General features: G+C 32.4%; 2 protein-coding genes, 1 long non-coding RNA gene and 4 pseudogenes across 8 annotated transcripts; 3 read left to right on the plus strand and 4 right to left on the minus strand.

The window, feature by feature from the left end:
- Window positions 1-1,122: 1,122 nt before the first annotated feature.
- Window positions 1,123-3,870, minus strand: LOC18587081 (cytosolic sulfotransferase 15 pseudogene; annotated as a pseudogene).
- A 3,480-nt stretch (window positions 3,871-7,350) lies between these two features.
- On the minus strand, window positions 7,351-8,533 carry LOC18587082 (cytosolic sulfotransferase 14 pseudogene; annotated as a pseudogene).
- Window positions 8,534-17,189: 8,656 nt separating this feature from the next.
- On the plus strand, window positions 17,190-17,833 carry LOC148760468 (uncharacterized). The gene is made up of 2 exons (XR_016023194.1): window positions 17,190-17,516; window positions 17,618-17,833. It is a non-coding gene; the product is annotated as an uncharacterized LOC148760468 (long non-coding RNA).
- Window positions 17,834-21,681: 3,848 nt separating this feature from the next.
- On the minus strand, window positions 21,682-26,292 carry LOC18587083 (uncharacterized). 6 transcript variants are annotated; one of them, XM_088802803.1, is made up of 7 exons: window positions 25,957-26,292; window positions 25,248-25,340; window positions 24,970-25,037; window positions 24,015-24,119; window positions 23,636-23,735; window positions 22,638-22,860; window positions 21,682-22,363 (listed from the first exon to the last, which is right to left on the minus strand). In XM_088802803.1, the coding sequence occupies exons 2-6, from the start codon at window positions 25,329-25,331 to the stop codon at window positions 22,684-22,686; spliced, it is 534 nt and encodes a 177-aa protein (XP_088658929.1). In that variant the 5' UTR covers window positions 25,332-25,340; window positions 25,957-26,292; the 3' UTR covers window positions 21,682-22,363; window positions 22,638-22,683. The 6 variants fall into 6 exon arrangements, with proteins under 6 accessions (XP_088658929.1, XP_088658928.1, XP_088658931.1 ...); XM_088802802.1 differs by having other exon boundaries at window positions 25,248-25,345; XM_088802805.1 differs by having other exon boundaries at window positions 21,682-22,539; window positions 25,248-25,345.
- Window positions 26,293-29,140: 2,848 nt separating this feature from the next.
- On the plus strand, window positions 29,141-32,058 carry LOC108663642 (cytosolic sulfotransferase 15-like; annotated as a pseudogene).
- Window positions 32,059-33,800: 1,742 nt separating this feature from the next.
- LOC18587084 (cytosolic sulfotransferase 15 pseudogene) lies at window positions 33,801-35,105 on the minus strand (annotated as a pseudogene).
- Window positions 35,106-53,669: 18,564 nt separating this feature from the next.
- LOC18587086 (cytosolic sulfotransferase 15-like) lies at window positions 53,670-55,043 on the plus strand. Its single transcript, XM_007010759.3, has one exon. It carries the CDS (start codon window positions 53,734-53,736, stop codon window positions 54,781-54,783), a length of 1,050 nt encoding a protein of 349 aa, XP_007010821.3. The 5' UTR covers window positions 53,670-53,733; the 3' UTR covers window positions 54,784-55,043.
- Window positions 55,044-72,089: the final 17,046 nt, after the last annotated feature.

Below are 72,089 nucleotides of genomic sequence, written 5' to 3' on the forward strand. Positions count from 1 at the left end.
TAATGTAAAAATTCAGCCCTACTCATCATAAGATAATAACTCATCATAAAATAATTTTTTATAAGTTTGCCCTTTAACAAACATATTAATATTCAAAATTAATATTTTCAAAAAAAAATCCAAAATTAATCATTCTTTCCCACTCTCAACAATCTCAACAAACGGATATAAAATTAAAACATTAAGCAAATTTATGTTTTTCCGAAAATGAAAAAATCCTTTTAAACATTAAAATAAGGTTATTAAAGAACTGAAGAGTCAATTTTTCTCTATGATTATTTTATTTATGAAGAATCTACATGTGCAAAAAGTGAATAATAAGTACAAACAAATAGATACCCAAGAGTTATATTTGTAACTCTAATAAATAATGATGAAAAAGAAAAAAGAGAAAAAAAATTTGTAAAAGGAAGGAAACCACAAAATTCTGAATTGAAAGCAATATAAAGGATACGGTCATAGTCTAAAATATCAATACCCAAAGGGAAAAAATGGAAGCAGCTCGTCTTGATTTACTCCAAACATATGAACAAAGGGAGAAATTGAACAATTACAGTTAGTTTTGATATGAAATCACATTATAAAATGAAAATCGTATTGAGTAAAAACTATAATAACAAAAAAATAAAAATAAAAAAAAATGATGTGAGCTGGTGAGAGAAGTGGATATATATGGGAATTTTTGCATGGTATCATTTTTATTATCCATGCAATTTATAGGAAAAAAACTATTTACTTATTAAAAGTCATTTGAAACAACTATTTAGTAAGATGAAGGGTGGGAGCAAACTTTTTCTGTTTGAATGGCACATGGGTTAAAATTGGGTTTTTCTCTTCCATTGTAAACACTTGCTCCATGTGGAGAGATGGTAAAGAAGGGCTGACAAACTTTGTTGTCTCAGTTGTCTATTTCTCCTCATAAAAGATAAGTTAAATAAAAATGTTTCATTTCGAAGTTCCAAGCTATGTGACAAGGCCCATAATCCATTAATTACTAAGATTATCCAAATTTCTCTTAAGTTCTTAATCTTTTTTTCTCAGCCAAAGAAAATTTTACCATAATCATTGATAAAACATTGTACATATTGTCTGTTAAAAGAAAGTAATAGATGCGGAAGTACATCAACAAGCGCCTACACGAACACCCAACTGACATAGGCATCCATACTAACAATGACAACAATAAACAAATAGGAAAACAGTCCTTGCACCCATACAATGAACATACTGATTCAAGCACAACCGACACCAAGCAAAGAACATGTATGTCACATCCACATAAAATTTTGCCGATGAGTCCCCCTACTGCATTAGCCTCCCTAAATGTATGTTAAATTTGATCTCTACAATCAGTGTCATTAAAATCTAGCAAGATATAGTGAACGACAAACCGGATCCACTCAGTTTTTCTTCTATAATTTTACTGAATCGATCAATTGCTGATGGACTGAGTTAATTAACATGGTCACCTACCTCGCCTTTCCTAAAAAGGAACTTATATTCAATTTGGAAACCTTGGAATTTTCCAATCTTGTTCCCTTTCAAATCCTTTAAATTGCTCAAGCTGCAAAACTTTGCTATCTCTTCAATGACACCCGCTGTCTCCTCCTCATCAGAAAAAGGAAGGGCTCTGAACTCTGCAATCCTCTTTATTTGCAGTATTGGGTCTTCCTTCATGTCTTCGTACCTGAGAAACAGTACTCTGTGTGCTTTCTCCAAGCTCTCCTTCCAATACCCTAAGGCATGATCCCGAAAGGGCCCAAACAATTCCTCACCTCGACAAAACATCTCAAAACATTCCTCCAACGGCCAATCCGCAAGCCCGGGAATGCTTATATTAAAGTGCCAAAAAGAAACGATGACATCTAAAGGATTGCGAGTTATATAGACAATTCTGCTTTTTCCTTGTTTGATTGATTCTGCTAAAGCTGCATAAGGAAGGTGTGTGGCAAACAACCTTCGGCATGGAATACTAGTAAGATCCGGAATCCCATCTCCGGCATACAAAGTCAACTCCAAAAATGGAACAAGGTTATGAGGGTTTGCCCAGTTCAAAGGGCTGTTGGAGAGTGAGAAACGAGTGTGGTTGACGATGGCCAAAACAGGTGCTTTCAGCTAAGTTGTAACATCCCATATCTTCGTATAGTAGTCAAGGTAACCATCTCAATAGGACGAGGGGTCACTGATGTAAATTTAAGTGTCGAAAAGCGATTTCGAGCGAAGAAAATATCTTAGAATAAAATATTATTTTATAAATAAAATAATATTAAAATATTAATACTTTATTAATCACGAAAATTAGTCCGAAAGAAGGGAATATAACTAATTTAAGTGGGGGAGAAAAAGTAAGGAAGAATTTTGGAGAAAAATGATAGTAATTATACAACATGATTTTATTAAATCAAACTAGCGTGGTAAGTAAATATTTAAATATTATTGTAATACAGCGTTGAAGTACAACTTCGATATTTTTATTGGATACGCGTGAAGGAAGAAAGATAGAAAGAAATTGAAATTTAATAAATGTTGAAAGGACCAAATTATAAAGATGAAAGTTCTGGTGAATAAAAAATAAAAATTAAAACTAATTGTCTGAACTTTGATTGACGCAATGGTGATAAAATGTTGAAAGAATAAAATGGGGTGAATGTGGTTTGGATGGGATCATGAAATAATAAATAAAATATAAAGTAAAAATAGTGTAAAGGGTAAAAGAATAAAAGAATAAATAAGAGCCTGTTTGGCTTAGTTTTTTTTTAACTTAAAAGCTACTAGTAAGCTCTTATGAAAAATAATAGCTTTTAAAATTAACCTAAAGTTGTTTGATAAACTGTTTAACAAAATAAATTATATAAGCTCTAATGTCGGTTAAAATTACCATAAAGGGTATTCACGCAATCTTTAATCACTTAATAAGTTATAATGTAATGCTTCAAGTTTGTATATAATTTCATATGTTAAAATCGAAGAAATCAATAAAAAAAAGAAATAATTTTCAAACTTGTATAGTAGCAATAATATTAGATTTATGTTGATCAACAAGCAATCGGATTATGATGCTTCAATTTCCCAAAAAATAAAGAGAAAAGAGGAAACGATGTATTTAATATTAAAATATTTTTTTGTAAAAAAGAAAGAAAATCTTTAAATAGTATTTGAATGCAATTTTGAATTTTAGATTTTTTTTTCTCTTAATCTTTTTAAGAACAAAAAAATTCTAGATTTTGATATTTTGTTGTTACGTCTTTTTTTTTTTATTAGTTTTTGTAGAGAGAGGTAAAAAAGAGGAAAATAGTGATTTATGTTGAAGAATGATAATTTGTAAAGGGAAGGAGAGGAGAAAAAGATTAATTAAGAGAGGGGTATTTCCTGAAAATTAATGTATTTTTAAAAGAAGAGAAGAAAAAGCTCCTCTCTGGAGGTTTTTTTTAAGCTTTTTTTTTTAAAAATTTGTTCTTAAAAAAACAGTTACTTTTTTTTAAGATCTTTTTAAAAAATTATATTTGACTTGACTTTTATTTTTAAGAAATAGATAAGCTGAAAAAAAAATAGGCCAAACATGCACTAAATGAGAAAGATAAAGAAGAAAAAATAAACAGCAAAATGAGGATAAATGGTCATGTGATCAAGACTTGAAGGAAAGTGCAAGAAAAGTCAACAAATAAAAAAAATGGATGGATAAAGGGTTAAGCCGATGAAAGTGGACAGAGAGAAGAAAAAGAAATGATGGTAGGGGCCGGCTGAATGTAAAGCCATCAAGGAAAAAAAAAATTAGTTGACAAGTACATTGATTTGTCCAACTTGTCCCCCAAATATGACATTAATATCAAATAAACTTGTTGTCTTTCTCCTCCCGAGAAGAACAGACATTTTAAGAGCAAAAAAAGGGATAAGGTTGGCTGAAGAAGCACCAAGAAAAGGAGAGAAAGAGTGCTAGTGAGAGAGCAGAAAATGGCAGTTGGAGAGTATCGTTTATGAGGCAAAGAAAAGGGAGAAAGAGTGCTGGTGATAGAGTAGAAAAATGGCAGTAGGAGGGTGAGAAAGAGAGGTTGTGTTGCTGTTGGTTTGTGTAGGAAAAGTGGAGGCTGTTTGCTATCAGATTGTGAAGGACAAAGGGAGCTTTGTGCTGTCGATTTGTGCAGGAAAAATGGAGGTTGTTTGCTGCCGAATTGTGAAGGACAAAGGAGGCTTTGTGCTGCCGATTTTTGAAGGAAGTAGGAGAGGTTGTGAAGCTGATTTTAAGAGAGAGAAGGCCAATCGAGCGGTGCAAGTGAGGAGGAGGGAAAGTTCGATCAGCTAGAAAATGAAAGAGAAAGAAGGAAAAGAAAGGAAAAAGAGAGAAGAAAAAAAAAGAAAGAAAATAAAATGATGAATGAATGAAATAAAAAAAAAAAGAGTGGGCATAGCCCAATAAGGAGAAGTAGAAAGAGCCCATAAGAAGGGTCCAATATCAACAAGGAAAGAAAGGTCCAAAAAAAAAAGTAGAGAATTAGGCCAACTTAGCTCAATTTGGAAGTGCTAATGTAAAGATAGTGCATTATAGTGACGTGTCAGAGGAAATGACGAGCGATTGGCAAGTAGAAATAGCGATGTAGTATCTCGCTATTTCGAGGTGAGTAGGGGATGCCTATTTGAAAAATTTTCATAACTATATCTATATATTTATTTGTGTATAATTTATTTTATATGTAAAAATTGTGAAAAAGTATGAGTTGGTAGAAATCTAGAAAATTTGTGGTTGTTATGATTTTTAAATATGTTTTGAATATATATATGGATTATACGTAAAGTGTTTTAAACCGAGAAACAAGCTTTTCAAGATGATTTACATCAAAGAAAAGTGTACCTTATATTTGTGCGGTGTGCATTCATAATTATAATGTTTACTTGTTATGCGAATTGTCGTTTTGAAATTCTTGTACAAATTTTATTTTAAGGAAATGATAATAAATTTTATCATACCCTATATTGAATGCTTTGGAGGAATTTTGAAATGAGATTTCAAGGATATAACACAATTTTTGGAATAGTTTTATTTAACCAAGAGATTCGAGAGTAAGTCGGATGTTACATTGGATATGTATGACCCTCGTGCACGAGTGAGCTCTGGCTAGAGAATTTTCGGGTCGTCTATAGGCTATTAGACATGGCTGGGGCTATGGTTTGTGATATACATGGCTATCCATGAGCTACATCATCTCCGGTACATGGCCTTTCGTCATTTCGATTTTTGTTGGCATCTACACCTAGAGCATCAAATCGATCTACAATTTATTCAAAGTGTTGTTCTAAACGTTGGAATCTGAGATCCATTCGTTGCTCCAAAACTCTCAGGGCCACCCCTTAATCTTGCACTGCAGATTGTGAGGCCTCAATTCCATGATTTTCACCATGAGTACCATCACCTATCATAGTTGGGTCACCTGCCATTAGATTGGATGAGTTTTTCCATTTTTATACCAACTAATGCAGCAAGTTAACATGAAAATAAATACTAGCACTCAACAAAGCCTTTAAAATTAATAATCAAGTTTCAAATACAAAAACTTATACTCAAAATTTGACAAAAAATATAATATCATTCAATAATTCAATTAATTAAGTTCTCTAAAAACTAAGTTTAAGGGTGTTATTTATAATAGTCTAATTTTATTTAACTTAAACTTTGAGTGTAAGTAAAGTAAATTAAAATAAGAAAGTATGCTACCCTAGACTTTCTTAAAATACAAAAAAAGTAAATTCTTAAATTTATATTTACCTACCATCTAAATAAAATAAAAACCATAAATACTAAATAATAAATAAAAAATTAAATATTAAAATTACTTATTAAACTATTAGACTATCTACGTCACCGATGAAAAAGACAAGAAGGCTGGCGGGTATGGTATGGAAGGTTGGAGTGTGGAGGAAGTATGGAGCAAGGGAAAAGGAATCTTTAGTGGCCTGCTGTTTCTGATATGGCAGACGAGGCCTCTCTGTTGCACATGGACCAAGGGAAAGGCAGAGAAAGTGGGTGCTTCACGGGTGCGTATGCCTCGTTCATACGGTGGGACAAGGCTGGAGAGAAGGGGACGAGCTTCGGCTAAGATATGAACCGTGTGATTTGCCATGAATTAAAGCAGGACAAGGGAAGGGCCAGCTGGCAACTATGACGAGATAGCCTATGAACAGGGGTGCTTCAATAATGTGATGCTAAATGTCGGGTTTCGATATTGATTTTTGGTTGCTTTTTAGGACATATGAAACCTTTGAAATATGTGCAGATTGATCCTAAATACAACCATGATTCCATTGTGTCTGATTCGAGGGTGGCAGTATCATGGATTCTAAACAAACAAAAAAATCCATGAAATTTGTAGAAGATGTTCTACAGAAACAGTTATATTGCTCAATTTAATCATGTTGTGAAATTCTAAGCAATTTTTTAAATTGTCATCACTTGTTTTTTTTTGTTTTAATTATGTTTTCGATATTACGAGAATTTATAATAATTTTTGAAATTGATTATTTGTTTAAAGTTTCCTAAATTAGCAATTTCAATTTTTTTAATCAAAACCATATCACCTACAATTATTTCATCATAATGCTTCGATCAAACTCATGAATTATGTAAAGTGAATTATGAACTTACACTTACAAGTGGTGAATCCTTATATAATATTTTGGTCGTAATTAGATAATTGTAGTAATATAATTTTATTTATAATAAATTTCTAATATATTTATTAAGTTTTATACCAAGAGTACGACATATTGGAAGGTCGAAATCAATGGCTTAAGAGTACGACAAGGATTGGTTAGTCAAGTCGTGCTATAGCATTCCAACAATTACTCTTGCAAAATTTTAGTTATCCAAGAAGCACATAAGAGTTTACAATTAGAAGTTGAGATTTTCAGTTTAGAGGTTTCATATTTAAATTCTGAATCGAGTTGGCTCTTTCTAGTTCACATTAGAAAAAAAAAAAAAAGTTCATTGAAATAATCTTGATAGATCAATACTTAATGTTGATGGTAAATTATTTTAATTTTTATAAATTAAATTAACTTAATTATGAAAAATTATGTTTGCTCGTAAAATGAAAAATTGTACTTGTTCACCAAAGAATTTATAGAAAAAAATATTTTTTACCAAATCATTTTCACTAATTCTAACTAATCAGAGAATTTTGAGGCTTTATCGTATCTTAGAGACAAATAAGCCTTAAAACAATTGTTTTAGTCTCCGTAAAGCCATTTTTTTAAAGTTTATTTCTTTTTCTTGTTTCATTCTGCAATTTATTTAACAATGATGAAAGACAACTGCTTTGTGTAAACCAAAATCAAGTATATCACAGAAGAATCAAAGAGTTTCAAGCTAACTTGCATTATAAAACCCAAGCAAGATGGAAACACGTGTTGCAAACCAAACCAAGCACAGATAAGAGATTATTGATTACAATCTAGCCCAAAACCATTTATTCCATAAGACTAATAGTGCTTTGGGCAAGTGGACACAACCTTCATTCCCATCCTTATTTTACATGGTTTCCTTAACCAAGTTTTATCCTGACAAGGACATTCTGAAGGTCAAGCCAGAACCACTCAGTTTTTCATCGAAGATCTTACAGAATCGTTCCACTGCAGAAGGGCTGAGATAATTAACATAGTCACCCACCTCGCCTTTCCGAAAGCAAGATTTAGTCTGACGTGGTAAGGCTTCCAGGGTTCCTGTCTTGTTCACTTCCAAATCCTTTAGGTTGCTCAAGCTGCAAAACTTTGCTATTTCCTAAATGACTCCAGCTTTCTCTTCCTCCATGGAAAATGGAAATCCCGTGAATTCAGCCATCTTTCTTATATGAGGTATTGGGTTTTCCTTCATGTCCTCGTACTTGAGAAACAAAACTTTGTTTGGCTTCTCCAAGGATTCTTTCCAGTACCTTAGAACATGATCCCAAAAGGGTCCATACGCATCTTCACCTCTGCAAAATTGCTCGAAACATTCCTCCAAACTCCAATCAGCACACTCTGGTTCACTTGTAATGAAATGCCACAACGAAACAATAACATCCAGAGGATTGCGAGCTATATAAACAATTCGGGAATTCGATTGTTTGATTGATTCAGCTAATGCTTGATAGGGAAGGTGAGTGGCAAACAGCCTTGGCGATGAAACGCCAGCGAAATCAGGGATTTGACCATCCTTATACAACATCATTTCAAAGTAGGGAACAAGGTCGTGAGGGTTTGATGAATTCAAGGGGCTGTTGGAAAGAGTGAAACGGTTGCGGTTCATGATGGTGAAAGCCAAGGCTTTCAACCATGTCGTTCCAGCTTTTGGCGTGCTGGCTAAAATAATGTCATCATCGAGAGCTTGGAAGTGTTTTTGGAAGGATATTACATTTGGAACAAGCTGAGATAGACACCAATGGCCTTGGAAATGGGTTAACGCTGGGGCATGTTTTTCGGAGTGTTGGCTTACAGGGCTGTTTTCTTCAGCCATAGATGAAAGTTTGGGGTTTGTTTGGGATTGGGATTTGGGAGTACTACTCAATTTCCATCAGCCTCAACAGAATGAAGCTTTATAGCCAAAAAATAATTTGTAGGTGTAAAGGCGGTTTTTGTGATAAGGAGAGAAAACGTTGCAAACAAGTAAAAAGGTGAGCCGGAGGCCGCAAAGAGGAAGATTGGAATAGTTCCTGAAGTATTGAGTATCGTAGCAAGTAAAAGTCAATAAGAAGAGAATTAGAAAGAGAATTTAGATAGAGAAGCTCCAGAAGATCATCTGTTAGCCTGGGGGAAAGAGTCCCCGCTAAATGAATTATGAGGCTCTATATATAGTGCTAAACGTGGTGGTTACTCAAGAATAAGCTTTAATGTGCCTAATAATTACATTATTATGAAGAGCATTAATGTGAGTAATCGTTACTATAATTAGATGTAGTAAGATTTGTTCTCAAGTAAAAGGTAATTGAGAAGAGGTATACGTGAACAGGTACAAGAAAAGAAGCTGTACATGAACAGATACAAGAGAAGTAGGTGTATGTGAACAAGCATACGAGAACAAGGTAGGAGAGTGAAACACTTGTACTTCAGGAAAAGGTTAAGGGGAAGATCTCTTAACTATCTCCATATTTGAGCCACCAAGCCGAATTCTTCGAAACATCCCAAGATGAAAGTAACTTATGAACCCTATCATTTATTTCGTGTTGCTTTCACTGCTATCGTGTGAAGTGATTATTCTAATAAAATTAGTTGTTCCTCATAGAGTAGTGCTTTACTTATTCTAATTGTTCTACGTTGAAGTAACGCTTCACTTGATCTAATTGTTCTACATGAAGTAGGACTTCACTTATTTTAGTTGTTCTCTATACAATATTATTTTGTAAAAATAATTTTTTAGCGAATAGATATTAACCAAAATCAAGTATCTACATTTTGCCCCTTACATAAGAATTCTTATTTAAGAATAATTCTTATGCATTACTTTAGGGAAAGGTTTTATTTTATACTATAACACATTGTACTATAACACCCCAGGCAATAACGCCTCCGATAGTAACACCTTAAGCAGTAATACTTTAGGTAATAACATATTATTGTTTAGTGTAATATTTAATTGATTATATAACAGTATATTTTCATAGAATAAGATTTTCAAAATACAAATTGTAAAAGGAAAGTTAAGCTTTTTCATAAAAACCTTGATTCTATGTGGCCTATAAATATGGAACTTACTGTGAATAATTTTCTTCAATCAAATTCCAACCAAAACAAAATTCAGAGTAAGATCTATTCCTTTGCGAATTTTCTTTTTTGAGCAAGCAAGTTATTCTTCTTCTTCTTATAATTCCTTGTTTACTCTCTCTCCCTCTTTTTATTTGCATTTTCTTACCTTTTAAAAAAATTGAATTTCTTTTGCTTGTTGCCCCTTACATGAAATTTTTTTTATATGATAAAAGAAAATTTTTCATGCATGTGATGAGGCTTTTTAATTGAAAGAGAAAATTTTTTATGTATATATATGTTTAAGCAGATAAATAAATTGTTTGATTTTAGAAAAAGAACTTAGAACAAGCATTACTTATGTTTCATAAGAAAACTATCTTGGTAAGTAAAAGCAAAAAAAAATTCTTCTTAAAACAAAGATTTGTTTCCAGTCATGATTTTTAATTTATCGCTAAATATAAATTTCAAAAGCAAAAGTGTAAAAGATAAGCAAACATAGCAAAAATTTTTATTTAATTGACTTTTTGTGTTAAAACTTGTTTTGATGCTTCTATTTGTTTTTGAAATATAACTATTATTTTATTTTGAATTTCTTGCATGTGCAGCCTTTAATAGAAACATTTAACTGGCAAAGAAATATAGGAAGAGAAACACTAGAACAAACAAAAGATACTAAGTCTCCGGCATGTCAACTTCTATTTGTTGGCAAGTTAAAGGGAAAGAAACAAATAAATGCTAGCCTACATGTCAACTTTTTGGTTTTTTCTTTTGTTTACTAGCAGCACAAGCTGTTTTTCTTTTGTTTAATCCTTTAATAACATTCTCATATAAATATTAAAATGTGGTCTTTGTTATTGTATGCATTCTTTATAATGCTAATGCATAAAAATACTACAAAAGATGACAAATAATTTTTTTGACACATTTTAAAAAATATGTAACTCCATGTCAAATTTGTACTAATGAGCATAAAAATAAATAAATATAATAATATTGCATATGAGGACTTATCTCATTTTTGGCATATGATGTCTGCAAGATCGATGAAGTTCCTTGTATTCCATATAGAATAGTGCATCAATTTGAGCTCTTTTTTCTCTTGGCCATGTTTCCTTTTGTGTTTCATTGTTTCTTCTAGAGAAACTATATGTACACACGGTTAAGCTTAGAGTTGCACTCTTATGGTTTTTGGTATTCAAACTTCTATTTGCAAGTAGTGTTTCTAGCCCTTGTGTAACACATATATCATAGAAGAATTTGAAAATTGACTTGTGATTGCCAATATTCCATGAGCAAGTACTTCTCCAAAAATGATAATTGTTGCTATAGTTCATATATGATGCTAGAAAAGCTAACATTGAAGTTGAGAAAGATTACAACAAAGATTGTTGTATTGAAGAATCATGAAGAGGAGTTGAGAAGATGATTAAATACTTTCTCCAATAGTGGTTCTTCTCAAGAATAATGAGATATGTCAAGAAAGACTGTAGTAAAGATTGCTTTACTAAAGAGAGGAGTTGCGAAGAAGATTAGCTGCTTCTTTCAGTAGTGCCTTTTCTTAAGAATAATTAGATAATTTCTCCTATCATAAAAAAATATCGACTCTTCTCTGTGGAACTCAAGAGTTGGTCACTCCTTTATTAGCTTTGTAGACTTGTCAAAGTAATGTTGCTCATATAAATGTTACATGCTTACTCATCATATTACTATATGAGGTCTGAAGGAAATCTCAACCTTATATCAAGGATGTTAACTCTTAACCTGATGTGAAGAAGATTATTTTAACTCTTTAGATAGGTAAGCGTAAGAGTTACAACCAATTTGTGAGTAACAAGCTAAGGCCAAGAAATGAGCGACAAAGCTTAAGACCAATAGCATAATATCATTACAACCAAATTATGAGCGATAAAACTAATGGCTAAAATATGAATGATAAATCATGGTCAAAGAATGAGCGACAAAGCTTACGACCAACAAAAAAATATCATTGTAGCCAAAATATGAGCAATTGAGCTTAAGGCTGAAGTAATAGTAATAAGCTATGGTCAAATAATGCGTGATAAAGCTTGTAATCGGTAGCATAATGTCATTGTAGCCAAAGTATAAATAGTAAAGATTGTGGCTCAAATAAGAGTGATGAACTATGGCCAAAGAGTGAGCGCTAAAGCTTGCGACCAATAGTATAATATAATTGCAACCAAAGTATAAGCGATAAAGCTAGTAGCTAAATATGAATTTCTTTTCGTTCCAAATGTAAAATTTCGATATATAAAGTAATGAAGAGTCAAAGTCATAGAAGTATCATACATGAGCGGGAAGCGAGTTGTATTAGATCTTGTTGTTCCCAATCAGTAACTCTTCTGCTTGCGTCTTTTTGTGGAATATTCTACGTAAGTCTTTGCATTCAAGAAATAAATGACCAACTGTTCTGTGATAGTCATAATATTTTAGGTTGGACTTTTCTTCTGTTGTTGGTGGTTGTGTAGCATAAGGCAAGTTCACTTGTCCATCCCTAATTCATTCATGAAGAATCATTTTCACTCCATCTAGTGGAACTGAAAATGGTGGAGAAAAACCGTTCTCCTCATATGGCTTTCACTTTAGATCATCCTTTCTAGTACGTAAATTTCATTGTAAATGACCTTTTCTTTCTCTAAGTTTTCCTTGAATAGCATTTACTGTTGGGGTATTCCTTCTATCAAAACGAGTAGCTCCCTTTTGTTTAAGAACTGTATTCTTGGTTCTTCATGCAACTTTTACCAAGGTAGTAAAGGTTGAAAGAGGTAAATTCTCCAACTGTAACCTATACTCAATGAACATCCCTTGAATGCAAACCTTCACTAATTCCTTTTCATCATGAGACTCTTGTATGTCTAATACCTTTTCTCTAAAGTGTTGGGTGTACTTTATGAGGTCTTCTCTAGACTTTTGATATTCTCTTCCTAAATCAACGAGAGTAACCTTTTCTTGAGTAGAAAAGAACTTTTCCCCAACATCCTGCACATTTGACTCCAAGATTCAACAGAACTAGGGATGAGATTAACATACCATGTATAAACCTTTTCAATGTGAGATTTAGAGAATTCCTTCAACTTCAAGACATGATCCAATCCTGCCACTCCGAGTGTTTCCACAAACTTCATAACATGCTTTCGTGCATCACCAATCTTACCACTGAATTGCTTGAATTTAGGACTAGTGTAGTCTTTAGGATATGGCTTAACAGCTACACTTGTTGGTTAAGGAAACTTAATATCAAATTTGGAAAAGCTAAAGCTCTTATTTTTCTGGTCTAATAACTTTTGGAGCTCTTCCATTGTCACAAAGCTTTGAGTAGTGGTTGGTGGGATTATTATAGTAGTGGTAGTTGCTGGCATAACTACCATAAAAGAGTTGATCAAATTGGGATTTCCAGCACCTAACACATCAACAACATTTTCTCCATTAACTCTGTTTGCATTTATGTTTACAACTAGGAGAATGGATCCATTAGGTGCATCCTCATCACCATTAAGGTGTATAGGTTGAGCTTAAGAAGTAATGGTAGTAGAGGATGAAAGTTGAGATATGGTCTCCAACATTCGCATATTGTTGTCTTCCAATGTTTGCATTCTCTCTTGAAAAGCTTCAATCATTTTCATCAACTCTTGGTTGTAGGTGGGAAAAGGTGCATTTTGGTTGCCAAAGGAACTATCCATTTCTTCTAGTAATAGAAAGTTGTGATAGTAAGGTTTTACTTAATCCAATCACTCTTCCCTAGTGGATTTGCCAAAATGTAAAAAGGGCTCTTGTGATAGAGAGAGGAAGCATTGCAAACAAGTAAAAGGATGTGCCAAAGGCTACAGAGAGAAAGATAAAAGCAGTTTCTGAAGTATTGAGTGTCGTGGCAGGTGGAAGATAATAAGAAGAGAATTAGAGAAAGAATTTAGATAAAAAAGCTTTGGAAAATCATTTGGTAGCCTAAGGGGAAGAGTCCCCGCTAAATGAATTGTGAGGCTCTATATATAGTGCTAAAAATGACGATTACTCAAGAATGGCTTTAATGTGCCTAATAAATTACATTATTATGAAGAATATTAAAGTGAGTAACCGTTATTGTAATTGGGTGTAGTAAGACTTGTTCTCAAGTAAAAGATAATAGAGAAGAGGTATACGCGAAAATGTATAAGAGAAGAAGTTGTACATGAACAGGCACAAGAGAAGAAGGTGTATGTGAACAAGTATACGAGAACAAGGTAAGAGGGTGAAACACTTGTACTTCAAGAAAAGGTTAAGAGGAAGACCTTTTAACTATCACCATATCTGAGCTACCAAGCCAAACTCTCCGGAACATCCCAAGATGAAAGTAACCCATGAATCCTACCACTTATTTCGGGTTGCTTTCACTACTATCCTGTGAAGTGATTATTTTAATAATATTAGTTGTTCTTCATGGGGTAGTGCTTTACTTATTCTAATTATTCTGCGTTGAAGTAACGCTTCACTTGCTCTAGTTATTATGCGTGAAATAGCACTTCACTTGTTTTAGTTATTTTCTATACAATATTAAGTTGTAAAAATAATTTTTTAGAAAATAGGTATTAATCAAAATCAAGTATCTACAGTAGGTACATTTTTTTTTTGCGCATGCCCCAAAAAAATTATGTTTTCATGTTATTTTTGTCTAGCACCAAATTAAGAATCTATGTAATACAGCTCAAGGTACGAATGAATTGATACAGCTCTTAGTGGGACAGAACTGACAGTATTCACAAAAAAACAAATGGTAAATCCAATATATCATAAAACATGCCACCTACCTCCTACTGTAGATGATGGTTTAGTAATTTCGAATTTAGCCAAATAATTAAGCACATCACTTTCTAATCTCAACTATAACAGAACCAAACCCATAATCACAAGCCAAGACCCATACACCAAAGAGAATACTTTTTCAACTTAGCATGAAAAGCACCTTGCCATGTGACCATCACCAATAAGCAGTAGATAAAAGGACAAAGCCGTATCTAAACCCCATGACCCAACTATCCCTTATTCTGTCCACACATCCATTGTGCCAACTTCCTCCACTAGTCTAGTAGCTCTAGCAACTAGCAATCTTGGTATAACCCATTAGAATATTTACTAATTTTAACCATTGTTTAATCTTAGTCTGATATTTTTTTTGAAAAGTGCAATTCATTAAAGGAAGGAAAGAGTTACTTCATAGATCCAAAAAGAGGATTTAAGATCCATATATATACAACAGAAAAAGGTTATACCGATCTCACTCCATCATCCCCTATATAATTATCCAACGATCAAAAAACCCTTATATCTCTTTGTACTAAATCTTATTTAGATTAACATTTATTAGGTATATTTTATCTAAATTCTATTAAAAATTAATATTTAATATTAGAATCCTATTATTAATATTTGTAATAAAAAATTTAAATTTGAACTTGAACTCGATATAAAAATGAATTTAAAATTAATTTTTATTTTATAATATTAATGGAAATTAAACTAATTATAAATTAAAGTTTTTTTTTACATTTAAGCATTTAACTCATTAGTTAGTATATGATCTTCTTACTTAAAAAGCGAGATTTGAACCCCTTTTCCCCTCAATTCCAAAATTTATTTTTTTTTTAAAGGTAAGTTTGTTTTATTGATAAGGCCAGTAGCTAAGCATAGTTGTTTGGCTTATTGCTTACATATGTAATAAAAAAGAAAAAGGAAATCCCATAACAACTAATAATATCTAGATTTAATTGTAGAAAGAGAGAGTCAAAGGGAAAAGGGGTCTAGTAGGGACTTCTTCCTAAAAAGTTTTAAATTTTTATAAGATATCTTTATTTTCTTAGAATTTTATAATTTTGTCCCTACAAATATTAAACTTTTAATATGGTTGTTTTATAAATATTAGGGTAAAATGCTTCTACACCCCTAAGTTTTGTCCACAATTCCACACGGGTCTATTAGTATTCGAAAAAAAAATATCTTTCCTTGGACACATAAGTCAATTCATTAGTCAATCGTTAGTGTTTTCATTACTTTAATGATTTGATAATATTTTTAAGACAATTTTACCCTTCATTCAGCTTTAAACAAACCAGAAGCTGAAACTCCCTTAAAATCCAAATTTCATCTCTAAAATGCTTTAGATTTGGTGCTGATTTTTGGCATTTCAATTTAAAATCGACTTGTGAAGAGAAACCAATAACCCATGATTGATTTTTGGTGGGTGATTCAAAGTGAGGTTACAAGGTGGGACTAGAAAATGAAGGTTGAGTTGTTAAGTTGATTTTTCTTACTTGTTTATGGGTTTAGAAACCATAAATCCATGTTTGATCTAAGGTTTTGAGTTTCCCAGCTTGTTGTGAGAACTTGACATTTTTGAGTTGTGAGATTTGAAAGTGTTTGATAAAATTCCCCAAAGAGCTATTGACAAACTATTATGTTCATTCTTTTTATGCAATGTGCATTTTAGATAGTTTACATTTACTGTTAATGTCATTTACATGTTTAGGGCAAACTGTCTAGTTTGAATACTAATTGACCCACATAGAATTATGGCAAAATTAGGACAATAAGAGTATTTTATTATCTTTGTCCCCTTAAATGTGAAATCTTGACTTTGCCATTGGAAAGAGTTGGCTTTTTTTGCTTTTGTGGGTGTTCATGGTTGTTGATTCTGTTTTATGATTTAGTAGGCATCTGATATGTAAATCTTTTTCTTTATGGCCTCTTTTTTTTTTTGCATAGGTGTGGGTCTGTCTAGCACTAAGCATGGACCAACTTATTTTGTACTAGAGCCTTGTGGCATATAATTTGCTAGCCATTGCTCTGCTTCACTTCTTTTGAAATCTAATATATACTTATTATTGCCTTTCAAAAAAGAATTATCTAGATTTTGGATATATCTAGATATAATAGCATGTGCCACAGAAGTCTAGCCAGTCCAATTTTATTGACCATAATGTATAATTTACAGTAATGGTAGGTGGTAACAACCAAAATTACTCTCTATTAGTGTTTAGCCACCATAGTTTCACCCCTTGTAGCATTAATTCACACAAGAGTTTCATCTCCATTCAGACTCTAGCAATTTGTATCCAATGTGCAATGTTATAATTCAAAATAAGCTTCACCAAAGCTTAAGGATCTAGAGAGTTTTTCTTTCCTTGCTCTATTGGTAGTTTTAAAATTTCTACAACTTTGTGTGGTTGCAATCAGCAGACAGAACAAACAGGCAACCAGTTAGGATTATAGAGGATGTTTTGGTTAAAGGTGGACATTTGTACATACTAGTGGACTTCATTGTGCTTGAGATTGAAGATGATGTTGAAATTCCTCTTATTTTGGGACTACCATTCTTAGCTACAGTTGGAGCAATCATTGATGTGAAGAATGACAAAATAACTTTCAAAGTTGGAGACAAAAAAGTAGTGCTTATTTAATGCAACTAAGTATCCCTATACAAATAGTTGTTATAGAGTGGATTCAGTTGATGAGTTGGCTAAAAAGGAATTTGATGAGGATTATCCTCTAACAACAAGTACAACAAATTTTAAGGTTGAACAACAAGTTTTGTTACTTTTCAATCCACACTTCAAGTTTTTTCCATGAAAATGCAAATCAAGATGATTGGGTCCTTTTGAAGCGGTTAAGGTTTATCCTTGTGGTATTATAGAAATTACTAGTGAGGTTGCTGGAACATTCATGGTTAATGGAACAAGTCTTAAGCCTTATTATGGTGTTGAAAAATGCAAAAGGAGGTGCCATAGTCAAGCTAGTGACTATAAAGAAGCACTTCTTGAAAGGTAACCCAAGCTTTTGAAACTCTTATTTTTTTATTTTAAGTTATTTTTACTTTATTTATATTTCTACATTAATCTCTATTCATTTATTTATTTATTTTTAGTAAAAAAAAATTCCTCTTACAAGTAACAATGAGGAAGATGATGATGCAGAAGAAGAGGAAGATTAGAGCTTTCTAGATTCATTTAACTATCAGGGAGTATTCTTTACTTTTCTTTTATTTTTTCTAACATTGAGAACAATGTTTAGTTTAAGTTTGGGAGGGTCAATTTATTTTTCTTTTCTGATGGTTAATATATTGTGGAAGTTTTAAATTTAATTTTATTTGCATTTTTATTTAGAATTTAAGTAATTAGGATTAGTTGATCATTTAAATTTTTATGCTAACTTGAATTTTAGGAATCTAGAGTAGAGTTATGCCAAAATTTTTTCAAAGATTTCCTTATCCAATTATGATAATTAGTTGTCTTGTATCTTTAGCTTTAGGTGAATAAGGATATTGTTTGATTCATGCTAAATTTTTTTGTTTAGTATCATTGTTAGGATGTGATTTTCATAATTTTGAACACTATATCTTTTACTTTGAATTATTGTGCATATTTAGAAAAAGTTTATGTTGATCTAAAATTTCAATTATGTCATATTTTAAGCAATCTCTGTACCATTTGATCGTTTCAAGCCAAACTTGATATATTTTTATCCCTAGTATACACTTTTGAGCCTAATTTCCCTTTTCTTTATTTAACCACATAATAATTGAATTTAGACTTTAAGCTAATGAGTGTTCTAATAGGCTTAGGACACTTATTTCAATTAAATCTCTTGTTATCTACTTTAGTTGTACTAGACCACTAGAAGTTAAGTTGTTTTAAGATTAAGGAAACTCTATTATAAATAGGACCCTTAGACATTAGTTGCAGGCAATAGAGTCAATTGCCCCAGTAGTCTAGCATTCAAGCATTTTAGCATTCTTAGGTTATTTGCTTAAAATCTTAGGTATTTATTTTTTTCTTGGGAATAATATATTTATTTTTCTCCAAAGTCTCTTCGTCAAGTTTATTCAATTATATGTACTTTCACATCTTTGTGCAATATTCTGAGTTAAGCTTGCTTAGGCTTTCAATCCACAAGCCTTTAAGTGCCACAGAGATCTTGGTTAAAGTTCCAAACTCATGACAGGGGCCTCTACTAGCCCCCTTCCCTCCACCTTTACTCTCGAGTAATAACATAGCTAAGGACTACAAAAATTAATTTACTAACAAAAGTATTTGAAACAGCAAGTCATTGAATTAACATGGCAGAATAAGAGGAAGACCACATGAAAAACCTTTCAACTTTCACACTACTAAGCACAAATAAGCACTGCTGCAGCCAAGGATTTGGTTCAACCGCACAGTATTTTTTTTCTTTTGCTATTGAGAGATGATTTTGCTACGAAAGCAGTTAGCAGAACATTTTGAATGTCAAGCCAGTAGTTTTTCATCCAATATCTTACTGAAACGCTCCACTGCACAAGGGCTGAAATGATTGACATAGTCACCCACCTTACCTTTCCAAAAATAGGTTTTGTTTTCTCATGTACAGTATAGGTTAAATCCTTCTTTGTTGACTCTCAAAGTCTTCAGGTTTTTGAAGCTACAAAGTTGCGATATATCTTCAACGAGTCCCGTTTTCTCTTCTTCCACAAAGAAAAGGAAACCAACGAACTCTGCCAATTTTTTGATGTGAAAGATTGGGTCTTCCTTCATGTCTTCATACTTGATAAACAATACTTTGTTTGGTTTCTGCAAGCTCTCCTTCCAATACCCCAACACATGATCCCAAGAGGGGTCCAAACGGCTCCTCTCAACACAACATCTAGAAACATTCCTCCAATGTCCAGTTCGGAAGGCTTAGGAAATGCCATAGCAGAACAATGACATCACAAGGATTTCGATCTATGTAAACAATTCGACAGTGGGATGGTACACGATGGATTCGGGTAAAGATGCATAACGAATGTGAATAGCAAAAAGCCTAAGGGATGGAATATTACTAGGATCGGGGACCTGATTCTTGCACACGTCGTACTCGGAACATTGTTGTATTCAATGGGACGCTGGAAAGCGTATAACAAGTACGGTTGATGATGGTGAAAACTAGTGCTTTCAACCATGTTGTGCCACTTTTGAGCTTAGAGGCTATTATGATGAGCTTCAAAGCATTTTTGAAAGGACATTGTGTTTGGAATCAGGTTGGGTTGGTGCCAAAGTCCTAGGGAAAGAGTAGAAAGGCTTGCAGAATTTTGGGTTTGGGAATGTTGGCAGTTGTTTTCTTCAGCCATAGATAAGAGGTAGGGTTTGGTTGGGAGTGCTCCTCTGCCATTACAGGATAAGATGGGAGAGGTAAGGGTGTAATAGATTGATGTCTTTTGTTATCAAAGAAAGAACTATAGTTTTATAGCCATAGTGCAGTTATCCGTGCATTAATACTCCATTTGGTTGTATTTTTTTTTATTAATATTTGATGGACTAATAGTGTATAGCTTTTATACACAATCAAGCCACCAAATCGTGACATATCATTAATGAGATATTATTTTAAAGGAAATAAAAGGTTGATAAGGTCCAAAACGGTATCAGGTTTTAATATCAACTTTATATTTTTTTTAAAATAATATCTCATTAACGGAGTGTCAGGATTTGGTGGCTTAATAGTGTATAGAAATTATACATTGTTAATATATCAAATATTTTTCTTTTTTTTTCAATTTACTTGTTATTTTTTGAATAATTTCTGTAAGCAAATGATTAAATAATTAAATTGTAACCCAAATATAGCATAACAAGTAGAATTATACATTTTATCGTTTAAAAAGTTATACATTTTTCATATAATCTTTTAAAATTTTTATTGACTTTTGTAATTAAGCATGTTTTTTATTTCTGTATTTCTTAAAACAAAAAGTAAACAACAAAAACATCAATGTCAATCAAATTAATAAAACTTAAATTATTTGTTATTTATTGACTTTAGAAGAAGAAATTCTCGTCTTGCAGAATTGAGAAACACGTAAACTTACTATTAAACCAAAAGGTAAAATACATTGATTCTCTCAATTTTTTATTATATTTATATGTGGGTGTAATAACTTTTAAAATGAACACTCTATCTCAAATGTGTAAATAACATTAATGTTTAAATGTAAAATATTTAAAATATCTTTCTTCTATTTTCGCTCTTTTCCTTACTTTCAGGCCAACTAATGATGCTCATGCTCCTTTACCTCGACTAGCCACCCCAAGGGAACTTTAGATTTGGGGAACGTCGATCTGGTGCTCCCTAGTGCTCTCTTGGTGAGCACTATGATGGGTGCTCCGAGGGGAGCACCAAATCAGTGCTCCATAAAGATGAGTGCTCTCGTGGTGCTCCTTAAGACACACCAGACCGGTGCTCCCAGGGAGCAACAGATCAGTGCTATGGTCGGATCTAGTGCTCTCCGGCCAGATGCGGCCTCGGGGTGGTCATCCGACGAGAAGTAGGGTAGGGTTTTGTTTTTTTTTTTTTTGGAAAAATTATAATTTAATAATTTTTAAAATTAATGAAGGATAAAATTATCCTTTCAATATTATCACGTTATCATATTAACGAAAACATTAACATTTGATTAACAGTTGTATTTATATGTTCAACAAAAAATATTCTTTTAAAACGGATTATATATTTCAAAAACTAATAAACTTACATGAAATTATAACTAACATTTAAAAGTATTAGTGTATTTTACCCTAAACTAAATGTTCAAATGTTTAAAGTAAATTATTGAGCACTGCTATTCAGGCCAAGAAAATAATCCGACTATTGGACTGTTTGCGTTGAGGATTGTTTGCATTTGCAAACTGCTCATGTACATGACCTGATTTGAAGATGGCAGATGCAGGATGCAAGCTTTCCACTAATATGGAGTACAACACGTAATACAAAAGTTAACGAGGCATAAGGATGTCCATGGGAAGGATATCTATTATTTTTAAAGTACCTAACTCCAACCTTATTAAATTATTTAATACGATAATCAAGCTCTACAAATATTAAATTAAAATTTAAAATTTAAAATTATTAGTCGAATCCGTACTCAAATATTCCTAAATATTACCCATTGAATATCCATACCCATTAAATACCTGATTAAAATAAATTTATGATCAATTTTTATGCTTATTATTAATAAATATAATCCATAGCTTCGTGTTTAAGCTCATGACCAAAAAACTGCAACTTGTGGAGTAGATACAGAGTATAGATACAAAGGCTTACAAGAGTTGAATGTATAGCATTACATACCATTCTGCTACCGCAGTTGCCGATTTACAATTCCTCATTCAACTCTGTATGTCATATTTCTATGACCACAACCAATCCTAATGTCATTAATCAGTGATTCTTGACCCTTGATTCCAGCTTCTTTCATCCGATACATAACCCATAAGCATGGCATTCCAACATGCAATGTTTCTTATATCACCAACAATCTCAAATGCCTTTCCAGTATCTCACCAATCCACATTTACCATACAGGTGGATCAATCTGCACTGTACGAAAACATCCGATTCCAAACCAAGCTTGATAGCATTGGCAGGAACCCGTCGACCAGACATGCCATCATCTTCTCCATCGTAGCACATGCCTTGAAAACACTTGAATAAAATAAAAGTTATTGTCTCAATTCCCTGTCTACCCATCTCATTAAAATCCTCAGTAACCTTGCCAAATTGGTTTTCCCTGCAGCTACTCACAATTCTTGCTGTCCAAGTAACAGTATTACATGGTGATAGTTGATTAAAGACAAAGTTGGCATCATCGAGGCACCTGAATTTTGCATAAAAGTTTATTAAAAAACCCAGATAGAGAAATAATTACTAACACCCAACTTGAGTAACTGCCCATGCACGTGCTTCCCTAATCCATATTCTTCGTCACAACACAAGACTTGAGAAGACGTAAGATGAACAGAGTTGTGACTTCCACTACTCAAAGCCTCAATTCTACAAACAAGTAGCCAATCAACCTAAATGCAACACATTAATAAAACACGAACAGAGGCTAACCATGGTATAAATCATTCTGAATGTAGTAGCATTACCTCATAGGTCTGCCAAAGTGAGCTGTCCTCATTCTCAAAAATATTTTCATGTTACACGTATCAGGAGCACAACCATGATAAAAATACATGTCATGACAAAGATCAGAAGCCACTGGAAACAAGTAGTCTTAGAGGTTTCTGAATATATCTTCATGGCACGGACATTAGCATGTCCAGTGCTAGCAAAGCTATTCTCAACAGCCTTTTTTGTGGAATCAAGTATCTGCGGTATGCCACAATCAGTTTATAAGACCAGCATCGAACAGTTGTAAAACAAAATAAGGAAAAAGCTAGCACACACACATAATAGTTATATATGCATGGAAGTGCATCAGAAAGACACGAAACCCAAATGCTCCATTAGTTGAACAGAAAGGGATAAAGGAGATGCATAACTTGCCAAATATCTGTTTTCTGACTCGAGACTTCATCAAATAGTCTGGAGAAGACCCAATGGGTGACTCAAATATGAAAACATCATTTCAATAAATGTCATTTTCATTTTGAAAAAAAAACCAAAAAGAAAACAAGCTACACAAAATGAGCAGGAAATAACACAACACAACATGCTATTACAGCATCCTTTTAAACCTTTAAAAGCTAGCCTCCATGCTAGTTATTTCTCAGAAATGCCTATTTTGTTATAAAGCTGAATTAACATAATCCCAGCTGTTACAAATAGATAAAAATTGACCTAATCCAGACATAAATCCAGCAATTGGGATAGTCCCAACCACTGCAGAGGAAACATTGGGCTCTAAACTCATAAAGCATCAACTCTCCATGTAAATTATGCACAGTAAGAAACCACACAAAGTTTCATAGTCTCTTAATATGATACACAAATGAAGACATCCACAAGCAAAATTATAAATAAAAGATTGTCTGCTTCTATATTCTCCAAAACATATAAAATTGGCACATGTCATATCTTATCAAGAGTAGATAATCAATGTAAGGAACAATGGAACACTTAATAGTGTATAAAGTGCACTTACTTTTTCAGCGTTCTCCAAAGATCGGCTCATCATGAGACTACTCTCTTTAAGTTGCCGTGCCAACCCAACCATCTCATCAGTTAAATCCTCCTGAAGCTTTCTGTTTTCAAGGAGATTATTAACAGCCATTAACAGCAACATAAACCCAATTAACATGCAGATATCTTCAAGCTTTATGATCATTCCAGCTACCCCTTTTAGAACATAGCTTTGACATGACAATTATGACGCCATATGAGCCATTCACTGACCTCATCCATTTGCAGTTCCTTCCAGCAGTGATATATCATAATTTATTCTCAAACAAATGTTAAATGTAACTAGGAGAAAGCACAATTGACTCAAAGTATCGATACGCAATAGCAAAATCAAATGATACTTGTGCTTTTGTATGTGTGCTTCAGCTGCAGCATCCAGTTTGACAGGTGCTGATGTATAAGCCTCAGTGCTGTCTTGCATTCTATCTTTGATGCTTGAGGTTGGCCTGTTCAATGGCCCAAAGCAATCAAAACAAAACTTATGATAAAAAAAAAAAGAAGCATTATTCAAGATCTAATATGAATTTCGGTCATCCTCAATACTTAAGATTCACGTGCACAGCTCTCCTTCTTAATCCTGGTGAAGAAGGCTTGTGATTTTCTGCATCTGATTTAGGACTCTGTTTAAAAGAGTTTCTGGTGACAGCCTGTTGAGGTACCTTAAGATTGGGCTGGACCATATAAAGAATGATTAACAATGACAACCTCCATGAATAAGAATCAAGAGTCCAAGCATAGAAATAGGCAAGCACGCATGTGCAGACAAGCACAAAGCATACACACTGATGCAGCCATAGGAGAACAACCTTTATTGCTTCTATATTTATAGTTTCAGCACTAGCATTTTAGGATTTTCATTTTACAAATTCTGGCTATTATTCAAATTTTTATAAGATAAGCTTTCAAGAACATATACACACACTAGTGTGGCAGTTAACTTCGAAGCAATATCCTCAATATTCTCTGAATAATCACTGGCCACAGCCGCACCCAAGCATTTGACTCATTGGTTGGTACATAATTCCTCTGCCTAAAGAGCAGGGTTCAAATCTCCCCTCCCCCAATTATAAAAAAAAAAAAAAAAAAAAAAGAAAAAATCACTGGCCACAGCCTTTGAAACTCTGGGGAAGAAAACCAAATTAAATTTGAAAGCTAATAGGCTATCACATAAACAAAACAATTAAATCTGTGAATCAGTCATCAAAAACCAAGTTGATCTTTTTCCTTATATTATTGTGGTCCACAACAAATTAAATCCGAGAAGCTGCTCAATCAAATAAGGGAAGAAAAATGAACCTGGGTAAGCCTTCTGGTGTTCTCTCTTCAGCCAACTGTTCTAATAGCTCTCGTAAAGTAGCAACATACTGCAAAGAAAAAAAAAAAGAAAAATTCGAATTCTTTACATCATTCACAAATTTAAATGAAAAAGGAAAAATCCATACAGAAGGGAAACCAAATGCAAAAAAAAAAAAAAAAGTCTGTGGAAGAAAATCAATCAGCATTTTTTGAAAGACACAGACACAAAATCGCCATCAAATGCTAATTAATAACTAAAGTTGAACATGTTGACATACGTGTATGAGTTTAGAATGATTTTGTTGTTGGGGTGCAGGTGCAAGTAACCTCCAAAAATTCACTTCTGTTTTACTCATTCCCATCTCTATGGCCTGCTCTGCAACCAATTTTTATAAATATAAGATAAACAAAATTATTAATCAAAGAAACAATTACTGAGCAGTTATTTCAATTTTCATACATTTCTATAACATATATTAAGATTGTCCCCAAAGAGGTGTGGTAATGACACCTGTCCTGGGATATAGAAAACAAAATAGAAACTAAAACCAACAGGTGCTCTGGATTTGATTGGATTGAGTCTTAGTCCATTTTCCTTTCCCATGCAACAAGAAAGAAACATTAACAGATGCAGCAATCCTCTTCGTACAATCTTCGCAAGGAAGCAAAGTAAAAACCACTCCCAAAAAAAAATAAGTCTTTAGCTCCCAATAACAAATAATCCAATAACAAGAACCTAGAATCTATCTAGTCCCTTCAAAATTACCAATGATCTCCACCCATTAAAACTAAATCTAACAACTTTTGCAAGAATTAAAAACACCCAGATCAAAAATAACAAATTAAATACAAAATAAATCAATTCCAGATTCAATTCAGCAAAGATTATTTATTATGCAGATCACTTATTGCAGAAGAAAGAAACATGAATGCATAAAGAATACAAACAAAATTAAAATAAATTGAGAATTATGGAATTAAAATTACCTGATTTAATGGATTATTAGAAAGAGTAACAAAAATATGTTTTGTTTTTGGAGAGAGAGAGGTGGGTGATACGGATAGGATAGATTTCGAGGAATTTAAACAGTTTCAAGAGTGGAGGAGACATTGCACCCCGAGACGAAAAACGGTGGCTCATGGCTGGGCTTTTTTAGAAAGAGAGGAAACTAGCGGCAGAAGGAAGGGGAAAGAGAAGAAAAGAAGAAAAGAGGAAAGGGAAGGAAATAGGGAGCCAGCGGCGGAAAGGACTAGGCCGGCGAAGGCGACGTCGCCGGGGACCGAGGACGGAGAGGGGGTTAAGAGCAGACGAGGAGAGCCAAAACGCAGAAAGTGGAAAGGGGTTGACTGGTTGAGCTGTAATAATTTATCGGAAGATCAAAACTACGTCGTTTTGGATGCTAAAAGAAGAGGTAGATCACATCCACCAATTCAAATCCGGATTAGCTTTAGGCTTAGTAGATTTGGGCAAACCCAATAACAATTGAGTATTTCCTAATCCATTATTTTACCTTTTAATTATTTATTTTATTAATATAATTTTTATTTTTTATGCATGAATTAAATTTATGAAATTATTTTAAAATAGAGATAAAATTAAAAAAATTAATTGAATAAATTTAATAACCACTTACCAAAATTATTGGGGGATCCCAAGATTACTTTCACTAGCTGGATTAATTCTAAATAATTATAAAGGCATAGGATAAAAAATTAGTAACTAATATTAAAGATAATTTACAAAATTTCATCATTAAAATTAAATATTACTAAGTTTAATTATTATTCATTTCACTTTAATAATTTTATTATATAAATTATGTAGTTTATGAATAATTACTTTCAATATGTTACATTTTCTCAATGTTAATTTTATTTTGTTATTAGATTCATCATAATTAACAAAACAGGATTATATTATTATTACCATATTTTTAGATATAAAAAATCAAATCTTTTCAAAAATTAAAATTATTTAAATAAAAATTTTATTATAACAACATGAGAAATTTATAAAATATCGATATTTTAAAATTATTATCTTTAATATATTATTACTACTATTATTTATAATATCATTGTAAGCATATTCCAGTTATAGTATCATTCCAAAATCACTTCCAAGCTCTAGATGATGATATCATTGTAGACACCCCATCTTGTCTAAAATATTGAATTTTGAAAATAAAAAAAAAACAAAAAAGATAAAAGAGATAGATATGGAAAGATAAGGATGTGTTTGTACCAATCTTAATTAAACTGAAAATCTAAAGAGAAACTATGTCAAATTAAATTAAAACTCAAGAAATCAATTTGAGAAGGAATATGACATATTGACTATAACTATAGCCAAGCACCAAGGCCAAAGGACACACAGAGACAGAGAGAAAAATTAGGTACAGAGAAAGAAAATATTAAGGAGAGAAAACAGAAAAAAATAAGTGGAGAAAAGAATTAGGGAAGGAAAACTGAGTAGAAACAATTGGTAGAGGAAAGAAAATAGTTCTTGAGTTCTTAGGTTCTTAGGTTTCAATTTCTTTTAAATCTAAGAGAATCAATTTAATTTCTAAAGATATTATTTTGATTGGGAGAGATAAAAATTAAAAACAAAAAGAGTGTCTTAGTTTCTTAAATAGGGTTTAAAAAGTACTACTCATTCTTGATAACACGCGCTTAGCATCTAGATTTGACATTTGGTATTTCGATTTGTAGTTTAGTTTTCTTCTTAGGTTTTACAGCCCAATTAGGTAAGTTTCTTTTTTATGATTCTAATTTTATTTTTATTTTTGGGACATTAAAAATTAGGGGTTCACATTGAATAAATAAAGACTCTCCAATGATGGAATTTTAATTTTTTTATTAATAATAGTTTTTGTAAAATTTTTAAGTGAGAAATTTTTCTTGAATTCTATCATAAGTGTTGGAGTTTTCAAGAAATATTTCAACAAGAGTTTTTGTTTATTTCAATCACATTAAATAAATAAAGACTCCCCAATAATGGAATTTCAAGAAGATTATAAATAATAGCTTCTTGAAAATTTCTAGGTGAGAGATTTTTCTTGAAATTTGTCATAAATGTTGTAGTTTTTAAGAAAAATCTCAATATAAAAGACTTTTTATTTATTTTAAGAATAAAATAAAATTAAATATTTAATAAGGCTAAAAAATAATAAATAATTAATTAGGTACCAATTAAATGGGCATTATAAGGGTGCTAATACCTTACTCACACATAACTGTACTCTTGCACCTAAATCTATCTTGTAGGCCAAGACCTATTTTTTACATGAACCTAAGTCAAGCATAGGATTCCATTGGAAAATAAATTCATTTAAGTGGTTAGTCACACTTAAGCAAGAAAGATTGATGGCGACTCCTTTTAAATTGAACTATTGAGTTTCAAGACTCACCACGTTATGATAGATTGGCGACTCCATTGGAGACCTTCGAGAGTCAACTTATAACTAGTTATTTGTTGTCTTAAGCCTTAAAGTTTTTATTTATTTATTTGTTTTTTTTTCAATTATTTTGTTCATAATCTTTATACATAATTTAGTTATTCACACACAACACTTACATGCATGAACAAGCCTTTAACTCAAGCTTTGTCCTTTTTAAGAGGAAGTAAAGTACCCTGCTCTCATGAGGTGATAACCTCCGTGTGGGCACGCAAAATATTTTCACTTAAATCGAACCCTTTTTGTTGGTAGCCTATAATAGGTAAGGATTGAGGTGCCTTACTGGTCTAGAGTGGACGACAGTAAAGTACAATTTGAGAACCTTTAAGTTTGTATTTGATCTAAGCCCAGCATGTAATGAACCTTATAGAGCTAGCCCTAAGTAATTAAAGCCTTCCTGCTATGTCATATAGAAAACACCAAGAGGTAGGTACACATAAATCTGGTATTATATTTTATTTTGTGTTAACTTGCTTAATCTTTGTACTTTTACACTCATGCACTTGCGTCATGCACCAATCATATAAGGATATCTACCATATGTTGTTGTTTAATTTTTGTCCTTTAACAATCATTCCCTTGCATCATGCATCCATCATATAGGGATATTTGCCCTTCATTATTTATCATTGTGTGGCAGATATCCATAACATATTTAGAACATGCATTTACATAACCAAGATTTTTTCATGAACAAACAATTTCACAATAACATGAGAAGCATGGTAATTCATATTTATGGTAAAATAAGGTCCTCAAGATAGCTCAATCACCAAAGCCACATACTCGTCATTCATATAATACTCGCCTGCAAATTAGGATTATGGAAAATAAGTAGTCTGTGCAAATGGACTAGATAAATAAGGTTCAAGAAGAGATGAAAGAACAGTTGGCTCCAATGATGGAGCAAATATGAGCATTAGCAAAAGGAAAATAGTGGTTGAGAAACTTGCTAACTAGACCAGCCAACAAATTTCAAGCAACAATGATTCCATGTTCTAGCTCCCAATATCTCACAAACAACACCCCATACCATCTATAGGAGGATATCTTTATTATGGCAGACAATCATTGACACAGGAAGCCACCGTTGGAGTGAACCTTGCTAATCCAATTGTAGCTCCAGATTTGGATGATCCAAGAGAACAAAAGAAGTTGAGTAAAGGTATGTCTGAGGCCGTGGATAACTTGGGAGCACAAAAAAAGTTTGATCTCTTAGAAAAATGATTGTGTGCTATGGAAGGGAAAGATGCCTTGGGTTCCATTGATGCATTAGAACTAAGTCTTTGTGCCAAGACTAGTGATTCCATTTAAGTTCAAGGTTTAAGATTTTGAAAAGTATGATGGGACTAAATGTCCAATGGCACATGTCACCATGTATTGTTGTAAGATGGCTACTTAGACTCACGACGACAAGTTATTGATCCACTGTTTTCAAGACAGCTTTACAAGATCTGCCATCAGATGGTACAACAAGTTGGATAAAAGTCATGTGTACTCATGCAATGACTTAGCACGAGCATTCATAGCTCAGTATAAACATGTGGCAGACATGGCTCCATACCGTTTAACCCTACAAAGCATGGAAAAGAAAGCTACTAAGACTTTAAGGACTATGCTCGGAGATGGAGAGATATTGCCTCACAGGTCCAACCACCATTGATTAAGGAGGAAATAATAGTCATGTTTGTTAACACTCTAAAGACCACATACTATGAAAGATTAATCGAAAATACCACCAAGAAATTTACAAATATAATTTTGTTAGGTGAAATAATTGAAAAAGCAATCAAGAATGGCAAGATTGAAGATCTTAAGAAAGGAAACGTGCCAAGGAAGCAAAAAGACAAAGCACAAGTAATCACATGTGAAGGGCATCAAGTAAAAAGGTACACTCTTTATTAACCTTATCCCACTTAAGCAAAAAGAGTATCCTAGTTTCTTGAATAGGGTTTAGAGAGTGCTACTCATTCTTAATAGTACACACTTGATATCTAGATTTGACGCTTGGTATCTAGATTTGCAGTTTGGTTTTTCTTTTGGTTTTTTAAGCCCAATTAGGTAAGTTACTTTTTTATGTTGCTAAATTTTTTTTTTTTATTTTTGGGACTTTAAAAATTAGGAGTTTACATTGAATAAATAAAAACTTTTTAATGATGGAACTTCAAGGAGGTTATGAATAATAGCTTCTTGAAAATTTCTAGGTGAGAAAATTTTCTTCAATTATGTCATAAGCGTTGGAGTTTTCAAGAAATATTTCAACAAGAATTTGTGTTTATTTGAATCACATTAAATAAATAAAGACTCCCCAATAATGGAATTTCAAAAAGGTTATAAATAATAGCTTCTTGAAAATTTCTAAGTGAAAAATTTTTCTTAAATTCTGGTTTAAGTGCTGGAGTTTTCAAGGAAACTCTCAATATAAAAGAATTTTTATTTATTTGAAGAATAGAATAAAATTAAATATTTAATAAGGTTAAAAGATAACAAATAATTAATTAGGTACCTATTAAATGTGCGTTGTGAAGGACTAATACCTTCTTCACACATAATTGTACTCTCGAACTTAAATCTGTCTTGTAGACTAGGATCTATTCTTTCAATGAACCTAAGTCAAGCATACGATTTCATTAAAAAATAGATTCACTTAAGTGATCGATCACACTTAAGCAAAAAAGATTGATGACGACTTCTCTTAAGTTGAACTGTTGAATTTCAAGACTTACCACATTATGGCAGTAGCCAGCAAGCCAAGAGCTAGCACAACTTGGTTGAATAGTGTTCACCATTGTGAACCGCAATCCTTATGCACTCTCCAACAACCCCTTGATATCAACAAACCATCATGAACTTGTACCTTATTTCGAGATGACATTGTACAAAAAAGAACGAATCCTTGACCTTGCTAGCATTCAGGGGCGGACGGACACTTAGGGTGGTGGTGTCAAATGACACCACTAAAGTGTCAAAAATGTCTAGTAATTATATTACTTATATTAGAGTTCTATATAGTTAATGAACCTATTAATTTTTTTAATTATTTTACTTGTTTTAATTATAACACCACTAAAAAAAACTCATGGATTTACCATGCTAGCTTTCTTTCCCCTAGGCTTTTTACCACACATGTTCCTTATTCACATTAGCAAAATCAATCAAACTATCGAATAACCATATTGTTTACATTGCTCGCAATCCTCTGCATGTCATTGTCTCTTTTTGGCACTTTGTTAGGAGTATTACTAAGCATGAAGATTGGTCATTGCAAGAATGTGTAAATATGTTTTGTAAAGGTGAGGAATGATTTGGATCCTTTTGGGATCATGTCTTAGGATACTGGAAGGAAAGCTTGGAGACTCCCAACAAAGTGTTGTTTCTCAATTATGAAGACCTGAAGGAAGATGCAATATTTTACATAAAAAGGTTGGTAGAGTTCATATGTTTTCCTTTTTCTATCGAAGAAGAAAGAGAAGGTGTCATTGAAGAGATAGCAAAGTTTTGTAGCTTTAAAATTTTGAAGGATTTCGATGTGAACAAGAAAGGGAAACTCTCCTGGTCTAGACCTCCAAATAAATCAAATTTTAAGGAAGGCAAGGTGGGTGACTATGTTAATCATCTCAACCCTGCTTAGGTGAATCTGACATTCAAATGCGCCGCCACCTATTTAATTATACTACTAATAATACTTAATTTTTGTTTTACGTTGAATGATTCAAAATCAGTTGCGAAAAAGAACATTTAATTCTTTTAGGTCTTGTCTCAAATGGTAAGAAAGATGTTTAACTTGTAGACGACAATGATTATACTAAGACTGATCTTATTGTAAGGTTAAATAATAAAATTTAAAAAAAAGGATAAAAACATGCTAAACAAATTAATAGGTAAACAATGTGTAATTTATAATCTTATCTATATTCGATGACTTCACAGTAAAGTCAAATATCATGACTTTACTGTAGAATTCACCATTTAAATGTCTTTTTATTTTCTTTTTCTACTCTTTCATTCCAATAAATATTTTGAATTACCCTTCCCTAATGAACAATGCTACCCAAAGTGGAAATCTTTTGTTGGAAAGCACTCAAAAATTGTTTGCCTGTATTGAATGGGAAGCTTCTCAGAATTCTTTAACTATACATTTGCTTGTTCTAACATGAAGCTCTCCTTCTAATTTTGCCTTTTGGGATACTTGGCAATGGCTTTGGGTTTTAAAGGATCCATTAAGAGCTTGTTTGGTCTAGTTTTTTTTTTTTTTAACCTAAAAGTTATTATGAAACTCTTATGAAAAATTATAACTTTTAAAATTAAGTTAAAACTGTTTGGTAAGCTGTTTAACAAAATAAATTATATAAATTCTAATTTTGGTTAAAATTTCATAAAGTTATTCATGTCATCGTCAATCACCTAATAAACCATAGCAGAACAAGTCTATTTCCAATTTATGTACGATTTCAGATGTTAAAATTAAAAAAATCAATCAAGAAACGAAACAACTTTCACACTTGCATAGTAGTAATAGTATTAGATTTTTATTGATCTAGCAAACAATCAGACCATGATACTTCAATTCCAAAAAAAAAAAAAAAAGAGGAAATGGTGTATTTGACATTAAAATCTTTTTTGGTGAAAAAGAGAGAAAACCTTTAAATAGTATCTAATACAATTTTGAATTTTGAGTCTTCTTTACTCTTAATCTTTGTAAGAACAAAAATCTAATAATATTACTACTATGCAAGTGTGAAAGTTGTTTTGTTTCTTGATTGATTTTTTTAATTTTAACATCTGAAATCGTATATAAATTAGAAATAGACTTGTTCTGCTATGGTTTATTAAGTGATTGAAGATGACATGAATAACTTTATGTTATTCTGTTGTTAGGTCTTCTATTTTTTTTTTATTAGTCTCTGCAGAGATAAGTAGAGGAGAGGGAGATTGTGATTTGCGTTAGAGAATGGTGGTTTGTGAAAGGAAGAAGAGGAAAGGAAGATTGATTGAGAGAGGGATATTTCTTAAAAAATTGTTGCGTTTTAAAAGAAGAAAAGAAAAAGCTCTTCTTTGGAGGAGCTTTTCTTTAAGCTCTTTTTTTTCTAAAAAAAAAATATTTTTTTAATAGCTTCTCAAAATCATATTTGGTCTAACTTTTACTTTTAAGAGGTAGATAAACTGAAAAAAAAGTTAAGCCAAATAGACACTAATTGTATTGAATTTGATTCTTGTATAGTTGGTATTTAGTGTACTTCGATTTAATTATTTCTATATATACTTGAGTAGTTGGCTGTATTAATTTATGAGTAAAATAGAGAACAATTAAATTCCTCCCATATTAATATTTTTAACAGATATTATGGTTGAAACTAAGAGGGTAACCAAACATGAGAAAAAAGAAATGCATGCCAATATTGTGGTAATACAAATTGAGCAGACGGTTTTTATTCCTTTGCCAATTAAACAAACTTCAGCAAGCAAATGAAATTACAAAGATTTTGTGAAGGAAAAGCTAAGTACAAGATTCTCATTCATTTGTTTTGAATATGAGGCATATTGTGATCTACTGAGGATGAACTGATCAGTCCTGTGGATGCTTGGAAGCTCAAGCCAGATCCTTCTAATTTCTCTTCGATCACCTTTTCCAAACGTTCTACCATAGAAGGAGTAAGGTGATTGACCCAATCACCTACCTCACCATTCCTGAAATACCACTTATTCTCAAAGTTTGGCATGAATTTTCCAGTTTTGTTCACCTCCAAATCTTTCAAGCTGCTCAAACTACATAGTTTGGAAATTTCTTCGATCACCCCTTCTTTCTCTTCCTCCATTGAAAAGGGAAATCCTATGAACTCTGCCAACCTCTTCAAGTGAAAATTTGTGTCTTCTTTCAAGTCCTCATACTTCAAAAACAAAACTTTGTGCGGATTCTCCAAGCTCTCTTTCCAATACCCTAGCACATGGTCCCAAAACGATCCGAAGGCTTCAATCCCTTTGCAGAAGTTATCAACTAAGTCCTCCATTGACCTTTCCAAGCTATTCCGAGCTCGAGCTGCAAAATGCCAAGAGGAAACTACAACATCAAAAGGATTTCGGCAAATATAAACAATTCGGGTATTATTACACTCCTTGATGGATACCGGTAAAGACATATAAGGAATGTGAGTAGAGAAAAGCCTCGGAGATTGAATAGAAGTAAGATCCGGAAGCTCCTTTTCACCATAGAGAGTGAACTCGATGAAAGGTACAAGTTCATGAGGATTTGTAGTAAGCAATGGACTTGTTGCATTTGTATAACGAGAACGATTAACAATGGAGAATATCAAGGCCTTAAGCCAAGTTGTGCCTGATTTTGGCCTAGAGGCAAGGATAATATCATGATCCTGAGCTTGGAAATGTCGTTGAAAGGCGATCAGGTTACGAAGAATCCTGGATGGATACCAACAACCTTGGTAGAGAAATAGGCCGCCAGCTAACCATCCTTTCTCTTTCGGAAGAGAAAGAAGTAATGCCTCAATTTCTTGATCAGATTCCTCAGTCACTTGGGGTGAAGGTGATGGGGTAGTTCTGAGGCTTCCCATCAAGGTTACTGTCAAAACTTATCTATATTCCTCAAGCAGAGACGCTTCATATATACCGAAGTTAACCAAATGTAAAGTGCTCACTGCAAAATGAAAAAGCATGGAATCAAATCTAAAGTGCTTAATAAAAAGAGAAATAAAAAAAAAATGCACCAAAAAGAGAAGAGAAAAGAATATGCATATAAGCAAAGGTAGAGTGCTTTCTCGGAAGAAATAAAAAAGAGAGGTAAAGTGTTTAGGAAGTGGAATACAGCCAATACACATTGGACTCGTCAGGCTCCTCTTTTAACTTTTCACTTTATGTATTCTCTTTAGAAAGTTTCGTTCGAGCATGGAACTATAAAGTTCTTTTCTTTACCTATGAATAGACAATGCAAACGAGACACGAGAGTAAAGCTTGAGTTTTGGATTCATCCCTGATGAGGGTTTTATCATCTTTTTCTTGAAAGTTATAAAAGTCATGCTTTATTTGAGGAAAAAAGAACCCCGGGCTGTTATGTTATGGAAGAAAATCTCATACTATAAGAGAGGTCTATATTTACCTTTGGTTAAATTATGTAATTAATTTCTGTAATTTGGCAAAGTAGTGGATCTAGTTTTTATACGATAATTTGTAAAAATTGAGTTTTTGTATTTTTAAAATTGATAATATTAGTCCAATTGTTAACAATATTAAAATTTTTTTGTTATTTGTGTTGACATGGTATTTTCTTGCTGATGTGGCATTGAATATGATTATCTATTAATGATGACGTGACATTTTTTTATCTATCTCACAACATCCTTTTCACTATTTTAAATTATGAAATACAGAAATTCAATTTTTCTTTGTCCCACAACACTCTTCCCTAAATCCTAAAAACCTATTCCTATTTTTTATTTATTTTTTTCCAATCCTTTTTAAAACCATTAGCTCATATTAAATAATTTCATATCCACACTTATAAAATCTATATCAGTACTTGATCAGGTCATATTAACACTATTATCATATCATTCATGAAACGTCACATCATCATTGTCATGTTATCAGATTCAATGTTACATTAACAAGAAAACGTTATGTCAACATAACCAAACGTCATATCAATATAGATAACAAAAAAGTTTTAACCTATTGGACTGACATTGCTACTTTCAAAAAATATAAAAACTCAATTATAATAACTTATTGTACAGGGACTAAATTCACTATTTTGATAGAGTACAAAAGCTAATTACATCATTTGACCTTTACTTCTTATTTTATGCTTCGCAGACGTTTTTGTATTAGGTGTTTTCCTTTTTCTAGTTCATTGTTCTGAGTTGTAACTAATGGTGGATAAGCTTTTTCTATTAACAAAAGTGACTCTATGACCAAAAAATTAGGTGAAGTTGATGAAATTCTTAATTAAAAATAATTAAATGAAATTACTTAAAGCTGAAACTCAAAATCAATTGGGTCAACTCCATTGAGTTACAAACTCTTCCTAAATCTTTCTCCTGTTCGACAATTAAGACGAAATAAAGCACATGTAATTCCTGTATATAATTGAAAATTTTATCGACTGAAATGTCTAGCATCTGGAAAGCTGTTGTGTCTGCCAAAAATTGGAGATGAAACTACAGAATTCCAAATCATACTGCTCAGAAACTTGTTTGCCTTCCTAATTAATAAAGAAAATACAAAGAAATGGTTTTTTATTATTTAAAATGATGAACACCCTTGATTTTATACATAGCGAAACTCTAAAGAATAATGGAAAGAATAAATTATATCCTAAACTTAAGTGATTGATACAGTTAGTGCCCTAAGTCTTTAGCATTGTTTATGCTTTGATTGATCATAAAGAGTGACATGTTGTAATGGGAGTTGATTGTGATGTCAAATTTTCACCAAAATGCATGCTATCGCAAACAAGTAATATAGTGATGAAGTAAAGTATCATTCCCACAGAGATTTGTTCCTAAATCTTTACTAAATACTAAAATTATGACAAACTAATCTCATGTAAGTAACTAAAATTTTCAAAATATTAATTAGAACAAAATTAAAACAAGCACTAAATTAACTAATAGAAATTAAAATTACTTAGAAAAGATAATAGAATAAAACTTAGGATTATGGATTCATTCAACACTTCATCTGATACCAGCTTCTCTTATTATTTACATTCATAAGTGACTTTACTAACCTAAAATCTAAAGCTATGTATAAGTTTCCATCAAGATGTTTGCACAAATATCTAACTTAATTGGATCACTGTATGTCTATAATAATCAATTAAATAAGGTTCATTCAGTTAGTATTTTAATTTGACTATATATGACAATTGTCGTATGTCTACCCAAATCGTTAATCAGATCACCTAAGTAACATGAACATACATTATTCAAACTTTAGTCCAATTTAAAATCTCTCTATCAAGTCTCAATTAGATTCACAAATCAGTTAACTGTTGGCTAGACAATCAAAAGCATTAAGAACATATTTGAATAAGCGAAACTATACCCATTCATAGTAATTTAAAGAGAAACTAATATTCAGATTACATGTTGAAATCCACCACAAACCTAGAAAAATGGTTTAGCTCATAAAATCTAATAAAAACTATATCCAAATAAATTTATCCATGAATCCAATTCAAAGAAAATAAGAAAAACACAAAAATAGAGAAAGAAAATAATTGTTGAAGCTTTGCAATATCAATTCTCTCAAATTCTCTTGTTTTCTTGCGTTGTTCTTGGCTCCTTTTCTCCATAATAGTTATTTGTTGCCTCCGCCTTAAAACCTCAAAAAATGGTCAAATAGGCTCCAAGTAACCTAATTTCCAAAACCCTATCAAATTTTTATTTTTGAAAAATTGTTCGGCATCGCGGCCATAATTTCTCGACGTCATAGCATCGCCTTTTTTGCTACAGTAGCACCACAGCCATGATTTCTTGGCACCGCGATGCCCTAGCCTCAGTAATATGTATGTTGTGATTTCTTTCATCAACGCTACAGCCTTGTTCTCCTCAGCACTGTGGCTTTGGCTTCCTCGGTGCTGCAGCCTTGAGTAACTCAAGGCCGCAGCCCTCCTCCACATGCTGCCTTATGCAGAACTGCAGCTGTTGAGCATCTTCCAACATGATTTTCAATTTGATATGATCCAAAATGGGAGAAGTGGTAAACAAGAAAGTTTTAGCCCTGTCTCTTAAATTTCCAATGGCTCAAGAATCACATAAATTCAACTTTTAGAGTGAACGATAAGCCCTAAATACCGCATCATGTTTAGTCCATGCATATTACTACATTGCTCCGACTTAGATAAATATTTTGACCATGATCTACTCAGAACAGGGTGAAGTGGTAAATATAATAGTTGTAACCCTTCCTCTTAGCGTTCTATTGGTCTAAGAATCATCTTATTTGGAGTTTTGTATAGAGAGATATGATCAAGGTACCGAAATATATACAAATAAAGTTATCACCATACTTGCACAGATTTTCATCAAATAAACCTTTTCATCAAATTTTCTACAAAAACAAAAAGAGAAATCAACAATAACTATGTTTAAAGTAATTTAAAACAAAATAACATAAAATTAAACTAAAATAACTTAAATTATCTGCTCAACATGTAATCAAACTTAAACTAGAAAAACTCATAAAATGCTAAAATCTGAACCTAAAATCTCAAAGATCTAGTTACTTAAGCCTCTCAAAATGTATCAAAATAACTCCATATAATAGAGTTATCAATAGTTTATATTTCTTACTAATATGTTAATAACCTAATGAGTCATACACATTATAAAATGCTAATTTAGAATGTGAAAAAAGGCTAACCAAGTTGGACTTAATTGGATTATAGTTTCTTAAGACTCCATGATGGTTCTACAACCATAGATGAAACAAAGTTCAAACAATTAGTTGATTCGCTTTAATACTAAGCTCTTACTAGGCTAGACATTTCCTTTGCAGTAAATAAACACTCAATTTATGCATAAGCCTACTACTTTGCACTATTATGCTCTCAAAAAGGTTTTAAGATATCTATATCATACTTTGTTTCATGGCCTCTTCATAAAAAACAAGTTTAACTATGCTTGCAAAGCTGGCCCTTGGGTAAAGCCACCTAAGCAAGGGCTTCAGGCCCCCAATTTGAGCAGGCCCCAAATTTAGGGAAGATTTATAATTTTATAATAATTATAATATAATTAATTATATTGAAAATATATAAAAATTAAAAAATATATATAAAAATAAAAAATAATTAATAAAATTATTTATTCTCTCACTTTTCTAATTATGTGCCTAATAAATCTTAATTTTTTATCACTTCTTTATTTCTAAAATGCTATTATTCTTAACTATATTCTCTTATTTTTAATTAACTAACAGTCATATTTATTTAATCTCCAACAACTATTTTTTTCTCACTTATTTCTTTTATTTCCAATCAACTCATTTAATGATTTTCAACAGCTTTTTTTTTCTATATATAAAACCAATTATTTTTTTTCAATGTATAATATCTACTTTTGAATTCTTCTTTTCTCATTTGCTCTTTCTTTCTTTAACTTCAATTTTTCTCCAAAGAATACACAAAAAGTATGTTCTTTAATTTTCTTCATAAAGTCATGAGTCTCATTTGTGGTTTGCAATAAGCATTCAATAATTAGGTACTATTGTTCTAATCTTTACATATTTTTTTACTTTAATTTAGAGTTTATATTATATTAGAAGAACTTGATTATAAAAGTTTAATTAAAAATTTTACATCTCAAAAAGCTACAAGAATAAAATTTTAATAATTTTTTAAAATTTCAATAAAAAAAGCCTCATTTGAATATTTCGTTTTAAACCCTTGAACTTATTGGGTCACCTCTGTATGCTTGCATGTTTTCTTTTATTCGGATTGGGTAGGTAATCCTAATGATAGAACATTTAGGTTTGCTTATCACATCTACCTTGGGAATACACCAATCTCTTGGTGCTCTAAGAAGCAGAAAACAAGACTAGGTCTATCATAGAAGCATAATATAAGGCCATTGCTGCCACTATATCTAAAATTACATGGATTTATTCCTTTGTTAAGGAACTTAGGGTTCAATTACCCATAGTTCCATACTTCTTTGTGAAAACTTAAGTGCCATCTATACTTACAAGAACCCTATCTTCCATAAAAAAATGAAGCACTGGACCCTCGATTACTTCTTTATCAAAGAGAAAGTCAACAATTCAGAACTAATCATCCACCATGTTTTCATTAATCAATAGCTTGATGCACTTACTAAATCACTGTCAAAGACCATATTTCACCTTCTTCTATCGAAGATTGGTGTCACCAATGGTCCTACCATCTTGTGGACCATATAAAAAGGTTATATTAGCCATCCTCACTTCAACTTCAACTTCCATCACCATTGATCCATTGTGCACCTCCAAGTCAATTTTTGTTATTAAAGCAATTTTAGCTACTACTTCACTTTTAGTTTATGCCTTTGTTGATATTCTTGCCACAACCAAATTTATCAAGCAATACAATAACAAATCTGAACACTTAACACATAACACTCAAACTAGAAGCTACAATGATCAAATAACTACCACTTAGACAAAAAAGTTTACAAGCTATCACTGCAAGCAATTCAAACTCTTCAAATATCATGTTAATCTGAAAGGGGAACACTTGGACCAATTCAACAGATGGAATCTCAAGGAACAAGAAGTCTTATATGAAATTAGAATGTAGTTCAGAAACTTGTTTTTAAGGCTGAACTCAATGTTAACCCCTTGTGATATGATCTTTTCTCACATAGCACCTTAAGGTTTACTTTTTCTCATATAAAACCTTGTGTTTTATTTATTTTCTCAACAATAGTAATGGTGTTAAATTTTCAACTAGTTTTTTATAAAAAGACAATAAGAACCATTGTGTTTTAATCTTTTTGTTTTTTTGATTGTTTAATTGAAAACATTAAGTATTTGTTTGGGTTTCTTTTTTTTCTAACTTTCCTCTTACTTTCTCTCCTCACTTTCTCACTATCCAAACAAGAAACAAAGTGTGTTCTTTTTCAAATTCAAGCCAAAATAATCTTGTGGGAATCTCCTGCAGCCATATATCTACATCACAATTTGTAATTTTTTGTTCTGCAAACATAAGCAATGAGCCTAGCAAAGTCTAGAAACCAAAGATATTGAAACCACGAGTCCACAAAAAACACCACACCTAGCTTTTCTTTCTTGCCACGGAGCTCGCACATGAGTTGTGCACTTTTGACTCAATCAATTCTAACTGATAATATTTTGTTTAACCACAAAATGTAGGGCTTAAGTTACTCTTGTTATATTAGTGTGATCCTCACATTGAACAATTTGGTCAAACTAATTTTTCACTCAACTTCCAAACCCATTCTACAAAAATTCGATCCCATCCTTCAACTTAAATCTGATATAAAGTACCTAACCACATACTAGAAACGAATAATGAGAAACAAGTATGAAAAGGAATGGTTAGGGCCAGTGGGATACTTTTTCCATTGAGTAGCTAAGACAAGTAGGAATGTGGGATATTTGGTCATTTAAGTTGGAATGATTACGGCTAAATATATATGCTACTAAGAATTTTGACGAAAGTAATGGGCAGCATCCATCTTCTTAGAGCAATTTTTTTATACATTCTCTGTTTAGATTTTAATGTGAAAAAGAATTTAGTAATTTAGGGTTAAATTCAAGAAATAAAACCTTTAAATATAAGGACTTTATTATCTGTTTATTAAAAATTAAATTAAAAATTTAACACCGTTAACCTTGTGAGAACATTTGTAGAGCATAATGTTTCATTTGAGAAAAAAAAAGCATAGGGTGTTATGTGAGAAAATGTCAAACTATAGAGAATCTATATGAAATTTACCCTATTTTTAATTGTAACCTATTTGTCTAGATTATGTAAGCTTGTAGCTTATTGTATCTAGATTATGTAAGCTTATCTTATCCTAAGCTATACTATAAATTTCATTAGAGTTGCAATGTACACTCAAGGCATTATTCATTCAATTCAAGCTTTTATTCAATTATTTCATATAGTCGTCATGTAAGGTTTTGGAAGATGCAATATTTCTAGTGTGGATGCAATGATGTCATGCAAGAGTAATTGATCTTTTTCTACTGTAGAGTAAATATGCAAAATTAGCAAATTCTTTGTTATTTTTAATAACACTTTCCATTGGACATGATTGAGAGCCATCTAAGAAGGTTAATTTTGAGGAGTCTTAAGGGGAGTTGAGTTGAAATATTTAAGGATATGAAGGAATATGGATTGGTGAAGTATCTAGGGATGTGTTTACAATTCCAATAGGCGATGTGGTATTGCTATCTGTAAAGGGGTTTTTGTGATAAGGAGAGGAAGCATTGCAAATAAGTAAAACGATGAGTCGGAGGTGACGGAGAGGAAGATCGGAGCAATTCTTGAAGTATTGAGTGTCATGACAGGTAGAAGAGAATAAGAAGAGAATTAGGGAGTAGAAGAGAATTAGAGAGGGAAACTTTGGAGGAGAATGTGTTAGCTCTAGGGGCGATGAGTTGGTTAATGAATTGTGAAGGTTCTATATATAGTGCCAAAAATAACGGTTATAAGAAAAGGATTTAATGCACGTAATGAATGACTTTTTTAAGAAGAGCTTTAATGTTAAGTAGCCATTACTGAGAATTAATGTCGAGTAACAGTTAAAAACTCATTATGTGACTGTTGAAATAGTTAAGTGTAATAAAATTTGTTCTCGAGTAGAAGGTAACAGAGAATAGATATACGTGAAAAGGTACAAAAGAAGAAGTTATACATATATAAATACAAGAGAAAAAAGTGTATGTGAATAAGTACACGGGAACAAAGGAGGAGGGTGAAACACTTGTACTTCAAAAAAAGGTTAAGAAGAAGACCTCTTAACTACCTCCATATCTAAGCCAGCAAGCCAAACTCTCCAAAATATCCCAAGATGAAAATAACCCATGAACCCTGTCACTTATTCCGAGTTGCTTTCATTGTTATCCATGTGAAGTGATTATTCTGTACGAAGTAGCTATTGTACTTGTATTAGTTATTCCATACGAAATAATACTTCACTTATTCTAATTATTCTACATAAAATAGCACTTCACGTATTCTAATTATTCTGTGTAAAATAACACTTCATTTATTTTAATTATTCTACGTAAAATAGTACTTCAGTGATTTTGATTATTCTTTATATAATATTATACTATAAAATAATTTTTTAAAAAATAAGTATTAATTAAAATCAAGTTTTATACTATCGTCTACCCATGTTTCAACTTATGTGGTGGAGTGGGGTCAGCACTTGTATAGAAAGTCTTGCTTTCTTTATTGTATGTCTGCCCATGTGTCTTGGGTGCATTCCTTTTGCTACTTTTCAAAGGGATTTGTCATAAAAATTTTGGAATCCTGTTCAAGTGTCATCCACTAGGCTGACTTGTCCATTCTCTTCGAGTGGATAATGTGCTTTTCTTCAGCTTTCATCAAATGTGCTCTATCCTTTATTAGTGTGATCGACTGTGACGGTGCTACTCCTTTTATTTTACTATGCAAAGAAATACCCATTCAAGATCAGGCTGTGGAATGATGTGACTGAACCTCAATTATTCTCTTTGATTTGAAGGGTCAAATCACGAGAATTTCTGGCTGTGAGAGAAAACAAGAATATGGGTATATATCCAATCAATCACATGGGGAACATTGAACTATTCTTAGTTTGGGGACCATTTGCTAGGAGACCAAGGCACCATTTACCATTTCCTCACGTTTCCCATGACTCCTTACATTAGATGCCACAATTAACATATACAATAAAGCCTTCAGTCCTACCTTTGTATTATCGCAAATTAACGTTCTTTTCTAATATTTAGATAAATTTATTATTACCATTATTGTTGTCCGAGAACAAGAAAAATAAACAAATTTATGTTTAGATTGTACCTTTCTCTAATTGTTAAACAAATTCAAACCATAACTATTATTGATTATTAGATAGCTTTGAAAAGAAAAAAGACAATATTTTAATAATTAAATGATTTTATTAGTCAATAAAGCCTAATTGTCTGAGGTTTATGAATCTCTAGTTCCGAATTACATTATATGTAAATTTAATTTAATTTTATGTTAAATTTATTCAATTCAAAATTGATTTTTTTTAAAGAACTAAATCAAAAGTATTCTAAAGCAACTCCATTCATTCTTTTTTTTGTGTGTGTGCACGTGTGTGTGTATATATATATATTCTTAATTTTGAGTAGATTTTATTTCACTCTTTGTAATTTATTTAGTTTTAAAAATACCCAATTTTGTTTATCTTTTTTCTTCTCCTTCGTTTTAAAGAGATTTAGCAACATCTGCTCTCTTTTCAATGGAAATGGAGCCTAAATTAATCTATAAAATTGTAGGAACTGGGAGTTGTAATTAGTCCCAAAGTGAAGAGCTTAAACTAACTTTAGAACAACTTTCTCAAAGAGCAATCTATCTATCAGTCTATCCCAGATTTTTATGCACCAAAAAGCATATACAGATAAAGTCCAAACATGCTAATCGTAAATATATCAGGTGCCGAATGCTGTCAAAGATTTCTGACGTCTGAACAGAAGAAAATAGAGTTGACACCCTACCTCAACGTAAATTATGAAAGGAAATAAATCCAGGTTGATGTCAATCAGTCAAGAATTGGTGAACATACTATATCAAGTGCATTAATGTTGAAGGACAATAATAAATAATTGAATAAGTTCTTAACTAATATCCACAATAGATTCGATACTTTCTCGACTACAATTTACAAATTCAGTTTGTACTATATGTGCACTCATTAACATTTTAATTATTATTATTATTAATTAGACTAAGCTAATTATATAGTGTTTTTTTTATAATTAAAGAAAGAGATATTCGAATTATACTCTTTAGGCAGAAGATCATACATCAACAAACGTGCCAAATGCTCGGATGCTAATTAATATAGTATTTCATAATTATTATATTAAATAAGTTATTGGTAAATTTTCAACGATATTGATGACTATTTAAAAGAAATTGTGAACTTTGAATCTATACACCTCTACAGGGAAGGAAATGCATTTGCAGATTCAATGGTGGAGTTTGAGGTGGATAGAGCTGATATTGGGTGTGGGATGTGCTTACTAATACTTAATAAGCCATGTAAGTATTGAGGTAAAATATTTATTATGGAATGTTTGTTGGCTTCTCGTAACGTGATATGCTATATATAGGTCCGGGTTTGATGTCACTTTTGGCTTTTAATAAATTACTGATTGAGAAAAAAAATTATTGTATTAAATAATATTTTTTTTAAAAAAAAAGAGAGATAATTGAATACATACTCTTTTAAGTAGAAAGATTATGTACTAATCAACGAATTAAATGCTTGAGTACATATTAAATAAGATCCTTGATATGACATCTCATAAGTTAGAAATGAAATTTTGATTTAAAGGTTTCAAAATTTGAATTTTGGAAATGGTGGAATGAAATTTTGAGACAAAAAATAATTATCTCTCATGTATAATTCAAAATTTTTATATTTTAATCAAATAATCATAGTATAAACAAGATATGTGTTTAACATCTCATAATATAATCAAAATTTTGCCTTTCAAAAAAAATAATAATCAAAATTTTTAGGTATAACCAAATAATCAAAGTATAAACAAGATATGTACTTCAAATTTGCTGGAAGATGTTATGAAGTGGGGCAAAGAAAGTAAAGTACATTTGATTAAATTCATAGTGAATTGATGAATAATGCTCCTTACTTAATAAAGGTCGAAACCCGATTAAACCTGATTGTGCAAATATGTGCTTGAGTGCTATTTGACAAAGAGGATGAAAACAAGGTTAGATAGAAATTTGTTGAGGAATATGTTGAAAACAAGTTTGAAAAAGAAAAGAAAAATAAAAGGAAAGAGGGTTTTAAGGATTGTTCTAGGTGTTATAAGAATCAAGATGATATTAAATTAATAGATACATATATCACAGATCACATATCGTAAGAGATGAGATGAATCTTAGATTGATAAGTAAGGGTCTTTCTCTATCTAATAAATATATCTTTTGAGATTAAAAGTACAGACATAAGACAAGTAGTAGTAAAATTTATCTAATTTTTTATTAAATAAGGTTCTTCATTAACGTGAGACACCATATGAGAAATATTAAAGTCGAGTTAGACTCGGATCATCTTTTATAGATGAAAGAACTAATGCTATAAGGACGTTGCACGATTGAGTAATGTAAAACATTATAAATTTTAAACTTATACAATATACTTACATCATTAATAAGAGATAAGATAAATTTTAAATTTATAAATAAAAATTTTTTTACACTTAAAAAATATATTTTTTAAAATAATACGGACTTATTATGTGACATGCAACGTTCTGTTCACGTTGTAAGGTCCACTTTTTGACGAATTTTTCCCTCACATCATAAATATGGATAGGTTTACATCAGCCTTTCGGTGCAATGTATCACTGCACCGGATCCCACGTTTTAATTCTTGAAAATGCTGTGCAAAGTAGACAGGACGTTGAGTGCAAGAATGTCCATGATCGACACATTTATAAGATGGGAAAACATTACTTTCCATTTGTATAATTTAAAGTTGGAAGTCAAAACCACTGATAATTATTAAATGTTAAACTTGACAAATATCAAACGATCAAGATAATAAAAAAGCTCAAAAATATGTAAATGATTATTGTTGATGTAATTTTCTCAAACTTTAAAATATAGGTTTTAGAGTGGGGAAAACATGCTAGGCTAGAGCTGCAGGCTTTCATGGTCCTCCCTTAATTCTGATAAAACAACTTTGTCGCAGTCTGCAGGAGCTAGTCAATGAGAGTCGGGTCAATCAGGCATGGGTATGGCGTGGAACACTCAGTGACGCGGGCTACTCTGTGGTACAAAGCTGTCGGCAGTGACGTTATATATATCTTTTGTGACTCAGCCATCTAACAATTCTTTTCCACGTCGACGTTCAAGATTATCACTGGGATTCTCTTTCTTTGACTATTATACTCTTTAAGGGAGAGAGAAAGAGAAGAATTGAGACATAAATATCCAAAAAGTAGCCAAACAAAGAATGTTTAGTGCCCAACTCTAAACATGGTCGAGCTGGATTGAAATGTTAGATAATTTGTAATATAAAAAAATATTATTTAAATATAATTATTTAAATTAAAATAATTATATAAATTAAATATTTATTTAGATTAAGATATGATTCTTAAATAAAAAGAAGTCTTTTCAAACACATATGTTAAAATACGTTGATTAATTTTAACAAACACATCTTTTAAAATTTAACAAAACACGTTTGTTAAAATAAATTAGACACAATCTCTCAGTATCTATAAAAAGAATGTATATTCTACCACACTTCATTCATTCAAAGCATTCTACAGTAATAGACTTGTTTTATCCTAAAAAGTTCTTATCTACAAATCCCCATAATAAGAAACAACTCTTAAAAGAAAGTGTATTACAGCAAGCCTCAAGCCTCTTTTCTCTTTTTTTTCTTATTCTGTTTTTCTAACAATTTTTAAGAATTGTTGTCAATAGAGTCTAATCCAAATTTAAGATTTCAACTCACAAATCAAGAATTCATCAAACTGATCGATATAATGGAACCAATTTCACTCGTTGAAAGGATAAGATTGTGTTTTTGCTCACAGCTTAAAGGTTTATTATGTTTTGGATTCGAATCTTACTGCACTTCCAAAACCAACTAATGAAGACTCTGATGCACAAAAGGCAAAGAGGAAAAAACGTGAAGAAGATGAATTGATATACCGTGGACATATCCTAAATATTTTAACAAATTGTCTATATGATCTCTACTCCAATCTGAAAACTCTAAGGTAGCCTTAGAGACAATCTACAAGAACGACAAATGAGGTACTGACAAATTTTTGTCCTGAAAATATTTCAAGTTTAAGATAAATGACAATCTGTCTATCATGGATCAAGTACGTGATTTATAAGTTTTAGTTTCAACACTAAAAGACCTTAAGGTTAAGGTTCCTGATACATTACAAATAGGTGCAATTCTTTCTAAACTGCCTCAATCTTGAAATAATTATAGAAAAAAGGTTTCGCATTCTATGGAGTCTTTATCCATAGAACAATTTGTGACTCAGATGCAAATAGAATGTAAAGCACATGCTCGTGATGCACTATTTCAACCCTCTGATTCGAAGGTGAATCTTGTTAGTCAAAATTATAATAATTTTGGAAAACATTCTACGAAATCTAAGTCATCTACACTGAAAGCTTCAAGACAAACCTTTAAGAAAAATGATAAGAAAAATATAAATTGTTTCCATTGTGGAAAGAAACGTCATATAATTAGTGAGTGCAGATCAATGAAGGCAAGAAAGAATTTTAGTTCTTAAAATCTTGAAAAAGCAAACACAGTAGAAGCCGTTGTCAATGAATTGGTTACCATGGTTTCTACAACGAATATTGGAATGATAACAGAATTGAATATGGCTGTTGATTCCAATAATAGTAAAGATGGCTGGCTGGATTTTGGTGCTACAATTCATGTATGCAATGACAGAAACTTGTTCAAGACTTACATGAAAGTTAATAAACCAGAAAATGTTTTAATGGGAAATCATGTTACAGCCAGAATTGAAGGAAAAGGGACTATCTAGTTGAATTTCACTTTTAGATAGAAGCTGACTTTACTCAATGTATTCCATGTTCTTGAAATTTAGAAGAATTTAGTTTCTACTAGTTTGCTTATAAAGAAAGGTTTTAAAATTGTAATAGAATCTAATAACGTAATAGTATCCAAGGGTCGTCTATTTGTAGGGAAATGATACTTTTATAATGGCATGTACAAGTTCAGTATTGATTAAATAAATATAATTTTTGCTTAGAATGTTGAGTCTAATTCTTTATTATGGCATGCTAGACTAAGACAATTAAATTTTGGTTCCATGAGATTTATGTCTAAAAATGGTTATATTGCATGCAAACATGAGCACTTAAAAATATGTGAAATATGAATACAAGCAAAAATGACAAAGAAACCTTTTCATAGTGTAAAAAAAACCTCACAATTATTAGATATTGTGCATTCTAATATATGTGAATTAAATGAAAAATTAATTAGAGGAGGAAAGAGATATTTTATAACTTTCATAGATGATTATTCTAGATTCACTTATGTAAATTTAATTAAAACAAAAGATGAATCTTTTAAGAAATTTAAAGAATATAAATCTGTTGTGAAAAATCAAAAAGGTAGGAAAATCAAAATTCTAAGAAGTGATAAAGGAGGAGAATATTTTTCTAAAAATTTAATAATTTCTGTGAAGAAAATACTTTGATACATAAAAAAGTACTATTTATTCACCACAACAAAATGAATTGGCTAAAAGAAAAAAAAGAAACTTTGATTGACATGACTAATGCTATGTCATTGGATGCACATCTATCATACGATTTATGGGGTGAAGCCTTATTAACAGCATGTCATATACTAAATAGAGTTCCTTCCAAAAGTATTAAGGTTTTACCTTATGAACTTTGGAATGAAGAAAACCAAACTTGGAATATCTTAAAGTGTTGGGGTGCTTAGCCTTTTATAAAGTTCTTGAATCACAAAGAACAAAGCTTAGACCTAGAACAATGAAAGGCATTTTTGTTGGCTATGCCCAACATTCTAAAGAATATAAAATTTTAGATTTAAAATTAAATGTTATCATAGAGTTTATACATGTTGAATTCATTGAAAACAAATTTTTGTATAACTTGAATAATAAATTCGATTGTGAACAAAGTATCTTAATTCCAAGTTGTGATCAAAGTGATATGACTTCTCATGATACATCCAGTAAAAGAAAAAAGGATGATACTCAAATTAAGTCGAGAAAAAGTACAAAAGCCATAAAAAAAAAAGCACTTAGATCCAGATTTCATTGACTTGCAAGCCTTAGCATTCCTTGTGGAAGGAAGTAGAACTAAAGTATATAAAACGATACCTATTTTATTAAACGTTGAAGATGATCTAAAAGCATTCAAAAAAACTATGTCTTCAAGGGATGTAGCTTTTTGGAAAGAAACAATAAATGATGAAATGGATTCAATCTTATCAAACAAAACATTGGTTTTGGTTTATCTTCCTCTTAAATCAAAACTCAGAGGCTGTAAATAGGTATTTATAAGGAAATATAACACAGATGGTTCAATGCAACTCTTTAAGGCTAGACTAGTTTTCAAAGGTTTCACTCAAAAAAGAAGGCATTGATCATTTTGATACTTACGCTCCAATAGCAAGAATAGCATCTATAAGAATGCTTTTGGCTTTGGTGTCTATTCATAAATTACATGTACATCAAATGGATGTTAAAACTACCTTCTAAAATAGAGATTTTAATGAAGAAATATATATGGAGCAACCTAAAGGTTTTATACTTTTTAGAAATGAAAGAAGGTTTGTAAACTAATCAAATCTCTTTATGGACTGAAACAACCTCCAAAGCTATGGCATGAAAAGTTTGATAGTACTATACTTTTAAATAGATTTGTACATAACAATGCAGGTAAGTGCATTTACTTTAAATTTACAAAAGACTATGGTGTAATCATATGTCTTTATGTAAATAATTTGTTGATCTTGGGTGCAAATATGCTTGGAATCTTTGAAACCGAGAAATATTTGACTTTAGTTTTCAAAATGAAAGATCTCAATGGAATTGATACAATCTTGGGAACTAAAGTCAAAAGAGATCAAAAAGTAATTTCATTAAATCAATCACATTACATAGAGAAAATGTTTCACAAATATAGTTATTTGGAAATCAAAGAGTTTAATACTCTTTATCATTCTAGTATAAAATTAACTAAGAATTATGAAGAGTTATGGCATAATTAGAATATGCAAGTGTTATAAGCAGCATTATGTATGTTGCGCATCATACCAGACTAGATATAGCCTTTGTTGTTTGCAAACGTTCAAGGTTTACAAGTAAACCTAGCAAAGATCATTGGAAGGTCATTACTAGAGTGCTTAGATAATTAAAGAAAATAAAAATTTAGAAATTAGTTATAGTGGCTTTTCTAATACTTTAGAAGGATTTTTTGTGCTAGTTGGATAACTAGTATTGATGACAATAAATCCATATCAGAATAGATTTTTAGTTTAAAAGGTGGTCCCATTAGTTGGGCATTTAAAAAGTAAACTTGTATTGCACATTCGACTATAGAATCATAATTTTTAGCATTAGCAGCTATTGGAAAAGAAGCGAAATGATTGTAAAATTTTTTATTAGATATAAAGTTGTGGCCACAACTGATGCCAACCATTTTCATATACTGTGTAGTGAGGCTACAATGTGTGTAGCCCATAATAAAATCTATAATAAAAAGTCTAGACATATAAGTCTGCGACATGCCTACATATGAGAATTAATCTCAAATGGCGTTGTAACAATAGTTTATGTTAAATTTTACAAGAATTTGGTTGATCCACTTACCAAAGCTTTGCCAAGAGAGGCTGTAAAGTCAACCTCTAGTGGAATGAGGCTAATGCCCTTGACTCAAAAGCATTAGTAATGGAAACCCAACTTTGAGTTAGCAAAACTAACAATAAAAGTTCAATGGGTAATAACAAGTTATTATATGCTATCATTATGCACTGAATTTTTTATGTTAAATAGCCTCATTCTAGAATATTCAAATAGCCTCGTTCTAGAATATTTAGTATGATTGTTACAAGGCGAGGATGAGTAAAAGGCTCTTGATGGAAATATCAAATCCTTGTAGTAACAGGGGCGTAATTACAAATTTCACTTATATGAACATTGGAGTGGTGCCACTTCAAACAAGAGTTAAAAGGGTTTACTCTTGTAAATATTCATGAAACTAGGATTAGCACAATGCCGTGTAAGTGTTAAAGTAGTTGGCAAAATCTTAAAGCAATTAAATAATGCTATGTGTGTGATATTTTCATTATGACATAAAGAGTTGTGGTTCTATCCCTATTATATCAATAACTTCGTCTTAACTTTAAAATTTCTACACCAATAGAAAGTTCAAATCTTCAAGATACTCTCTACTATGCATCATTTTATTAATATTACAAACTAGTGGGGGATTATTAGATAGTTTGTAATATAAAGAAGTCTTATTCAGATGTATTTATTCAAATTAAAGTGACTATTTAAATTAAGTGTCTATTTAGATTAAGACATGACTCTTAAATAAAAAGAAGTATCTTCAAACACATCTTTTTAAATACGTTGATTAATTTCAACTGACACATCTCTTAAAACTTAACAAGACATATCTGTTGACACAAATTAAACACAATCTTTCAACGTCTACAAAAGGAACATATATTCAACCAAACTTCATTCAGTCAAAGCGTTCTACAATAGGCTTGTTATATCCCAGAGAGTCCTTGTCTACAAATCCTCATAGTAGGCAACAACTTTTAAAAGAAAGTGTATTACAGCACACCTCAAACCTTCTTTCTCTTTTTTTCTTATTCTGTTTTTCTAACACTTGTCAATCATGGTTTAACACTAACATGAAACTATCAAGCCTTGATCGGTCACGGTACATATAAATATGGTACCATTATTGCAATTTGCAATAACAAAAATTAGAGTTGGCAAAACCGGACTTAATTTAGAAAGTTACTCAATTTGTCTTCATCCGAACTCGATTCAATATAATTTATTCAAAGTTAACAAGAACATAAAGAGACTTAACCTGATTTTAATACGAAATAAAATGATAAAAAATTTAAATCGAGTATAATATATATTTTCCCTCATTTTAAATTTTAAATTGACTAAATATGATAAATGTAACCATAAACATTTGAATATGATTTGAATTCAAATCAATTTGAATTAGTTTAACTCAAAAAAATTCGTTAAAACAAAATAGTTCGATATCTAAATTGGCCCTTATCAAAATTATTCATATTCAAAACAATCCGAACCTAAAAGTGATTCAAATTGACACGAACTTAACTTGACGCGACTTACCTAATTGTTGTGTTTAGTAAATCCTAACCAGTTCTTTTAAACATTTCCTAAGATTATTTAATTATAATCTAAATTGAGTAAGAGGTTGCCAGCTATCTATTTGCTGAGTACCCTATACCATTCATGATTGTTATTAGATAACTGTCTACTATATATGTCGATAGCACTTATTATTATCCTTATCTTTCACCTAACAAAATTGCAATTAATGCACCTTTTAGATTCTTAAATTGAATTTTCAGCAACAAACCAATGTTGGGCTTTCAAAGCAAAATTAAATAATTCCTCACCTCACATAATTGTAAAAACAAAAAATTAGGTAAGCATTAAAAAGAAAAAAAGATAGAAAGAATAACACAAGCATCTACACCTATGCAATATTGAATATGTCACTATCCTCAAAAGAGAAAGAATAAGACATCTTGCTTTAGTAATGCTTTCCAATCCTAACAAGAGAAACGTGAGAAGCTTAGCATAGTCCTTCCCTACGATATTTAATGGTGCAGGTTGTTGAATGATCATGATCATGCATGTTCAACGTGCACAATTCATATAGACAAAGTATTTCTTACATAAAGTATTAGCCATGCAACTATTTATAAGTGAGTTCTTCCAAGCTAATTGATCACAAGCCAAAGCTAAACTCTCAAAACCCAAAAGAAAGCAAAGAGAAAAAAAAATGCCGTTGTCTACCTGTACAACAACTTCAATGGTTATTCCCCATTTCACTAAAAATCCCAAAATTGGTGTGGTGGGAAAGGAAGAAGAAGAAAATCTAAGCAATGAGTGCAAGGGGTTGATTCATTCTCTTCCCAAAGAGAAAGGTTGGAGAACTCCTTTCATATATCTTTTCCAAGGCTTTTGGTGTCAACCAAAAGAGATTCAAGCCATAATCTCTTTCCAAAAACACTTCCAAGCAAGAGACTCTGATGTAATTCTTGCTACCATACCAAAATCAGGTACAACATGGATAAAAGCCTTGACCTTTGTCATCATGAACCGCAAGCGTTTCACCACTTCAAGCAAAAACCATCCACTGCTTACATCCAATCCCCATGATCTAGTACCTTTCTTCGAGTACAAGCTTTATGCAAACAACCAAATCCCTGACCTCTCCAACCTTCCCAAGCCAAGACTTTTTGGAACTCATGTTCCATTTGCTTCATTGCAAGAATCAATAAAGAGTTCTAGCTGTCGAATTATTTATGTATGTCGGAACCCTTTTGACACATTCATCTCCTCATGGCATTACATCAACAAAGTGAGGCCAGAATCTCTACCTCCATTTCCACTCGAAGAAGCTTTCAACTTGTATTGTAAGGGGGTGGTCGGCTTCGGACCCTTTTGGGAGCACATGTTAGGGTATTGGAAAGAAAGCACGGAGAGGCCGGAGAAGGTTTTGTTCATGAAATATGAGGACATGAAGGAAGACACTGTCTCCCACTTGAAGATGTTGGCAAATTTCTTGGGGGTCCCTTTTTCAATTGAAGAGGAGGAAGAAGGTATGATAAAGGACATAGCAAAGCTATGTAGCTTTGAGAATTTGAAAGATTTGGAGGTCAACAAATGTGGAAAATCCATTAAAAACTTTGAGAACAAACACTTGTTCAGGAAAGGTGCGGTAGGAGATTGGGTGAATTATCTCTCCCCTTCAATGGTTGAGCAGTTATCCAAAGTTATCGAGGAAAAATTAGGTGATTCTGGCCTGAAATTTAACGTGTTTTCCTAGGACCATGTCTACTTGGCATGGAATATAATATCCATATATATCTATATATGGTCTTATTATATTTGGCAATTCTCCTGAATTCCTTTGAAAATGGAAAAAATAAAAGGATGGAGAAGAGAAAATATTTGGTTCCTTTGAATTTTGTGGGGCTACATTCAATATCAATGTTCAAAAAAGGTAGCTCAACAACGTTGGTGTTCACTCCAATCCATGACAGTAGTTTTTTGTCCTCAATCAAAATCAATATTATTACGTATCAAAGGCCGATATATGAGTTAATTTGTTGATTTTGATCGAGTCGAATATAGACATAAACTTATAATCACATGAAATGTTTGTCAGTTGTACTTTACTATCATAATTTATTAGTAAAATCTCAACCTTTTCAATTATTTTGTTATCTTTTATGATTTTTGTTATAATTCATAATATCTACTCTTTTTTCCCCTGTGATTCCCACAATTGATCAACTTAATCCATATAGACCTATCTTCTAACGAAGAAAAACGTGAAAGGCATGATGACAAATGGAGAAAAAGTAAAGGTGTCTTTTAGGAAATGTATAGCTTTTTGTGCTCAATGTTGAAAATGTGTTGCCCTCGATGAATCATAAATTGGGCAGTTAGTAGTCAGATAAAAGATATTGATGGATTCACATACACATGAGTGGACAACATTACTTTTACCACGAGCTGTTCATGTCCACGCAACACGTGACAAAGTTAATAAAAGATTTTTTTTCTTGGAAAATGAAAAAAAATGGAGAAGGAAACTTCAGGTGAGAAAAGAAATGATATTTAAGCATATAAATTCTTTGAAAAGCTAAATATTTTGGAGAACTAGGTTTTTTAATCTGTGTGTTGCATGATTAATTTCTCAATATATTATTTAAAATAAAAAGTTAAATAATTTTGACATAATATCAAAAAAACTCTTAAATTATTCAAAAAAATTCAAATAAGTTCTAATACTTTTATTGTATTCAATCAAACTCATATATTTTTATTTTGAACCAAATAAGCCATTATATTTTTATTTTATGTCAAATAAGTCTTTATAACTAATGATTAGATAAAATATAATTTGTTATTTTATACCGCATGGCACTAACGTGGCATGCTAACATACTATAATTGACGATGATGTAGCATGCGAACATATCATAATTAATATTAATTGGACATGCTAATTTGACATGATAATATGGTTATATGACATTTTTCACCCTCCACATCGATGCCATATTAATACCATGTAGATATAAAATAACAAGTGGAATTATGATTAATAACAATTAGTTAATCATTAGTCATAAAGGTTTATTTTATTCAAAATAATAATATAAAGACTTGATTGAACGTAATAAAAAAATAAAAATTTATTTGAATTTTTTTAAATAATTTAAAGACTTATTTAAACATTATGTCAATAATTTTTTAAATTCATCGACGAATTGCATTGTAACGATTAAGTGTTGCACTTTCATGGGTGTCGAACTCATATGAGAGACCACGGATTATGTGGAAAGTTTTAGTCAAAATTGACGGATTGCAAAAGGATTTTTTAGATTTTAGTTCCTTTGGCAATATATTTTAGAATTTGATTCTGTTGTGCTTATTGTTTTTTCTGTTATTTTGATGGTGTCTTGGAATGGTGACTTGTATTTCTAGTTTCTTCAATGACGTTGGGAAGCTATATTAAACATTATCATGAATAAAATGGATTGTTTGAGCAAAACAATAATAATAATAATTTAATATTTCTATTGAACTAATTTAAAAAAAAAACACACAAAAATTAAATGCATAAACCAATTTTAGGTATTTAATATTAATTTTGGGTGAAAGGGAAAAAAATTATAAAATATATTTTGGTATAAGTTAGATTAAAAAAAGGTAAAATACCTAGACCCCTAAACTTTTAATCAAGATTCTAAACAGGTCCATTATTTTTTGAAATAGACACTCTGTTTCAAAAAAATATCTTCTATTGGATACATAAATCCAGCTGCTAGTCAACCTTTAATATTTCCATTAGTTTGATGACATGACAATATTAAAAGAACAATTTTAGCCCTTATTAAATTTAAAAATTACTATTATATAATTTTTTTATTTTTACAAAAAAATCAAAGAGAAAAAAAAATTCAAAAAAGCACCAGATCTAGTGCTCCCATGGCAGGTGAGCACCAAATCGATACTCCCAAGGGTGCTTCCCCCCCCCCCCCGGGAGCACCTGATCGGCGCTCCCTTCCTTTGGGGAGCACCTGCTGTAGGGTGGCCACATTGTTTGGGAAAACAATAATGGGAGAAAGAAGAAAAGGCATTTTAGTCTTTTTATATTTTCTATTAATGGTTTTTATACTTTTGAATGAACTTTTTATTTCGAAAACTAATAGACCCGCGTGGAATTATAACTAAAAGTTAAGGGGTGAGAGCATTTTACCTTAAAAAAATTGATAATTTTTTCTTTGAAAGTACATATTTTTCTAAAAGCTGTAGCTATTTTTTTGACGTAATATCTTAAAAAGCTCCTAAACTACATAGGAAAATACAAATAAGCCTTTATACTTTTATTATATTCAATCAAACCTTTATACTTTTAGTTTGAATCAAATAAATCCTTATACTTTTATTTTGAATTAAATAAGTTCTTATTACTAATAGTTGAATTAGTAAAAAATGCCACTTGTTCTTCTATGCCATATGGTGTTGACGTAGCATTCACGTGGCATATTGACATGTCATAATGAACGCTGATGTGGCATGTTGATGTGACATAATTACATAGTTATATAAAATTTTTCACCATTCACTTCAAAGTCACATCAGCGTCACATGGATATCAAATGACAATGAAGCACCAGGTACTCCCTTAGGAGCCCAATCGGGGGGAGCCCTAAATCAAGCTCCTTAAGGGAGCACTGGTGCTCCCTTAAGGAACCCCAAATCCAGCTCCTAAAGAAGCACCTGGTGCTCCCCTTGGGGAACTCGATGCTCCCCTAGGAAGCCCGATCTAGGCTCCCCAAGGGAAGCATCGGTGCCCCTTAGGGAGCTCGATCGAGGCTACCCAGGAGAGCTCCGGTGCTCCCCAGTGGGGAATTTTTTTAATTAATAAAAAATAATAAAATTATATAATTGTAATTTTAAAAATTAATCAAGGGTATAATTATCTTTTTAACCTTGCCATGTCAATAAGTTGACAGAAATTGTCAAGCCTAGCTCTATAATATACTTGCCATGTCATTCATATATTTGATAGCATGTCTACATACTTGGATGCCTCAAAAAATTTTTAAAAGTCGGTATCGTACCTAGTGGTACAATTAAGTTGATTAAAGCCTCGAACTAGTCCAAAAAGAGATTTTAGGGTGTATTTTAGAGTTATTGAACCTTATAATGTCTTAATATGGTGATTTGGAGTTCGAGGATTGATTTGGAGTCCAATCGAGAATTTTTATAATGTAGGGGCAAAATGGTCATTTTGCCACTTGAGGGCAAAATTGGAATGTTGGAAGAGATTTTTGACCAAGTTTGACTAGTTGGAACATAATTTGAATTTGAGAAGTGAATTTTCAATTTCAAGCATTAGGGCAAAACGGTCATTTCACGTGTCTAAGAGGACGTAATTGGAATTTTTAAAATTTTACACCACCATGACACTTGTCAAGCCCATGAATTTCACCTATTATCATTTTATACTTTGGATAATTATGGGATTATATGTGGTCGTAAGAGAATGCTTAATTGTTAAGTTTTAATCATGGACCAATCAAGTGACGACACGTGTCAAGTTTTTATTATTTTATAATTTCATTTATAAACTCAACATAAACTGTCCCATTCACTCTTCATTGCCATGGAAGCCAAAGAACAAAGGGGGAAAGAATAGAAAAACTCTAAGGAGGAAAAATTCAAGAGAAATTCATTGGATTTTCAAAAAACGAAGCGATCGGAGGTAAGATTTCGCGATTTAGCTTAAGATCTACCTTACCCATGCCTTCTTTTTCATTTTCTATGGTTGAAACTCAAGTTTTCATGATGGAAGCATGCTGGCCAAATCAAGGGGGGAAGGTTTTAAGGATGGGTTTTGCTAGATTTCAGGTTATCTAGGTGTTTTTAGTGTTTTGTGATATTCGGTGTGAAAAACAAGCAAGAAAATAACATGTTCTTCATCAAACGCTAATTGGCCGAATTCTATAGGGGATATTTTGAAGATGAATTTTGTCATATTTCATGTTATCTACCTCGTATTTGATGATTCGTGATGTTGGATATCTAAAATGGTTATCGAAAAGTATAGTTCTTTTAGTAAACAACTTGAACGATAATGAGAAAATTATAGTAAATGGACTTAGAGTTGATTTCTAATGAGGTATACGGACTTCTTGGAGTACCGAAAGTGCAATGAATCTATTTGGAGTTGAATTGGATGTTTTGGCTAATTAAACAGTGTGTAGTGCGAGTTAGGTCGAATACCATTTCAGTCCAACAACAATTGAACCTACGTAGAATACCATCTTTAAGTGATTATTCGAACACTTCTCATTCAATTTCATGCATTCATAAAGAGCTTGAAATAGTCTTATAACAGTTTGGCACAAGTTTATTGAATTACTTTTTGTGCATTATTTATAAGTGGTGAGCCCTCTGGTAAGGGTAAGGATATCGTACCCGAGGACCAGGAGTAGGAGTACTCCCATTATTGTGAGTAATCAGATGATCATTTTAACTATCTAAAGTAGTTTATACTCGTTTTTATGATTTTAAAGAATAATAAATTGAAATTGTAAACTATTATGTTTTATAACTGAAGTGTTGGTTAAATGAAATGAGATTCATAATTTGGTTTGAAATTGAATCTTGGTTTTGGAAATTGAGTAAGTGAAGACTAGATACTTGTGTTATATATATGTTTTGACATATGGTTTGAATTGATAGCTTATGACAATGTGATGGCATGAATGGCTGGATTTGTGTTTGTGTGGAATATATGAATTGTTTTGTTTTACCTTGACAGGCTATGTAATATCATATTAGCCATGTCATGCTGCTGAAATTTTGATTGATTTGGTGGGGTAAGTGATTAGCTTACTACAGTGGGCGGGTTTTCATGGACCAGCCTATTAGAGGGGCACAGTAAACCCCGTTATATTTTACCTTAGTATGAGAGGCGTGGAGGGTATCTCCTTAGGTAGTTTAGAGTTCACTTCACGCCAAACCACCACATGAAGGTGAAACTCAGCCAAAGTCAATGAACGATTATGTTTTTTAAACATTAAAACATGTTTTATGTGTATATATTAATTTAACAGCCTTGGCGGACTCGGTTGGATGCCTGGCTCAAGGTGTCAACGAGTACGAGTTTTGGTACGAGCCAAGTTTTAAGAGAGTCATAAGCCTTACTGATTATTTTTTATGAAATGTAATTGTTTTATATGGCTGAAATGAGTTTTAATGTTATGAATCATATTATGAAGAGATGTTTTAATTGTCTCCATTTACTCGGCTCTAAATGTTATAGATGAACTTTGCTTACTCACTGGGTTTACAAAAACTCACCCCCTTCTTTTCACCCATTTCAGGTTCAGAGCAGTCTGTAGACAGTCGATTTTGTTGAGGGTTTGCTTTTAGATTTGCACCCTTAGAAATCGTAGGTATACAGTTCTGTTTATTTTTATTATTTTGGGGCACACATAGCATTGTAAAATATTTTTGTATACCCTAGCGCTGTGTGCTATTTTGTATATGAATTTATTTTGTTATTACGCTACAGTAATTGTTTACGTAGAATTTTATAAATATTGTTTTATATAAAAATAGAATATTTTATCCAATATTTTTATTTAGTTCTATTTGTTATCAATTCACTTTAAAAAAATGATTTAGACACCAAGATTTATTTTTTTATATATATGAAATGTGTATTTTTCATTCATATACTATATTTCTAGCAGATTTCGAAATTTTCAAGTAAAATGACCAAAATACCCATGTGCTGTAGAAATTACTTTTTGATTGTCTTTGATTTGAAAATCGTCTATATTCCTTTAAAATATGATATTTAGTAATTGTTGCTCACATGGGAGGCGAAAAACTGATGCTAGAGCCTTGCGAGGTTTCGGTTGACATTTCGGGTAAGGTTTGTCTATCGGGACATCACGGCTGTTGTCATGGGCTCGAAGGGAGTACCAAGTCGTGACAAAAATATCAACGATTGACTAATGGCTGACCTACGTGTCCAGCGAAAAAAAATTTTTTGGGGCAAATTGTCCCTTTCGAAAATCAATAGACTTCCATGTAATTTTGATTAAAACTTAGCGAGGTCAGAGTATTTTACCCTTTTTCATATTTGAACCAAAATTGATTTTTTTATGTGAAGGAAAAATAATCATATATATTAATTCCAGCACACACATATCTTGTTTAAAGGCCACATATTGTCCAAAATCCAAATCCACTTAAATAAATCTCAACGCAAAACTGGCTAGGTTTTTTTTTTATGTCCCACCATCAATGAGTTATAGAAATGAAAGGGCTAATGACTAGTGAGAATATTCCACTAGGCTCCTAGCTAGTTTTTTATATTGAATGGTTAAAGTCAGGTGAAATGGTTGGTAGTATTTATTTTGTTTAGGCTTCGCTAAAGATGGCTCAATGCTTTTGACAAATACAAGTTTTTGGTAATGAGCTTAGATACTTGCAACTAATAGTTTAACTTTTGGACTTGGGATTGTACAATGTCTGCTACTTGGGAAGGTTTGGAAATATGTCGCTTTGGCTTTATGCAGTAAAAGTTCTCTTTTGTTTTCAAAAAATAATTTGAAATAGGGTTAAGTATCTTTTGTTTCATTTTTTTTATCTAGTTTCCAATAGCTTTTAGGAATGTTAAACTTTTCATTTCTATTTGTGTTTTATTCCTCAAAAGCAAGGTTAAGTAATAACTTTAACTCCCTATATATATTTTGTTGTTTTTGTATTAGAAGTTAATATATGATATTGGCACTTGCTTGTCAAAACTATATATGGTCTTTTTTGGGACCTACAGTCTTATGAATGCAAGGGAGTTCGATTTTTGTTGGATGGGTTCTGCTTGTTGTCAAGGGATTTGGGGTGATTTCCTGTTGATTTTGATTCCTTTTGTTATAGGATATTGGGAAGATATGTTGGGTGATAAGCATATACATATATTTTTTTATTTTTGTTTATGTTAATACTTTATTATGTTGGTAATTTATTATGCTGGTATTAATCTAATAATGTCTATATATATTTTTTAGAGCAATGTCCAGTATGAATGATGATTCAGCGCCACTACCACCAATGGCTACGGCTAGTAAACAACCAACATCACATTTCTCTTCACCAGGAGCAAGTGAGGGTGAGACTTTAAGTTCCAAATCCAAAGTAGAGAAGAAGAAAGGAGTTCAGTTGAAGGCGAAATCATGGAATCACTTACCAGGTTTGTCAATGATGATGGTGTGAATAAAGCTAAGTGTAATTATTGTGGGAATGAATATGTTGTTGATACTAAGTTTAATGGTACATCTTCAATAAAGAAACACATGGATAATTGTAAGGCATTTCCCCATGATAGTAATAATTTTCAAATGGAATTAATTTTTCAATCAAGTGATGGGTCTTTAGGTACTTGGAAGTTTAGCTAAGATGCTATTAGGAAGGCCATAGAAAAAAACGGTAATTCACGATGAATTATCATTGAAGTTTGTGGAGGGGCAAGGGTTTAAGGAAGTGATGCATATTGCATGTCCTAAATTTGTTGTACTATGAGGATGGACTATTGCAAAGGATTGTTATAAAACCTTTGTTGATGAGAGAAACAACTTGAAATATTTACTAAGGACATCTTCTTTGAGAGTATCCTTGACAACAGACACATGGACCTCATTACAAAGGATGAATTATATGTGTTTAACAGTTCATTTTGTAGATAAGGATTGGATATTGAAAAAAAAAAATCAACTTTTGTCCAATTTCTAGTCATAAAGGTGAGGCCATTGGGAAGGCAATTGAGAAATGCATGCAAGATTGGGGGATTAGTAAAGTTTTCACAGTGACAGTTGATAATGCTAGTTCGAATGATCTTGCAATTGCATACTTGAAAAAAAATGAATATGTTAAGGAATGGTATTCTTGGATGCAAATATCTTTATTTGAGATGTATCGCTCATATTATTAATCTTGTGGTGAATGATGGATTGAAAGAAATGCATGAATATGTTGGTCATGTTAGAGGTTCTGCGAGATATGTGAAACAATCTCTTACTAGGTTAGCAAAATTTAAAGAGTGTGTTATAGCTGCTAAGGTTCAATCAAAAAGTATGTTGTGTATGGATGTTAGCACTAGATGGAACTCCACTTATTTGATGTTGGATGCAGCTCAAAAGTTTGAACAAGCATTTGATTCATTTGAAGATGTTGATCCATACTACAAAAGTGAGTTGTTGATGGGGGATTGAGTGCCCGATATCACGGATTGGGAAAATGTGAGGAGGCATTGTCATTTTTTCAAACAATTTTACGAACTCACTGTAAAAGTTCCAAGTACTTCTTTCACCACTACTAATACTTTTCTTGATAATATTTGTATTGTTTATTGCACTTCGTGTGATTGGCAAAGAATTCCTGATGTTGATATGAAGTTAATGGCCAAGAGAATAAAGGAAAAATTTGATAAGTATCGGGGAAATTTTGAGAAAATGAATTCATTGCTTTACATTGCTTCTGTTCTTGATCCTAGGAAGAAACTTGATTTTGTAGAATGGTGTTTAATGAAAATGTATTCTCCTGATCAAGCTTCTATGATGACTAAGAATTTTGAAAAAAGCAATGGAAGAGTTGCTTGATGAGTATAGAAGGATGTTGTTTCTTGAATATGTGACCATTGGTCAAAGTAGTCAAGTTGACGGGAGCAAATGTGCAACAGATGATAGTGAAAGCCCATTACATGCGACAGCTATTTTGTCCGAGTACAAGAGGTATAGGATTGAAAGTGGCAGAGATGATCAAAAAACAGACTTGGATAAATATTTAAGTGAGCATGATGTTGCCGATTCTGATGACTTTGATGTTTTGATGTGGTGGAAACTCAATAATCAGAGGTTTCCTATCCTTGCTGAAATAGCTCGTGATGTGTTGGCGATTCAAACAACAATAGTTGCGTCTGAATCAACTTTTAGCACCGGAGGTAGGGTGTTTAATGCATGTAGAAGTTCTTTAGCTCCTATGCTTGCACAAGCCCTTATTTGTACCCAAGATTGGTTACGTGAACCTTAATCTTTCAATTTCAATGAGATTGAGTTGGAAATGGTAGACATTGAAAAAGTTGAATTAGGTAATTGTAATTTTTCATTTTATTATTTTTTTAATTCTTATTTCTTTATTTCTTTTTATTCTTTTTTGTTTATGCATTTTAGAGATGTCAAAGATTGGGATTATGGATTCTATTTCCCTTGTTGATGAGTGAAGAGTTTACAAATGCATTTTTGCTAATCCATTCGTCGCTCTATAAAAAATAGATTTTTCCTATTCCCTACTACAAAGCCAAGGTTAGAAAATACCTATGAGAAAAATTTGTTAGTGGGAGACAAAGGCCATATAATTTTTTTCGAAAAGTGGAGACCTTTCTATTACTCAAATTTGCTAAAAGAAGTTTAGGATCGTTGCAATTTTTATTAACCACAACCTCTCTCCAAAAAATATCCCTTTCCCTTCCATAACTCTAAATCTATTTATTTAATAAAGCACGATTTTAACTACCAAATCCGTGATACCAATTCCCCCACACTGCTTATAATTGCACACTATATCCCATTTAATGTAATGGACTTTTCTTTTTTTCTCGATGTCTCCCCACAAAAACCTTTTCTAAATTTTTTCCAATTCATTTTTCACACTACTAGGAATTTGAAATAGTGACATATAAAAAAATAAGAAACTTGCTAACACTAACCTGATCAAAGTAATTCTACCTCCAAACAAGAGCATCTTTGTCTTCCAACACACAAGCTTTGCCCTAACCGCTCCAACACTAGTTTCCAAAACTTAACAAAGTTGTGTTTAACTTTAAGAGGCAATCCTAAATATGTAGTAGGTGGAGTACCAACTTGACATTTTATCCTTCTAGCCAAAATCTCCAAAATTTGTTGATTTATGGAAATTAATTTTGAGCCTAGAAATGCTATAAAATACTTTAAAGGTCTTCTTAAACACTATTATTTTCTCCAAATCAGCGTCACAAAATAGAATAGCATCATCAGCGTACTGAAGGTGCGATACAAAAAATTCGTTAGACCCAGTGTTCACTCTTTTGTTAATACCTAATTCCTCAATTTTCTTGATCATGAAACTAAATGCCTCAGCCACTATATTGACTAAGAAAGGGAATAAAAGGCATCCTTGACATAATCCTCTTTCCATTCCAAATTACCTCGTAAGAGACCCATTCACCAAAACCAAAATCGAAGCAGTCGAGATACACTATTTAACCCATCTGATCCATCTTTTCTCGAAACCCTTCTTACACTTAATCAATTCCAAAAAATTCCAACTTACGATATCGCAAGCTTTTTCGAAGTTAACCTTAAGTAATACTTCTCCCACTACATCCTTTTTCATCCAATCAATCATCTCATTTGCGATAAGAGTGCAATCTATAAGTTGCCTCCCCTTAACAAAGGCAAATTCTCCCAATGACCTCACCAATAACCAACTTCAGTCTATTTACCAATGTCTTCACAACAATCTTTTATAAACTGCCCATTAAACTTATAAAACGATTCTCACTCAAACTTAAGGGGTTAGAAACCTTCGAGATCAATGCAATAAATGAGGCATTAACTCCATGACCAAGTTATCCATTTTTGTGAAAATTTCCATGAATCTCATCACATCGCCCTTTATAACTAATCGTTAATTTTTGAAGAAGTTAAGATTATACTCATCTGATCTTGTAGCCTTGTTCCGTCACTCCCTTGAATGGTACTCCATATCTCCTCTTCTTCAAAGTCTTTCCAATAAAACACCCATTTTGTTCTTGACTTTTGCACATTCTATTTCTTCCTATAGAAATCCCATAACTCAGCTTTTTTTTGCCATTATCTCCTTTCTTTTCACTTCATCATTTCCAGCTTCCTGACATATTCAGTACCATTATTTTAATTCATCCTCCAAGCACTTAATTTTTTATTGGGTACACCCTATAACCCTTTCCTTCCACTTTTTGATATCAAATTTCAACCCTTTTAATTTCCTCCACAAGTCTCTGCTATTTTGTTCAGATCCATAACATTTTTCCCAATATTTCGACACCATAACTGGAAAAGACTTTTCATCTAGCCAGTGATTAAAAAGCTTGAAAGCTTTGAGACCTTAATTTCTTCTATCAAACTTTAAACTCATCAGGTTATGGTCTAATAAAGAGCTCGACAGACACTATTGGATTAGATCTTGCTCACTGTGTAGCCATTCCATATCGATCAAGAATTAATCAAACTTACTAAAATACCCATCTTTCATGAAAACCACACCACATGTGTTTGTCCCTTGTAAAAGGAATATCAGCCAAGGCCATTTCCTCAATAAACTCCCTAAAACTTGTTACCGATCTAGACACATTCTGTGAGACCCTGTCAAGCTCGATTAAAAGACGATATTGTACCAAGCGGTACAACTAAGTTAAATCGAGCCTTGAACTAGTTCAAATAGAAATTCCAAGAGGAATTTGAAAATTTTGAAACCCACAAAATAGCTTAGAATAGTGATTCGGAGTTCAAGGTCCAGTTTGGAGTCCATCCGAAAAATTGACCGATTAGGGACAAAACGGTCACTTTTCCATTTGATAATAAAATGGAGATTTTTAGCCAAGATTTGATCACATTTGACCTAGAGTAATTATATGAAATATAATTATGATTATTGGAGTATAAAATGATGTTTAGCAATGAAAAAAAATTATGATTCTTGGTATTTTTGGAGCACAAGGACAAAATGGTAATTTTGCCACTAGAGGACTAAACGAAAATTTTTATAAAATGAGTTTTTTTGCCCCATTTGGTTAATATTGATCAATGTTAGTGTTATTTGAGGTTGAAAAGTAGAAATAATTTGATTCCGGTACATTTCGGAATATAGGGGCAAAATCATAATTTTTCTGCCTCGGGGGCAAATCGGTAAATTTTTCGCCCCAGCACTTATCAAGGCCAAGGGATTTTATTCATCCTGTAAATGGATAAACATGAGAAATGTTTGGTGGAGAGAGATTACTTAATGGCTAAGTATGACACATGGATCAATGGAATGGTGACATGTGTCAAAATCTCATCCATTCATTATTTTCTTTATAAAAGGCATAAAAATCAGCCCATTTCTCCCATAGTGATCAGCCAAACCAGAAGAGAAGAGAAACCAAGGAAGAACAAGCCCTAGGTGGGAAAAATCAAAGAGAAAGTGTTGGAATTCAAGGATTCAAGCTAGGTAAGTTCAAATTTCTTTAATTCTCCTTGATACCTAGCTTACCTATGCTTTTGTTCTTGATTTCCATGGTTGAATATTGAGTTATCATGATGAATTCAATTCTGAAAAATGGGTATGGAAGAGGAATTGTTGTTGGAATAATTTGATTTTAGACTATGTTAGTGTTTAGGGATAGTTAAGCATGGTTATGAACAAAAACACAAAAGAAATATTCAATTTCTCTAGGGTTCCTTGTTGGTCGAACCATGAGGGCTGAATATCAATGGGGGATTGTTTTTATTTCAAGGAAAATGGCTTGGAAATATGATGAATTAAGGTGAAACGGTTATGCAGAAAAATTTTGGTGCTAGTGCACCAAATGACCGAATTTTTCTATAAAGAACTGTGAGGGTTCTAATGCTGAATTTGGCTTTATTTAAATGGTATGTGGTAAATTAAGGTATTAGAAGAGAAATGGATTAATTTGGAGTGAAATTGAACGCATTGGTCAATTTATTGGATGAAAAATCGACTTAGGCCAATACCGGGTCTAGATGGCTACCCGTGCATTTTTCATTTCATATCATGTATATATCGAGCCTGAAATAGCTTATGACTATTCGACACAATTTGATTGGAATATGTGTCATGGATTATGGCTAAGTGGTGAGCCATTGGATACGGGTAAAGGACTGTACCCTCATACTGAAAATATGAGTATTTCTACTCCTAATACCGGTGAGTGGACTTGCATTTCAAACTTGTTTTGGGGAATATGAAAGATTCTATCCAACTTGTTTTAGAAAATGTACCTTGGGAACAAGCTTTTAGTAAAATAATTTTATATTGTGAAAATGTGCTATACAATGGTTTATGTGTTATCACAATATGATAAAATGCATGATATGCATTGGATGCTTCTTTGCATGTTGATTTGGACCCGGCTATGTGCGAGTAGGAGTGCACATAAGTCGTTGCTGACCCGCCTATGTACGAGTAGGAGTGCACATAAACCGTTGCTGACCCAGCTATGTGCGAGTGGGAGTGCACATAAGCCATTGCTGACCCGGCTATGTGCGAGTGGGAGTGCACATAAGTCGTTGCTGACCCGGCTATGTGCGAGTAGGAGTGCACATAAGTCGTTGCTGACCCGGCTATGTGCGAGTAGGAGTGCACATAAGCCATTGCTGACCCGGATATGTGCGAGTGGGAGTGCACATAAGCCGTTGCTGACCAGGCTATATGCGCATAAGCAGTTGCTGACCCGGCTATATGCGCATAAGCCGTTGCATATGAGATGATGATGATGGGATGATGTGCATGATGATGATGATGGGATGGTGTGCATGTTGATGATGGGTATATGGTTGTAAATGCAAATATGTAAGCATTTGTTTTGTTGAAATTTGGAAGTTTACATGTGTTACATGTTGCTACTGTTATTTTAGCAGGATGACTTGTTTTAAGGGAAAAAGGAGACTTTTTCCTTGATGTTTCGGTTCTCGCTGCAGCGAGAATGAAGTTCGCTACAGCGAGAAACTTTCTGTCCATTTTGCTAACTTGTGGGTTTTTGCCATATATCCCATTTCTTTGGTACCATGTTATGCCACCGTGCCCTTCGGGGATGGAAACATAAGGGGTTTAAAAGAGCTAAAACAATTGCATGGTTTTGAGAAAATGAATGCATCATGATTTCGATAAACATTCCTTATGGTATGCTTGTTCCTATCTTGTTCACTCACTGAGTATTGTACTCACGTTTTATAAAAATTCATGTTTTCAGATCAGGTGACTGTTGGACCCTAGATCGAGGAGTCCCCGTAGTGCATCTCTTGGGTATTTGTCTGGCATTCGATAGTAATCCCTTTTATTGTAAATGTCTCCGCTGGAAGTCATGGGTCCTTTTGTATTGTGAATACAATCTAACAATGTGAATATGTGTATGCAATGTAAATTGCTAAATACATGACCAGTATAGTGCATGTATATTATTATCAATAATGTCATTGTGTTTTGGTTATGTTCACACCCAGGAAAATGTGTGTGTGTATGCATGATATGATAAATTTGTTTAGCAAAGGTAAATGGATAGGCTTGCTTAGGCTTAGTGAGCTATGCTCATTAAGCTCATGCGTCGGTCATGGCCTGGGAAATTGGGTCGTGACACATTCGCCTTTCCAATTCTTTCATTTTCCAATTTTATTGTATTAAAATCACCCTTAATGCACCACAACACCTCATTCTCCTTTAATGATCATTAATAGCTCATCCTATAGATTTTGCCTAGCTAATTCATCATTCGAAGCATACACATTAATAAATTCACATTTCTTGTCCATCTTTCTCATGTTCCCAATTAGCATGCTATAGTATCCACTCTCTCTGTATTCCAATAGTTTAAAGAAATCCTCTTTCCATATCAAAATCAAACCCCCAATGGGCCCACTGCATTAATTGATTTCCCAACAATTTTGTCATTTCCCCATAACCTCTTATAGATCCCATTCTTTTCCTCTTGTAACTTTGTTTGCTGGATAAAAATGAAATCTAGGCTTTGTTTTCTCACTATTTTCCCCACTACCCTTTTTTTCTCACCTCTCCCTAAACACCTAACGTTCCATGAAATGATAATGATAAATAAAAATCAACACACACATACTGGCAACTCTATCCAGCATCAACCTACAACCCTTGTAGTTGTACCTTTCTCTTTTTCTAAAGTCGAGAAGACCCCCACCACAACCTCCCTATTCCTTTGGAACTCTCTTCCCAGTTTCCTACTTAACTTCTAGACTTGAATAGCATCTCGTTTGTCTTTATTGTTACTTTTATCTAAGTCACTTTCAACCATCGAAAATTCCTTGGACTCGTGAAAACTTTCCCTGTCTCCCTCACTGATATCCTTTGAATCCTATCTCACCCTCTTTCTTTTCTTTTGAACAGAACCAAGCCTCTTCCTAGTCACATTTCCATCGGCCAAACTATTCTTTCCCCATTCATTCCCCATCACAGAAGTTTCTCCCCCTACCTTCTACCTATTTTTCTGCTTCTTTTTAACTACTATACCCAAAACATTACCAAACCTGAATGGACCCTTCAAACTTAAGGTAGTTCATCTACTCCTCTTTAATTTTTTTGATCATTCTAGAATCTCTACACAACTCTAAAATAGAATCTTCTGAGTCACCCCGTCCTTCAAGACCATATACTTTTCCTAAGCCATCCCTTCTTCTAAGTAATTTTCTTATCTTTTCTGACCATATTTCTTTTTCCTTCAATCAATCATAAACAATTTAAATAAGGCTTGCCATCTTACAACTATCAGAACTCTCTTGTAGCATTGTCTCTCCACCTTCAATCGGTTTCTCCTATTCAACTTTGTCCACCAAAAACACACACTCTTCTCTCTGCCTGATAGACTTCCCCTTGTCATGTTTTCGATTCCTTACTTTTGACCATTAGAGTGTTTTGTTTTAAAGGTTCTCATTTCTTTATACTACCTTTAGAAATGTCCAACTCCTCAACAGGCCTTTTTGAATTTTCTTCTACCCCAGAATTTATCCTTTCAAAGCTGTTTGGGTTACCTTCAGCATTTAAGCTCCCAAGCTCATTTTTCTTCTCCATATCTTCCTTTAACTCCTTATCCTAAAATGTATGCAAACCCATACCACTTCTAAAGCCTACTTCCTAATTGGCACAATTACATTCAACCCCATCCGTATGGTAACCTTCTCTATCATGGGACCATGAATTTGAAATCAAATTTCCCTCTCTTATTCTAGACGTCATTCTTTTCTCTCCTTGCATACAACACACCGAGTCTTCATAATCAGAGTTGGCTTCATTAAATCTAAAATTGCCATTTGTCGTCCTTGTTTGCTTTGTCACAATCTCAAACCTTAAACCCATATGCACACTTATTTTAAAGCTTTTCCAATCATCCTTGAGACTTAGTCCCTTCAGCTCCTCCATCACCTTCTCCAAGAACTCCTTCTCAACCCAATCTTCTGCCATATCTCCCAACAAACTACCATCAACTAATTTACCATATCTCAATCTCGACTCACTTTGTATAATATCCACTTTTGTAGCCCTAACAAAATGTTCCCTACCATTATCTGTCAAGTAAATGTATGTTCTAATATTCCTCAATGATTTAACTTTAACCAAGATCATTACTTGATTGAATCTCCATTTTTTCACAGTATCACGATCTGACTTTATGTATTTTCCACAACAGATGCTAATAGCTCTAAAGCTATCTTCATGATATATGTGTAATGGGATTTCTTCCACTTTTACCCATACTTAAAGGCTTCTAAAATCAATTTCCACATAGCAAGGAGTTAGATATTGAAACCATGGATCAAAGAGATCTATACACTTATTAAGCAAGGTATCCATCTCTTCTTTTCCCCCAAAAGTAACAAGAACAACCAAACCTCCAATTGGCTAAACATGTGCTATGAACCTTTCCCTGAATAAAGCATTTTCCACCAAACTACACTTAATCGAACTCCTCAACTGACCATTAGGACTACAACCCAGCCATTAAAGTTCACTTTCATCGATGATTACTTTCTACTTGACTTTTCGCTTCACCTCCCCTTCAATTTTGTTGTTTTTCATTTTTTTAGTACCGTTTGCATTCCCTATCTTACTCTTACCCACTTCTCCCTCTCTGTTGTTTCTATCATACTTGGGCGTACCCGTTAAAAGGATCTCCTTGTAAGACCTTACTCTTTTTTTTTTATATGATTCCTTTCTACCATGATCCTCATCTCCCAATCTAGTATTATTTGTATTTCTAGGGCTTTTTGCCTCCACCACTCT

The sequence above is a fragment of the Theobroma cacao genome, chromosome 10 (assembly GCF_053813885.1).
Source record: "Theobroma cacao isolate CCN51 chromosome 10, ASM5381388v1, whole genome shotgun sequence".
In the NCBI taxonomy this organism is placed as follows: domain Eukaryota; kingdom Viridiplantae; phylum Streptophyta; class Magnoliopsida; order Malvales; family Malvaceae; genus Theobroma; species Theobroma cacao.

Excerpts from the sequence above, each read along its gene's own strand:
- LOC18587086 (XM_007010759.3), top strand. The coding sequence starts at position 53,734 with ATGCCGTTGTCTACCTGTACAACAACTTCAATGGTTATTCCCCATTTC.
- LOC18587083 (XM_088802803.1), bottom strand. The coding sequence starts at position 25,331 with ATGGGAATGAGTAAAACAGAAGTGAATTTTTGGAGGTTACTTGCACCT. Across the intron at positions 23,736-24,014 it reads GCACACATACAAAAGCACAA|AAAGCTTCAGGAGGATTTAA; the intron begins GTATCATTTGAT and ends CCTTGAAAACAG. Across the intron at positions 22,861-23,635 it reads CTTTGGAGAACGCTGAAAAA|ATACTTGATTCCACAAAAAA; the intron begins GTAAGTGCACTT and ends GGCATACCGCAG.